This window comes from Nannobrachium achirus (genome assembly GCF_963921795.1).
Source record: "Nannobrachium achirus genome assembly, chromosome: 11".
NCBI classification, from domain to species: Eukaryota; Metazoa; Chordata; class Actinopteri; order Myctophiformes; family Myctophidae; genus Nannobrachium; species Nannobrachium achirus.
In genome coordinates, this window is record NC_137820.1 from 8,645,008 (window position 1) to 8,717,096 (window position 72,089).

The 72,089-nt window shown below is 41.8% G+C and overlaps 6 protein-coding genes across 6 annotated transcripts in view; 2 read left to right on the forward strand and 4 right to left on the reverse strand.

Annotated features, from left to right (window-relative positions):
- The window catches only part of LOC308293914 (uncharacterized protein), an 8,125-nt gene extending 1,153 nt beyond the window's left edge, over positions 1–6,972 (forward strand). Inside the window, exons 2-6 of the mRNA XM_080736575.1 lie at positions 2,382–2,513; positions 3,653–3,751; positions 4,595–4,705; positions 5,383–5,481; positions 6,086–6,972. Coding sequence (XP_080592701.1) covers positions 2,450–2,513; positions 3,653–3,751; positions 4,595–4,705; positions 5,383–5,481; positions 6,086–6,765 — 1,053 coding nt within the window. The 5' untranslated portion in view covers positions 2,382–2,449 and the 3' untranslated portion in view covers positions 6,766–6,972. The remainder of the gene's footprint in view (positions 1–2,381; positions 2,514–3,652; positions 3,752–4,594; positions 4,706–5,382; positions 5,482–6,085) is intronic.
- A 6,619-nt stretch (positions 6,973–13,591) lies between these two features.
- LOC308293909 (uncharacterized protein) lies at positions 13,592–17,241 on the reverse strand. Its single transcript, XM_080736566.1, has one exon. The coding sequence runs from the start codon at positions 16,577–16,579 to the stop codon at positions 14,054–14,056; it is 2,526 nt and encodes an 841-aa protein (XP_080592692.1). The 5' UTR covers positions 16,580–17,241; the 3' UTR covers positions 13,592–14,053.
- Positions 17,242–17,453: 212 nt separating this feature from the next.
- LOC308294107 (uncharacterized protein) lies at positions 17,454–23,367 on the reverse strand (the record flags this gene model as incomplete). Its single annotated transcript, XM_080736831.1, has 7 exons — positions 23,301–23,367; positions 22,604–22,747; positions 22,312–22,404; positions 20,592–20,723; positions 19,752–19,835; positions 18,420–18,960; positions 17,454–17,460 (listed from the first exon to the last, which is right to left on the reverse strand). The coding sequence occupies exons 2-7, from the start codon at positions 22,707–22,709 to the stop codon at positions 17,454–17,456; spliced, it is 963 nt and encodes a 320-aa protein (XP_080592957.1). The 5' UTR covers positions 22,710–22,747; positions 23,301–23,367.
- Positions 23,368–24,261: 894 nt separating this feature from the next.
- On the reverse strand, positions 24,262–30,607 carry LOC308294108 (uncharacterized protein; the record flags this gene model as incomplete). Its single annotated transcript, XM_080736832.1, has 8 exons — positions 24,262–24,401; positions 24,813–24,953; positions 25,380–25,508; positions 25,927–26,094; positions 27,231–27,423; positions 28,569–28,786; positions 29,154–29,249; positions 30,541–30,607. 8 exons carry the CDS (start codon positions 30,605–30,607, stop codon positions 24,262–24,264), a joined length of 1,152 nt encoding a protein of 383 aa, XP_080592958.1.
- Positions 29,154–38,198, reverse strand: LOC308293742 (uncharacterized protein). Its single transcript, XM_080736358.1, has 10 exons — positions 38,148–38,198; positions 35,874–35,981; positions 35,159–35,204; positions 34,158–34,259; positions 32,012–32,110; positions 31,557–31,658; positions 31,191–31,280; positions 30,541–30,639; positions 29,359–29,487; positions 29,154–29,249 (listed from the first exon to the last, which is right to left on the reverse strand). The coding sequence occupies exons 2-7, from the start codon at positions 35,979–35,981 to the stop codon at positions 31,216–31,218; spliced, it is 522 nt and encodes a 173-aa protein (XP_080592484.1). The 5' UTR covers positions 38,148–38,198; the 3' UTR covers positions 29,154–29,249; positions 29,359–29,487; positions 30,541–30,639; positions 31,191–31,215.
- A 9,871-nt stretch (positions 38,199–48,069) lies between these two features.
- Positions 48,070–59,754, forward strand: LOC308294109 (uncharacterized protein; the record flags this gene model as incomplete). Its single annotated transcript, XM_080736833.1, has 13 exons — positions 48,070–48,249; positions 48,810–48,855; positions 50,259–50,366; positions 52,654–52,752; positions 53,761–53,859; positions 54,459–54,587; positions 54,697–54,792; positions 55,176–55,393; positions 55,619–55,811; positions 56,602–56,733; positions 57,567–57,695; positions 58,128–58,280; positions 59,600–59,754. Exons 1-13 carry the CDS (start codon positions 48,160–48,162, stop codon positions 59,752–59,754), a joined length of 1,647 nt encoding a protein of 548 aa, XP_080592959.1. The 5' UTR covers positions 48,070–48,159.
- Between the last annotated feature and the right edge of the window lie 12,335 nt (positions 59,755–72,089).

Genomic DNA, 72,089 nt, shown 5'->3' on the forward strand with positions numbered 1-72,089 from the left:
CGTCCATATGTACGTGAATAAAAAACTTAAAAATAAAAGAAATGCAGCTTTAGTCCATGCATGAGTTAAATAAAATAAAAAAAAATATTTTGTAATTTGCCATTAACCCTAAGGGGCCGGTCAGAGTGAACCAAAGGGCCGCGGTCACCAGCCTCTTCGCCCATAACATTTTCGCCACAACACATTTGGTCTTTTCGCGTGGCACTTTCGCCGTGGAGGAGAGACTTTTCACCAGGCCTGTCTGGTCGATTCACCGCTGTTGAAGAGCCATTTCGCCTACCCTCAATAACATTTTCGCCACAACACATTTGGTCTTTTCGCGTGGCACTTTCGCCGTGGAGGAGAGACTTTTCACCAGGCCTGTCTGGTCGATTCACCGCTGTTGAAGAGCCATTTCGCCTACCCTCAGACTGTCCATGTTTGCATGCCAGTGGTGTTACCTGTCAAACAACAGTGACGGCTATCCTATGCACTGCCACTCCATAGAAATCACATTAATACAGATAGAAGTTAGAACTATTGGAATCATTAGGGCTTTGCACAGGGCAGTCCACAGCCCGGTCCTCCTAAAGCACAATGTTATTTCTCTCTGATGCGTCCACTCTTTGAGGCGCATGCAGCGCACAGACTGGGCAGCTAAGAGCGCCAGTGGCGTCAGTTCAGAAAAAGCTAAGGTATGGCAACATGACTGGTACCAGTCATGTTGCCATACCTTAGCAACAGGCACGATGAAAAGTACATTTTATTATGTCCCCCTGTAGCCAAGGTATGGCAGCTGCCATAGCTTGCCATACCCAATTGACGCCTCTGCAGAGCGCACCACTCACTCGCGTTGATACAGGCAGCAAAGACGGAACAGACGGTCCTACTGTCCCTGTCAGTCACGGTTTATTTAGTGTCGGCACTCCTTCGCTTAAGCCTACATCAATCCCAAATCCATTTTGCCTGGTTTAAAATGTTAAGTCGAGTGTAATGATGACACGCGATGCAGCGCACTGGCCGGGCTGCCACATGTCTGTCTGTGTGTCAGACAGGTAGACAGACAGACAGACATAATTTGGCATAGAGCAGAGGAGAGCGCACCAGAACCAGACACAGAAAGTTTATGTTTGCGGGGTTGATCTGCGCGCCTTCCTCCAGAACAATTTTGCTGCATATCCTATCTATATTTTACAAACCTTTTTCACCATAAAGCATAGCAGCAGTAGGCCTATGATAATATTCAAAATCAAATGCTATGATGTATATCATTCGGGACATCATGACTCATGACCTATTTGCACAGTGCACGTATCAATTAATTAATTATTATTTGGACGCACCTGATTCCAAAGCTCTAATCTGTATGTCTACGCTCAATTCTGCTGTCAGACTGTCCATGTTTGCATATTATCCCTTTGTCATTTAAATATTATATTGATTGTGACAGGTGTTACCTGTCAAACGGTGACCATTACACACGGCTATGCACTCCATAGTAATCACATCAATACAGATAGTTGCAATGCATTGCACTATGCAAGTGCAATGCATATTTTAACTGGGGACCCCCCCCCCCCCCACCCTGACAAGCATTAAGAGTTGAGGCATACATTCTGTATAACATGGTTCTATTGTGAAAATAGCAGATCTACATGCTCACAACACCTTGCAATGTGAGCATGTAGATCGGCTATTCAATTAATTAGAGAGAGAGAGAGAGAGAGAGAGAGAGAGAGAGAGAGAGAGAGAGAGAGAGAGAGAGAGAGAGAGATGATTCCAATAGCTCTAATCTGTATTACTTTGATTTCTATGGAGTGCATAGGATAGTGTAATGGTCACCGACAGGCGACAGCAGACAGCAAGATGTATTTCTTTCAAGACTATTTCTGGCTGCTGATATAAAACAAACCCGTATTGAGTTTTAATTCCCATCGCAAGCAATCATGATACAACCTGGGCGGATGGATGTGGACGGTATGACAAGTGTGTCTGCGTGCGCGCGCGTGTGCATGTATGTGTGTGAGTGAGAGAGAGAGGGGGAGGGAGGGAGAGAGAGAGGGGGAGGGAGGGAGAGATGGAGAGAGAAAAAGAGAGAGAGATCTGTCGATCAGCAGCTGTCTTTCTCTCGGCCACGGGGGGGTCGGAGACACACACGTGATCCAACCGACCAATCACGTTTGCCGTTTCACCGAACCTGATTTCGGCGAGTGACAACATCTCGATTTTCAGAACTATTGTTCGGAGAAAAAGCATTCCAGAACTTTCGAGGAATTACATTTTATAGTTGAAAAGGACCTTTTGACCGAAAACGGCGGTTTCGGTCAAAGTATGGACAGGCCTTTAGACTTTTACTAAGGTAAAAACACATTGTAAGATGTTTCTTCTGGTGTTTTCCACAGGACACCACAGAGGTCCACGGTATCACAAGAGATTGCCTCCACAGAAGTTGTCAGAGGAACAGCGAGATATGGACCATGGATGTGCCGTGCTCGATCCGATGCTGAAACCTGTTGTAAAGTTGTACAGGATAGGTATATTCTGTTTATCGTTTGTTTTTAGTGGCTTCCACTGACTATTCTTCTGACCACACATAGGCTACGTCATGTCCTAGTATGAGCGAATAGGGCAAAGCGGATCATTGTCACATGATTCCCTTGTTTGGCTCGGAAAAAACTCGAATGTGTGTCTCAAATGATAGGATTGTTATTGGTAGAATCACGGAAAGTTTAGAATATATATTGGTCATCCCGTTTTCATTTTGCACAAGATTGGTGGTTGTTGCAATTACCTGCACTACAATAATTCCTCATATGTTGCGTTATGACAAAAAACAAAACAAAACAAAGAAAACATTAAATGTAACAAAGTGTACGTTCTGTAGTGCGATCCAGTGGTGAAAGGCTGTGTTGTTTTTCTTCCACCTGAATAAAACAATACCGGCTGAAATGTGTGTCGCAAAGAAATCTATAGCTGCATATTTTACATAGCATTCAGGGCACGGGGTTGCGCATAAATAAATGATTCAAGAAAAGTAGCACTTATAATGCAGGAGATAACCGCACACATTTACAGCGATGTTCATAATATAATCAGTGAAGGTGAATGCGTGAGAACTGTCAGGAAGCGTAGCGATTTTCTATTTATTTTAAATGAATAAAGCGAACCTATCACTGATCTGCAGCTACTCTAGTTAGGGGTATAATATAATAATAAACTGAATGCTTGATGATTAAATGTCCTTGAGCTTCATGTGATTACAGTCACATACTGAGGAGGTGTCTGTTCAGCCTCTTCCTAAAGGCATTTAAACTACTTGATGTCATGTCACCAACAACCGCAGGGGGAAGGCTTTTCCATGTAATGTGAAGCATGCGCTCCCTCTCCAGACCCGGTTTGGTCTGTGACTCTTTGGCCGCATGCACAAGCCGAGAATGCACCGCCAAGCAGAATGTCTGCGGAACACTCCAGATTAAACCAAGGTCTCATGGTGCAGAGATCAACATTATCATGAAATTGAGAAAAGAAAACAGCCAGCACACAATAAATGTTGTTGTTGTTACCAGCACAAGCCCGCTGGCCATGCTTGTTACATACTCCATCGACCCTCATCATTGACAACTCAAATTCCTTTTCCAAATTCCAAAGTCATTTTTCTACTCCTTCATTCCAGACCAGTGCATGGAGTCCATCCTGCAGGTGAAGATGAACTCTCCATCTCCAGACTGGACTGTTTCTATTAAACAGGAACCTGAAGAACACCTGGACCTCAGTACGTTTCATTCTCTCTCTCTCTCTCTCTCTCTCTCTCTCTCTCTCTCTCTCTCTCTCTCTCTCTCTCTCTCTCTCTCTCTCTCTCTCTCAGTTCTGTTGTAGGGCCGCCACTGTATGAATGTTTCGGTATGATTATTACAGAAATGATATCGCGAACAAGTATGTTAACATTACAGGTAGTGCAGTCAAAGGTTATGCAAAAAGCACAACACGAAGAACTGAGGTCTTGTTTGCATTGTAGTCCATTGTACTACTACAGTAATAATACATAATACAATACCATACATGTAGGTAAAAAACCCAGTAGCATCAAAGGGTATATTTACAGAGAACACATAGAGGGGCAGAGGATGCCTGCAGGCGCATCGGTTTCAATGTAGCCTGACAGCACAACAAGCCTCCAAAAAAAAAGCCTCCAAAAAAGTACAAAAATAAATATAAAAAAAAAAAAAAGAAAGTTTGAGTTTGGTTAGGGATGATAATGGTAAATTGTACATTCATATAGTGCCGTTATCCCAAGGCACTTTACCGAGATTGAATGCACATACACACACACACATTCATACACAGATGGCAGAGGAAACCATGCGAGGCACTAACCTGCTCACCGGGAGCAACTATGGGTTCAGATTCTTGCTCAAGGACTATTCGACACTAACTCTGGGGGAGCCCGGGATCAAACTGGGAACCCTTCGGGGAACCCTCTGTGTTCTAAGACGGCAACTCTACCCCTGAGCCACTGCCTCATGTAATGCAAATGTAATGTCATCTAGCTTTGATAAAGTCTGTCTACAACCCAAGTCAAATCAAAGTCCTTATTACAGTCCTTATTCCATTCCAGACCAGCCTTTGGAGTCCAGCCTGCAGGTGAAGATGAGTTCTCCAGTGCCAGTCAGGACGGCTTCTATTAAACAGGAACCTAAACAGGAAACCGAAGATGATGTGGACCTCAGTAAATGTCATTTCTCTTCCTGGGAATGTAGGGCTTTCTCTGTCTGGCTTTCTGGCTGTAATTCTCAATAGCTTGAAATCCCCATTGATGGATGTCATAGGTAGGTTTTGGAACTGTACACAGCATAGACATAGAAAGGTAGACGCCTCCTTCGGCTTTGGGGCGCCTGTAAAAAAAGAATCCAGGAGGAATTCAGAAGCACGCTTCTGCGTGCATCACAGAAACTGAAGTTCGCTTGGCCAATCAGAGGCAGGTGGGGGTGGGTCTTTTCGAACGCAGCCCTCAAGAACAGCTGAGCTGCGCATGATCAGGGACGCTTGCTCTGGCAATGTAAACATTCCAATAAAGCTCCTTTTGAATTGACCACTTCCGCCTGGACTTTTTTACAGGTCGCTCCAATGAACTGCAGCGGCCAATGCGGTATCTAGCTTTCTTTATCTATAGTACACATCCCACCCTTGAGGCACAGTGAGTAGACGTGGTATGTCAAAACGAAATTAGTGAGGACACATTACACGAAGGTCAGGTTGGAAATAAGTGAAGACTTAATTCCTTTTTTCAATATCACACATTTTCAACTTGAATGCCTTTATTCTGGTGTGGTGAACCTTCATGTACAACTCATGTCAAATCATAGTCCTCATCATGAAAGTCCTTCTTCCATTCCTTCATTCCAGACCAATGTGTGGAGTCCAGCCTGCAGGTGAAGATGAGCTCTCCATCTCCAGACTGGACGGTTCCTATTAAAGAGGAACCTGAAGAACCCCTGGAACTCAGTAAGTTTCATTCTCTTTCTCTTTCTTTTATTCACTTCTGCCACTGTATTAATGTTTCCATATGATTAATATGGGAAAAGAAATATCACGATATCTTTACATATGTTAGTGGCACCGTCACCAGTGTCCAGGGATAACGGTGATAAGGCTATCGATGCATCATTTGTATATGATTTGCACAAGCCGAGAAAAAGTGCCATGAACCCTAGCGTCCCTGTTCTGGGCATGCCATAATAGAGGGTATGCGCGTGACATCATCATCATACCCGGAAGTTGTGCGGGAATGCCTACTGAGTGGCAAAAAAACTACTTTCTGACAGCCCATGCATCCAAACAGAAAAGTCCTATCTGATTGCATTAAACAACATTAAACTCACTTTGTCACTCACTTTTTCACTTTATGCATGGGCAAACCCTCTATAGACAAACATTCAGCAAAAATAGGTGAACATGAAAAACTGTGAACTGAATTTTTGTTTAGAGGGATTCAGTGAAAAAAAATGATTTAGTTGTGTGATTTTCTTTTAGACTTAATGCATGGTTAGTTTGCAATAGAAAACAGCTTGCCTGCTATTTCAACATCTCACATTATTCTCCTTCCCAGATAACTTCACTGCACAACTACCAGTGAAGAAAAACGCATACTGTGACCTGTGTGGGAATAGGTTCAGCACTCCCAGTGCACTGAAACTTCACCAGAGAATTCATACAGGAGAGAAGCCCTACCATTGTGACCAGTGTGGACAAAGTTTCAGTCGTTTAAAGACCTTAACAGCACACCACCGAATTCACACTGGAGAGAAGCGGTATCCCTGTGACCAATGTGGGAAAAGTTTCACTCTTGCCCATAACTTAGAGAGACACAGCAGGATTCATACTGGAGAAAAGCCCTATCACTGTGAACAATGTGGGAAAAGCTTCACTGGTGCCCAGAACTTACAGAGACACGTCAGAATTCACACCGGAGAAAAGCCCCATCACTGTGACCAATGTGGAAAATGTTTCAGCATTGCCCAGAACTTGGAGAGACATTACAAAATCCATACAGGAGAGAAGCCCTTTAGTTGTGAATTGTGTGAGATGCGTTTTAGAGAGCATAAGAATTTAAAATTTCATCTGCGAACCCATACAGGAGAGATGCCCTTTCACTGCAATGAATGTGAAAAGGGCTTTAATACTTTAGGTTTTTTGGAACATCATCAGAGAGTTCACACTGGAGAAAAACCAACCAAACAGGAGGGACCTAACAGCTATGATCCTTACCACATGATCTTGCTTATGTAGGTTAACGGTATAGTTCATCCCCAAAATGACTTTTTTTTCGATTTTTTTCTATCGATTACCCGCCCCATGGAAAAGTCATTTGGACAATAATTTGATACATTTGCCCCCATTGATTTCGGATGGAGACTCAAATGCATTTGTAATTCAGTGCTATGACTTAGTCTTAGGCCATTCGTTTAAGGTGACAATATTCTACTTGTGAGAACATTAAGGTCCTCACAAGTATATTAATACAATATATCTTCTGTGACACACACACACACACACACACACACACACACACACACACACACACACACACACACACACACACACACACACACACACACAGTGTGTCAGAAAGATCAATGCTTTGATTTACCATGTAGGCCAGTGGTTGTCAAAGTGTGGTCCGGGGACTCCCAGGGGTCCCTGAGGAGGTTCCAGGGGGTCCTCCAGTAAGATGAGTTAATACAGCATTAATCACAATCAGTTTAACCACTTTAACTCTTTTATACTAAACATAGCAGATCTACAAGCAGATCTGCGGAAATCTTAAATTGTGTAATATCTTTGACACATTTTAACATGTATGGGGGTCCCTGGTACAACATATCTTCAGATGGGGGCCCCTGGTACAACATATCTTCAGATGGGGGCCCCTGGTACAACATATCTTCAGATGGGGGTCCCTGGTCCAACATATCTTTAGGTGGAGGTCCCTGGTACAACATATCAACATATCTTCAGATGGGGGTCTGACGACAAATACATATTAATTCGGGGTCCGGAACATGAAAAGCACAAAAGCTAATCTTTTCAACACAAATCCTCTGTGTGCGTGTGTGTCATATCTTCAGATGGGGGTCCCTGGTACAACATATCTTTAGGTGGAGGTCCCTGGTACAACATATCAACATATCTTCAGATGGGGGTCTGACGACAAATACATATTAATTCGGGGTCCGGAACATGAAAAGCACAAAAGCTAATCTTTTCAACACAAATCCTCTCTTCTAGGGGGCCCTGTCGCTGTGTGTGTGTGTGTGTGTGTGCGTGCGTGCGTGCGTGCGTGCGTGCGTGCGCGCGCATGTGTCAGTACTGACAGTGTATAAACATGTTGATATAATAATGTCAATAAATCTATATTTTTATTAATGAGCTGGTGACATGTCTATGCTTTGTCATGTGTGTCAGGGGTCAACTCTATTACATCATTGTTATATATTTATATTAGACAGTTTTAAAGTTTCTTAATTCAGTATTTAGATATTTGATATAAATCTGATCAGACTTTCTCACTTCCCACTTTAACTTAACCATTGTAACTTCAAACTGCATCTGAACCACATTAGATTCATTGAAAACACCCGACCCGAATTGAGTACCTAGGACTCCAATGGAAGAATCCTTTTATCAGACCTATTTGCAATGGTAGTCTGTGTATAGTTGTATAATTTGTACTTCCTGTACTTCCCTATACCTGTAGGTCTATCTGTTAATAAAGTATTTTACAATCAGGTTTTCATTAAAGTTATACCATGTAACTTTTTTTATAAAACAAATCTTAAAATTGTCCTAACTGTTAAATCGCTAAAGTTTTAGAACCCCCACTCTGTTATTTTCAGCTTCTGAAGCCTTCTCTTTATATGTTTTCTATGAGTTGTGAGGGGGGGAGAATTTCCCGGCAAAATGATGTCATCTCCCACATGATACACTACCGGCCAATCACAGCGCCGATCATACACCACCGGCCAATCACAGCGAGTCTTGCTGTCTCTAAAGGAAGTAGCTTCCCTCAGCAACTGTGTTTACATTGGTGAAGGAATCTTGCTTGCTACTCCCTCAATCCTGGTCTAAAAATGATGGGAGACGGAACTACGGAATCGTATCGGCGAGGCGGAGGTGCTCGACTCCGGCCGAAAAAAGCAATACCGCTACTGACCACTAGTTGAGCAGCTTCCACAGTACAGCTTTAAATCTTAATATATTATTTTTTAGATGAAAAACATAAAAAGAAATGATTCTTCTTTAATTAAAGAAAAAGAACAATATCAGTCACCAGAGCCAAGTATGAGCGTTTTCAATGATCTATCATGGAAAAACAAAAAGCCTGAATAGACGTTAAAATGACCCCTAAACATTTGAAAGAGAAATATATCTTCAAGATATTGAATAGCAGCAGACACATGAAAAGTCTGTAACTAAGCATGATATGAATAAACCTTATCATGATCTGTTCAACAGCTCCAGTTGCCATAAGTTCGGGAGCACAATGATTATTAACGTATTATAACTTTCCCACTACAACCCATTAAGAACTGGAACCACTTTAACCATTATTTTATGCAACCATTATTTTATACAAGCTCACAGCCGCACTGTGAGCTTGCATACCTGCAATCTTTAAATTGTGAAATCCTTTGAAAATCTTTGAATACCGGTATATCTTTTTAAAAGCGAACATTTGTGACTCAAATATTTGCTTCTGGGGGGTCCCTGGAACAACATATTTTGAGATGGGGATCCGCGGCCAAATACATGTAGGCGTAATTTTGACCGTCCTTGACATGCAAATGTTTGAGAACCATTGATTGACATTTATTCAAAGACCCATTTTCAAGAACTTTCAAAAATAGCAGTTCTACCAGCTCGCAGCAGGGCGTTGTATCTTGGGAATGGGCTTATTCTGTGTAAAATGACATATTTAGCCACTTGTACGCATGCCCCCAAACACTGAAATAAGAATCTCTAAAACAATAGAAAGAAGTAAATGAAATAATTTGAACACTCATCTTTTATATTCTTTAATTACAATCTAAAATATCAACCCTTGTTGTAAAAAACTAAAGTTGTCGTTTACTTTTTTTTTTTATAATTTCTTTATTGCTTTTTGACATGAATACATTCAGCAATTGTAGTTTATAGGGTGTCAAGAAGTTTTTTTTTTTTTTTTTCCCCTGTGCACTTTCAACATACAACATACAACATATTACAAACAATACAAACATCTACAGCTTACAATGCAAAGATTATTATTTATTTTTTTTTTCATTTCATTCCCTCTCATTTACCCTTGTTATCCCTCCTGGCACGTCCCCTGTGGCGCAGATATGGTGTATATGCACATGGAAACAAACAAAACCAGATAATAAAAATAATAATAATTAAAGTAAAAGTGTGCTATGACCTTAGCTTGGAGCTTGTCCCTGTGTCAGAGCTGGCAGCTGTAATGTCTTTAATTTAGTTATATATTCAATCATAGGACCCCACACCAGATCAAATTTCTTCGGTGATCCCCTTAAATTGAATTTGATTTTCTCCAAGTTTAGATACATCATGAGATCTTTAAGCCATATCGATGCTTTAGGGGCCAGAGATGATTTCCACTCCAATAGAATCCTCCTTCTTGCTAATAGAGAGGCAAATGCAAGACATTGCTTTATTCCACTTCCTCTAATTTGGTGAGAGGTAGAATGGTAGAATATTCAGCTATAGTTATATCTGATCACGCTCCATTAATACTTGATCTTTCACTAAGTCTCCCTCAGAGATCTCGGCCCCTTTGGAGGTTGAATGGGGCACTTTTAAATGATGAGGAGTTCTGTGACACTATTTCTAAAGTAATAGACGACTTTCTTATTATTAATAATACTGAAGATACATCCCCGTCTCTTCTCTGGGAGACACTAAAGGTGGTTGTTCGAGGGGAGATCATATCCTACTCCATAAGGCAAAATAAAATGAAAAGAGCAAAACAGGAACAACTTTTGGAAAATATACAGAAACTTGACAGCAGAATGTCAGTGTCCATGTCCATATCTCCCGAAGTAGTTAAAGACAGGCAAAACCTTCAAATGAATCATAATTTACTTTCAACTACAGAGACTGAAAAATTATTGTTAAGACAGCGTGGGAACTTTTATGAGCACGGTGAGAAGGCCGGACGTATTTTGGCACATCAAATTAAGAGCCAATCATCCTCTCAGGAGATAAAACAAATAAGGACTCCACAGGGTGAATTAGCTGTATCCCCGGCAATCATTAATGACACTTTCAAAACATATTACTCCAAGCTTTACACCTCTCAATCCCCAACGGATGACTCTGACATGATAAGATTTCTGGACAGCTTGGCTTTTCCATCTGTAACGGCCACTCAAGCAGAGGAGTTGGACCAACCATTAAATATAAGGGAAATAGTAGATTCAATTAAATTAACTCAAAGTGGGAAAGCCCCTGGTCCAGATGGGTATCCAATTGATTTTTATAAGAAATTTATTGATAAATTAGCTCCTCTTTTATTAAAAATGTTTAATGACTCTCTGGACCGGGGCATATTACCCCAGACCCTTACGGAGGCCTCTATAATATTGCTGCCTAAACAAGGTAAGGACCACACTGAGTGTGGCTCATACCGCCCTATCTCTCTGCTGAATGCAGACTATAAAATCTTAGCTAAAACCTTAGCATTACGCTTTGAACCTGTTATGCCAAATATCATATCATCAGATCAAAATGGGTTCATGAAGAACCGTTACTCCTTTTCCAATATTCGTCGCCTACTTAACATCATTCTCTCTCCGGCATCCACTGTGACACCAGAAGTGGTTGTCTCTTTGGATGCCGAGAAAGCCTTCGATAGGCTCGAATGGGGGTACCTATTTGAGACCCTGAAAAGGTATCGTATAGGCTCTAAATTTATATCTTGGATACAGCTTTTATACTCTTCTCCTAGGGCATCAATAAACACTAATGATACGAGGTCCCAGTATTTTACACTCGGCAGAGGGACACGCCAAGGTTGCAACTTGTCACCCATGCTCTTCGCCGCCGCGGTGGAAACGCTATCTATGGCACTTAAATCTGCCCGTTTCACGCGAGGGATACTTAGAGGAGGCACAGTACATACCCTGTCCTTATATGCAGATGATCTATTACTATTCATATCTGATCCGTTAGCGGTTATACCCCAGACGGTGGAACTGCTGAACAGATTTGGTTCTTTTTCAGGTTACAAACTGAATCTCTCAAAGAGTGAATGTTTTCCGATAAATAATTTGGCCCTCCAAATCCCAGTAACCTCTCTCCCTTTTAAAATTTCTAAAAACTACTTTAAATATTTAGGTGTGAATATTTGTGGTAAACCATCTGACCTCTATAAAAATAATTTCCCACCGTTAATTGACAAGCTTAAGGTGGACTTGGAACGTTGGAATAGCTTACATATAACCCTTGCAGGGAGAGTAAATTGCATAAAAATGAATGTGCTACCACGTTTTTTGTATCTTTTTCAAAGCCTACCAATTTTTTTACCCAAATCTTTTTTTGTAATGGTAGATAAATTAATCTCTGCATTCCTATGGAAAGGAAAACCCCCTAGAATAAAGAAAGAGTTCCTACAGAGACACAGCTCGGAAGGTGGTTTGGCACTCCCTAACCTCAGAAATTATTATTGGGCAGCTAATATGCACAAAATGTTACTCTGGATACAGGAACCTACATTGGATTGGTGTGTACTTGAAGCCAACTCATGTCCATCCACATCACTTTTAGCATTACTCACTTCCAAATTGCCAATTCATCCTAAACAATTCTCAGCCAACCCAATTGTTGTCTCGACGTTGAGAATCTGGTCTCAATTTAGAGCTACCCTAGATCTCACAGGATTATCCAATCATAGCCCTATTCAGAACAACCACCTTTTTCTCCCTCCCAACAATGATGCAGCCTATGCCTTGTGGCAGAGAGCAGGGTTAGTTAAGCTAAGGGATTTGTACAGAGATAACATATTTTGTAGCTTCAGCGAATTGTGTGAAAAGTTTAACCTTCCAAGATCTCATTTATTCCGGTACTTCCAGGTTCGTGATTTTGTTCAAACATATAATACTTCCTTCCCAAATGCGATCCCTAACTCGCTAATTGACACAATATTGGACATTGCTAAAATTGGAAAAGGGCTAATCTCAAAGATTTATAGTTCTATTTCTATACATACAGAAATATCTTTGGATAAAATCAAAAAAGACTGGGAAAACGAACTGGGAGGGGTTATAGATGATAATGTTTGGAAGGATACTCTAATGAGAGTGAATGATAGCACTTCTTGCTCTAGGCTGAACTTAATACAATTTAAAGTTGTGCATCGCATTTACTTTACTAATTTTAAATTATCTAAAATATATCCTAGTGTCACAGACTCTTGTAATAGATGTCATATGTCCCCAGCGAACATGACACACATGTTCTGGTCATGTCCTCGCTTACGTGGCTACTGGTCTAATATTTTTAAACACCTAACAGAAGCTTGGAACGTAGAGCTGTCACCGGGTGCAGAGTTGGCGCTGTTTGGAGTTGTAGTTGATCACCAAGTTGTCGTTTACTTATGGAATTTAAAAAGTCTGCACACTGGACTAATTCTCCAAAGCTTAAGAATGTATTTTGGTTCCTTTTCACACAATGGACGTGATGTTTTGAGTCTATTGGCTCTTAATCTGTCTGATAATTAGCTTTCCGTGTTATCGCAACACCCTTTGTTTTCACAAAAAACAACATAAATGTAATTTGGACATTAAGAAACAAGAATCCAATAAAACATATTGACGTAAACAGCAGAAAAGTCTGATTAGGTATATTTATTATAAAGGTACAGCTGTCATAAATGAAATGCACTTAGACAGAACATGAACGCTGAAGAGAAGTAAAAAAGAAAAAAAAAGAAAAAACATTCATGACTTTGTAAATCAATGTGTGCTTTCTGGTTTCATCTAGTGCAGTGTCTTTGCAACCACACAGATTGAGCCACACAACACTGGCCACATTGGTAGGGTTTCTCCCCTGTGTGAAGTGACCTTTTAGACACAGTACTGTGCAAAATAAAATATCATCATAAAACAGTCGGAAAACAGAAAATACAGTAAAAAGGTCAGGGGAAGAGAGGTCAGGTGGAGGAGAGGCTTTGTCTTTTTATCAGTTTCAAGTTGCAGCCGCCTGTAAGTGGCTTTTAAGAGCGGTTTTAAAGGAGAGTAGGGATGAGTACACTCCTTTAAGGCAGTTGGTAGAGCATTCCACAATATATCAGATAATCTCGAGCCATTGTGTTGTGTTGTGTTGCATCATATCCAGTCAAGGAAAGCATTCCATTCTCTAGCTTGTTTATTTGGCTAATGTAGCATCCCGTGTGGCAACAAGGATCTATGACTGTGATCTGACATTTAATTTAATATTTAATATATATTTAATTTAACATTTAATATTTAATTAATATTATTTTACAGCATCTGAGTCTGAAAACCCCACATCCCACTATCTATACCTGCTGGGGGATATCTGTGTTTTCGCCAAGCTGACTTGGGAATGGACTCACTAAGTCACAGCGTGAGTTTCTTTGCTGATGAGTTTTGAGAAGGTTCTTACTTCGGAACCTTCTCCCACACCGGCCACATTCGAAGGGTTTCTCCCCTGAGTGAATCAACATGTGACCTGCGAGATTATGCTTTGCAGTGAACGTCTTACCACACTGCTCACATTGGAAGGGTTTCTCCCCTGTGTGAACGAGCTGATGAACGTTGTGAGTTATCTGATGACTTTTTAAATCATCAGCAAGGGGGAACTTTTTCCCACAGTGGCCACATTGGAAGGGGTTCTCCCCTCTGTGAATGATAGAGTGCCTGTCGACAGCACCCTGTGTGAGGAACCTTTTACCACACTGCTGACAGTGGTAGGGTTTCTCCCCTGTATGAGTTCTCTGATGGCATTTGAAATAATAAGCCTCCCTGAAGCTTTTCCCACAGCAGTTACAGTGGTAAGGTTTCTCCACTGTGTGAGAAAATCTGTGACTTCTGAGATTAGCGTTAGAATTGCATATCTTACCACACTGCTCACATTGGTAGAGTTTCTCACCCATATGAAATGTTCTCCGATGACGTTCTAAATTCGTTATATATTTGAACCTTTTCCTACACTGGTCACAGGGATGAGGTTTCTTCTCTGAGTGAACTAACGCGTGTTTTCTGAGACTACTCTGTGTAGGGAATCGCTTTCCACACTGCTCACAGGGGTAGGGTTTGGGTTTCTCCACTCCACAGGATTTCTCCCTGGGCCCTCTATGAAGGATCTTATGATTATAAGTTAACCTGTGTCTTCTGAGATAACCCTTTGCATTAAATCTCTTACCACACTGTGCACACTTGTAAGGTTTCTTCCCTGTATGAATGATCCGATGTGCTTGGAGAGAACCCTTTTCAGTGAACCTCTTATCGCACAGATCACAGGCGTAGGGTTTCTCCCCTGTGTGAGTTTTCTGATGACGTTGGCAATTATGAGCGTTGTTGAACCTTCTCCCACACTGGTCACAGCGGTAAGGTTTCTCCCCTGAGTGAACTAACAAGTGTCTCCGGAGAATACTTGGTGTAAGGAATCTCATACCACACTGCTCACAGGGGTAGGGATTGGGTTTCTCCACTCCACACTCCAGCTTATGACGTGCAAGACTCTGAACTGATTGGTACTTCAGCCCACACTGGTCACACTCTATTCTTTGCCACTCACGGATTATCTGGTGCTGTGATCTCAGATGAAATCTGAAACCAGACTTTGAAACAAATCCCTTACCACACTGGTCACATTGGTAGGGCTTCTGCGAATCTATCTCTTTCCTTCTTTGTAGTTCTGTTGTATCATGTTTCTCTTTATGATGACGTGTGAGAAAATACCTCTGTCTAAAACTCATCCCACACTGGTCACATTTGTATGGTTTCTCCCCTGTGTGAAGTGACATGTGACCTTTAAGACTAGCCTTTACAGTGAATCGCATACCACATTGCACACACTGGTAAGGTTTTTCCCTGGGCCCACTGTGAATGATCTGATGTTTACTGAGACAACTCTTTTGAGTGAACCTTCTACCACACACATCACAGGTGTAGGGTTTCTCTCCTGTGTGAATAGGCTGATGCCGTTTTAAATGACCATCCGATTCAAACCTTTTCCCACAAATCTCACAGCGGTAGGGTTTGGGTTTCCCCCCTTTGTGAAGTAACCTGTGACCTGCAAGACTATGCTTTGCAGAGAATCTCTTACCACACTGCTCACATTGGTAGGGTTTCTCCCGTGTGTGAACTATCTGATGACCTTTGAGAGTAGCTTTGTCTGCGAACCTCTTATCGCACAGATCACAAGGGTAGGGTCTCTCCCCCGTGTGACTTTTCTGATGACGTCGACAATTATTAGCGTTGTTGAACCTTTTTCCACACTGGTCACAGCGGAAAGGTTTTTCCGCTGTGTGAAGTGACCTGTGTTTCCTGAGATTAGCTTCTGTAATGAATGTTTTACCACACTGCTCACAGGAGTAGGGTCTCTCCCTGGGCTCCTGGGAATGAGTCATCTGATGTTTTTGGAGAGAACCCTTTTCAGCAAACCTCTTATCACACAGATCACAGGGGTAAGGTCTCTCCCCTGTGTGAGTTTTCTGATGACGTCGGCAATTATTGGCGTTGTTGAACCGTCTCCCACACTGGTCACAACTGTAAGGTTTCTCCCCTCCGTGAAGTGACCTGTGTTTCCTGAGATTAACTTCTGTAATGAATGTCTTACCACACTGCTCACAGGGGTAGGGTCTCTCCAAGGGTCCCGTATGAATTAGCTGGTGACGTTTGAGAAGCTTAGCTGTTTTGTACTTTTTCTCACACTGGTCACACTGCCAGGGTCTTTCCCCCGTACGGATTCCCCGGGAATGAATAATCCTATGTTTTTGGAGAGAATCCTCTTCAGTGAAGCTTTTATCGCACAGATCACAGGGGTAGGGTCTCTCCCTGGGCTCCTGGGAATGAGTCATCTGATGTTTTTGGAGATGGCTCTCTGCAGCGAACCTCTTATCGCACTGATCACAGGGGTAGGGTCCTGTATGAGTTCGCTGATGACGTTTGAGAAGCTTAGCTGTTTTGTACTTTTTCTCACACTGGTCACACTGCCAGGGTCTTTCCCCCGTACGGATTCCCCGGGAATGAATAATCTGATGTTTTTGGAGAGAATCCTTTACAGTGAACTGCTTATCGCACAGATCACAGGGGTAGGGTTTCTCCCCAGTGTGAATTTTCTGATGACGTTTGCAATTATTGTCTTGGTTGAACCTTTTCCCACACTGGTCACAGCGGAAAGGTTTCTCCCCTGTGTGAACTAAACCGTGATTTCTGAGACTAGATTTTGTAGGGAATGTCTTACCACACTGCTCACAGGGGTAGGGTTTCTCCCCTGTGTGAGTTTTCTGATGACTATGGCAATGTTGAGCGTTGTTGAACCTTTTCCCACACTGGTCACAACTATAAGGTTTCTCCCCTGTGTGAGTTATCTGATGACGTCGGCAATTATGAGCATGGTAGAACCTTTTCCCACACTGTTCACAGCGGTAAGGTCTCTCCTCTGTGTGAAGTGACCTGTGTTTCCTGAGATTGGCTTCTGTAACGAATGACTTACCACACTGCTCACAGGGGTAGGGTCTCTCCCTGGGCTCCTGGGAATGAGTTATCTGATGTCTTTTTAGATGGCTCTTATCAGCAAAACTCTTATCGCACAGATCACAGGGGTAAGGTCTCTCCCCTGTGTGAGTTTTCTGATGACGTTGGCAATTTTGAGCGTCATTGAACTTTTTCCCACACTGGTCACAGCGGTAAGGTTTCTCCCCTCCATGAAGTGACTTGTGTTTCCTGAGCTTAGCTTCTGTAAGGAATGTCTTACCACACAGATCACAGGGGTAGGGTTTCTCCCCAGTATGAGTTCGCTGATGACGTTTGAGAAGCTTAGCTGTTTTGTACTTTTTCTCACACTGGTCACACGGCCAGGGTCTTTCCCCCGTACGGATTCCCCGGGAATGAATAATCTGATGTTTTTGGAGAGAATCCTTTTTAGTGAAACTCTTATCGCACAGATCACAGGAGTAGGGTTTCTCCCCAGTGTGAGTTTTCTGATGACGTTTGCAATTATTGGCTTGCTTGAACCTTTTCCCACACTGGTCACAGCGGAAAGGTTTCTCCCCTGTGTGAACTAAACCGTGATTTCTGAGACTAGATTTTGTAGGGAATGTCTTACCACACTGCTCACAGGGGTAGGGTTTCTCCCCTGTGTGAGTTTTCTGATGACTATGGCAATGTTGAGCGTTGTTGAACCTTTTCCCACACTGGTCACAACTATAAGGTTTCTCCCCTGTGTGAGTTATCTGATGACGTCGGCAATTATGAGCATGGTAGAACCTTTTCCCACACTGTTCACAGCGGTAAGGTCTCTCCTCTGTGTGAAGTGACCTGTGTTTCCTGAGATTGGCTTCTGTAACGAATGACTTACCACACTGCTCACAGGGGTAGGGTCTCTCCCTGGGCTCCTGGGAATGAGTTATCTGATGTCTTTTTAGATGGCTCTTATCAGCAAAACTCTTATCGCACAGATCACAGGGGTAAGGTCTCTCCCCTGTGTGAGTTTTCTGATGACGTTGGCAATTTTGAGCGTCATTGAACGTTTTCCCACACTGGTCACAGCGGTAAGGTTTCTCCCCTCCATGAAGTGACTTGTGTTTCCTGAGCTTAGCTTCTGTAAGGAATGTCTTACCACACTGCTCACAGGGGTAGGGTCCCTCCCCTGTATGAATTAGTTGATGACGTTTGAGATGCTTAGCTGTTTTGTACCTTTTCTCACACTGGTCACACTGCCAGGGTTTTCCCCCCGTACAAATTCCCTGGTGCTTTATTGACAGGTGACCCTTGTGAGCACCTTTTGAAGTGTCTTCCTCTCCTGCATGCATCTTCTGGTGCATTTTGAGTCTAAAGTTTGTTGGGAAGCTTTTCCCACAATGGTCACAACTATAAGGTCTCTCCCCCGTGTGAGTTTTCTGATGACGTTGACAATTACTAGCGTCGTTGAACCTTTTCCCACACTGGTCACAGCGGAAAGGTTTCTCCCCTGTGTGAAGTGACCTGTGTCTCCTGAGATTAGCTTCTGTAAGGAATGTCTTACCACACTGCTCACAGGGGTAGGGTCTGTCCAAGGGTCCCGTTCGAATTCTCTGGTGCTTTCTTGACTGGTGACCTTTGGGAGCACCCTTTGAAGTGTCTTTCTCTCCTGCATGCATCTTCTGGTGCATTTTGAGTCTAACGTTTGTTGGGAAGCTTTCCCCACACTGGTCACAGCTGGTAGGTTTCTTCATTGGCAGTTGGGCAGGAGAGACACCTAGGATGAAGAATGAAGGAAGATAAAGAAACCAACTTTTTAACAAACCAAAATAAAATGTGAAATAACACGCAAAGCTGTACTCTACTGCCTACTGATTATGTTCTAATTTTATGATCATCTCACGCTACTAAACTTTTTTTATTTGATCTTACTACCTACTTTACTAACTACCAGGCCCTGGATTGGTATTTGGGAGATTCGGTCAGATTCCCAGGCCTGCCTTTGTGCCGCATGTGATTGAAATGCAAAGGAATTATAGACAGGCCGGTGTAATCACTCTGGTGGGTGATTTGTCCCACCTAATGTGGTTGCAAGTGAAACGCAGTATTGCAAACAAAATTAATAAAACTGCACTTTAGAGATAAAGACAAAAGTGCAGAGGTCAAGGAAAGCTTAAAGGAGTAGTTAACCCCCCAAAACACTTATTTTCTATCAAATTGAAGCATGAAGCCTCCATGAAGCCTTGAATTCATGGAGATTTATACTTGTTTTTGTCGCATTCCTAAACCAAGTCATTCAAAAGTGTATATTCTATAGCAGGGGTTTTCAAAGTTATTTTCAGTCAGTTCTAATCACAATGGCTATTATCTCAACGTTTCCCTTGCAACATATTCGCTAAAATATGGCATAAATATAAGGTGTTGGGAGTGAAAATTATGAATATAACGCAGGGGTGCCTTGGATGAAAATAATATTTATAGGGGTGCCCTGAGCCAAAAACGTTTGGGAACCCCTGGCATAGCAGACATGGCATCCGTCCACATACCAGCTCAAGACAGTGGGATTACCTAATTGCGGAGACGGTTCCAAATCTGATGGTTCCGGTTCCGCTTCCTCAATGTTGCTTGCGCGTCGCTGAAGTCGCCCCAGCTCTTTGGTAAACAGAGAATACATGGTCCAGGTCAAGATACCAGTTTCGTACAATCAGGATAGAGACTTTAGACTCGACGAGACCAGGGGCCCGATTCATTATTCTGTCCGTAGAAAATGTATAAATAAAGTGAGTAAATGCAGTGTATAGGCTATTTTGTAATCAAAAACTGACATGCAATTCACCAAGCGGTGCATACTGTATGTCCCATTTTGTGCGGATCACAGGTGTGTTCTCATGATGAATGCGGACGGCTGCCATTTGAGCGTAAAATCACAAGCACGTTCATGTTCCTACCATAGATGGTAGTAAGCCTAAACTTTTGTAGTCTGCTCTTGGAATGTGGCAGCATTCCAACCATTTTTGTCTTCTGTGTTTTGCCAAGTCCCGGAAAAGACACGCTGTGATTGGCCAGTACAGTCACTTTGACTGGCATTTGTGCCGAATGCTCACCCCAAAACATGATTTATGAAAGTGTGACGGCAAGGATGTGTTTGTAATAACCACTAGTTACACATTCATGAAAAGCAATAATCACTTTTGACCACAACAAATAGTGTAAAAGAGATAGACTTATGGGCTTATGGGTGTTATGGCATGTTTTCTATATTTGTTGTTTGTGTGTTTTAATTGTGTATGTTTTTTTGTTTTGTTTGTGTTTAGGCAACAAAAAAGGTGGTTTGATGATGATATGTTGCTGATGTACTGTGGCTTAAACCTAGTACACGGCATTAAACAAAAAAAGCAGCATCATTACCAGACAGAGACGGAGTCCACTCCCCATCTTCTTCGTCCTCCTCTTCCTCACTAAGCTGAGGTGAGGAAGCATCGACCAGATACTTGTTGCGTCTCCTCGTGAACTCAGACTTCTGAGAGTCAGACTTCAGACCTGACCCGTGTGTGGGGGGGGGGGGGAGATAGAGAGAGGGAGACAGATAGAAGCAGATGGAAAGGGTTAAAGCGAACATTTGTAACTGGGGGAAGGTCCCTGATACGTAATATTTCGAGATTGGGGTCGGTGGCCAAATACATAATTTTAGCCTGGGTCCTTGGCATGAAAAGGTTTGAGAACCACTGACATAGAAAATGTGTTTTTCAAAAACCTTCAGAAGACATTTATAGCACTCATGTTCACGATTTTTCAAATATATATATATATATATATATTCAAATACTTTTTTTTTTTTTTTTCCAAAAATAGCAGAACTATTGTATATCTGCTATTTTTCAATAGTTAGAGCATAAAATAATGGTTAAAGTTATCAATGCGTTACAGATCATAATGGGATATAAAGTGATGCAGACAGAGGGAGAAACGGATCAGCATATTGCAGGGGTTTTCAAACCTTTTTTGACCCAGGGCATCCCTGTACGTAACTTTCTCATCCAAGGCACCCCTGAATTATTTTTAGTAATGTATACGCCACGTAAATATGCACAATCTTTCCACCTGAGATACGGTAGGCTATGTCAGTGGTTCGCAACCTGTGGGTCAGGACCCCCAGGGGGTCCCCAAATTATTATTATTTCTAAAGTGACAATTTAAGGAGTTTTTAATACCTCTAAAATGACAAATTAAACATTGACCAAATTGTCAAATATTAGAGGCAGAAATTGTGAAAATAGCCGATCTACATGCTCACAACGCCTCGCAACGTTTAAGGGTATAGAGGGTATCATCACATTTCTAAAGTGACAATTTAAGGAGTTTTTAATACCTCTAAAATGACAAATTAAACATTGACCAAATTGTCAGATATTAGAGGCAGAAATTGTGAAAATAGCCGATCTACATGCTCACGCGAGGTGTTGTGAGCATGTAGATCTATTATTTTCACAATAGAACCGTGTTAATCAAAATGTAATGCCTCAACTCTTAGTTTTCGTCAGGGTGGGGGGTCCCCAGTTAAAATATGATTTGTTTGGGGGTCACGGCCTGTAAAGGTTGAGAACCACTGGGCTATGTCACGGAGAAATATCTGTTTCCATCAGAAATTACTGGAAATAACTTTATACTTGACATTTAACCACTTGAACCCCAGCAGCCCTATTCTGGGGGGAAGGTTCACCAAAAATAGCCGATCGACAAGCTCACAACATGTCACAGCGTTGTGAGCTTGTACCGGTACATCAGCTATTTTTGGGGAAGAGAGTTGGCCGTAGATGGGAAAATAACTCAAGTACAGTGCAAATCAGGTCTGTTTTACTAAGCATGATGAAGTGATATTGATGAATTCCAAATATTATCAAAGCATTCTGCGGCACCCCTGGACTGGCATCACGGCACCCACTTTGAGGGAGGACCAAAGTCTGAGGTCATTTACACATCCTGCCGTATCGTAGAGATATTATGATCTACAGGAGGTTGGATGATATGCAACAGAGATCAACTACAGAGCTTTAATCTTTTGAGCATTATTCGGATGTTTGTTCCAGTGACTTCTCGTGACAAAAGGAAGAATGAGAGAGAAACTTACTGCGGTCCAAATGGTCTTTAGATTCCTCTTTAATATCAAATGCTGATGTTTGAGAACTCATCTCCACCTGCAGTGTGGACTCCACACACTGGTCTGGAATGAAGGAATATAATAATAACTAGAGCTGCACAATTAACAGGAAGTTTTAATTGTAACAGAGTGTGTTTATATTGTGGTATTGCAACTTTTACTTAGTAAAAAACATCTGAGTGCTTCTTCCACCACTGAAAACATTGCTACATCGTAAATGACATGACATTTTCATATTGTTCTTCCCATCCCTCCAACTCACCCAAATCAAAGTTCTGTAAGTGCTGGGGTAATCGTCTCTGCCTCTTCACCTCTCCTGGGGGCTCTGGACAAACGGTGCTGGCTGGTGCCGGAGAACTTATCTTCATCTGCAGGCTGGACTCCACTGATTTTGACAGTGGATTCGCTGGGATTCGTTCAAAATAAACAATTTAGTTCATTGCCGTGAACGTGAACAAACTCGTTTACTTCCTGAAACATACCTGTTAGTGTTACATTCACACTTTCGATCATAACCCCCGCCCCCTCCCGCAGAATCATTTGAACGGATGTGAATGAAAACGTTCATACACTGAAATGAACTGTTTTGTCCACCACTAGTCTGTAACTATTGGTGGTCCTTGAAATTAAAAGGATTGTACATATAGTGTTTTTATAACTGTTATGCTATTGAATGTTTTCTTTGCTTGCTATTTGTTATGTCCATGAATTGAATACCAAGGACTTCCAATGGACTTATTTGGGATGTTCCTTTTAGGCAGGGTGTTTAACTGTACTTGTACTGTACTACATTTGTACTTGTACTGTACTACATTTCTATTGTATTGACTATACTTGTACTGTTCTCCATTTTTCTCTAATAAAATACTCAATCAATCAATTAATCAATCAATCAATCAATCAAAAAGAACCACCGGTAATGTAAATGTATAACAGAGACATGAAGTCAGTCCACATACCAGCTCTGACAGTTTGTTGAACCGGTTCCGGTTCCAAATGTGATGGTTCCGGTTCCAAATGTGATGGTTCCGGTTCCAAATGTGATGGTTCCGGTTCCAAATGTGATGGTTCCGGTTTTGGTTCCTCAGGCTCTGGCTTCCCAACGGTTCTTGCACATCCTCCGGCTCTGGCTTCCAACTCTGGCCGTGTGTTTCGCAGAAGACCTCTCTCCAGCTCTTTAGTAAACAGAAAATACATTTTCAGGTCGGCGCTCTTTATCGTTTACGATAGTCAGTCACTCATATTTGATACACTCTGTTTCTGTCAAACATTAAACTAATTCAGCGACGGTAACATTAGCGCTGTAATCTCGCTGTCAGTTAATTCTCCATATCCATACGAGTCAAACCGCAGAGATCATGTGTTTCTTTTTGGAAAATGAGATTCCATATACGTTGGGCCCGATTAATTAAATTGGTTGTACATAACGTGTAAATAAAGTGACTAAATCCGGTGTATATTCTGTAACATACACCGAATCACAGTATTAACTCGATTACATTTACATTTAAATGAATTACAAATTGAGAGACTCATTTAATTGTTTTGGTGAATGTAACTCAAGCACAACCCATGAGGGTATCCAATATCCCCAGTAACCAACTCACTAGGGATGAGACGATAATTGTTATTGTTGTTTATCATGTAAAAAGAACACTCACAATAATTGTATCGTTGAGATTTAAATTTATCGTGAAATGATCCTGCGTCATGCACTGGGATCAATTCACCTTTGATTTGGCGAGCTGCATATCCGGTACCATTTAAACCGTCTATAATTGGTAGACACGGACCTGGAAATAACATACTTTTTCACTTTCAACAGATCTGCTATTTTTTGGCAAATGTTCCGCCGTTGGGGATACTTTGATTATCGCGATAATATCGTAAATGACATGACATTTTCATATGGTCCCATCCCTACGACTCACGCAAATCAAAGTTCTGGAAGTGCTGGGGTAATCGCCTCCGTCTCTTCTCCCCTCCTGAGGGCTCTGGATTAACGGTGCTGGCTGGTGCTGGAGAACTCATCTTCATCTGCAGGCTGGACTCCACTGATTCTGACAGTAAATATTGATTTAGTTTTAGTCATAGGCAGGCCTCACTCACACTGTTAACATGTCCACTTCATTCCCTAAACGACTGCCTCTAGCTTGCCTCTAGCTTTAAGGCAAGCTTGCCTTAATCCCTTGTTGGGATTTGTTCAAAATAAATAATGTAGTTCATTGCCGTGAACAAACTCATTTACTTCCTGAAACAGTTACATTCACACTTTTGACCATAATCACCGCCCCCTCCCCGAGAATCATTTGAACGGATCATTGCTGTGAACGTGAATGAAATCGTTTGTTCACTGAAATGAACTGTTTAGCCCACCACTAGCCTGTAACTGTTGGTGATCCTTGAAATGAAAAGGATTGAGAACCACCTGTATTTTAATTGTATAACAGACATGAAGTCAGTCCACATACCAGCTCTGACAGTGTGTTGAACTGGTTCCAGTTCCAAATGTGATGGTACCGGTTCCGGTTCCTCAGGCTCTGGCTTCCCAGCGGTCCGTGCACATCCTCCCAACTCTGGCCGTGGGTTTCGCAGAAGACCTCTCTTCAGCTCTTTAGTAAACAGAAAATACATTTTCAGGTTGGCGCTCTGTATTGTTTACGATAGTCAGTCACACAGTCTGTTTCTGGCAAACATTCAACAAATTCGGTGGCGTTAACATTAGTGCTTTCTGGCCGTCAGTTAATTCTTCATATCCATATGAGTCAAAACGCAGAGATCATGTGTTTCTTCTTGGAAAATGAGATTCCAAATACACTGGGCCCAATTCATTCATCTGGCTGTAACTAACGTGTAAATAAAGTGACTAAACCCGGTTTATATTCTGTAACATACACCAATCCAAGATATTAACTAAATTACATTTAAATTTAAAAGAATTACAAATCCAGGATAATGGATGTTGGGGATATTTTGATTATCGCGATAATATCGTAAATGACATGACATTTTCATATGGTCCCATGCCTACAACTCACCCAAATCAAAGTTCTGGAAGTGCTGGGGTAATCGCCTCCGTCTCTTCTCCCCTCCTGAGGGCTCTGGACAAACGGTGCTGGCTGGTGCTGGAGAACTCATCTTCATCTGCAGGCTGGACTCCACTGATTCTGACAGCACATTTTGATTTAGGTTTAGTCATAGGCAGGCCTCACTCACACTGTTAACACGTCCAATTCATTCCCTAAAAGGCTGCCTCTAGCTTGCCTCTAGCTTTAAGGCAAGCTTGCCTTAATCCCTTGCTGGGATTCGTTCAAAATAAATAATGTAGTGCATTGCTGTGAACGTGAACACACTCGTTTACTTCCTGAAATTGTTACATTCACACTTTCGAACATAACTCCCTCCCCCTCCCCCGGAATCATTTGAACGGATCATTGCCATGAACGTGAATGAAATTCACTCATTCACTGAAATGAACTGTTTAGCCTACCACTAGTCTGTAACTATTGGTGATCCTTGAAATGAAAAGGATTGAGAACCACCAGTATTGTAATTGTATAGCAGACATGAAGTCAGTCCACATACCAGCTCTGACAGTGTGATGAACCGGTTCCAGTTCCAAATGTGATGGTTCCGGTTCTGGTTCCAAATGTGATGGTTCCGGTTCCGGTTCCCGTCCCCAGGTTCGTGCACATCCTCCGGCTCTGGCTCCTAACTCTGGCTGTATGTTTCGCAGAAGACCTCTCTCCAGCTCTTTAGTAAACAGAAAATACATTTTCAGGACGGGATACCAGTTTCATTCAATGAGAGACTTTAGACTAGACCAGTGGTTCTCAACCTGTGGGTCGGAGCAACAAGGGAGCATTATTTAATATTCCTTTTCCGAAGCCAACATCTGCCTTGGAAAAGTACAGGCTGTGGATTAAGTTACGTGGCCGACCACACATTTGACGCCAGAGATATCAAATGTTTTATAGATTTATAAGCAATCGGCATGTTAAGAAACATGTACTGTAGCCTACATTTTAAGCAGTTTCTACTTTTCTTAGATTTCTTAGCTTGGCTGACACACCAAAAGGAGGGTTGGTATCTCGTCTGTAGGATACTAAGTTTGAAGCTCAACTCACCATGCAGATCAATAAAAAAAAAATAATATTGTGTAAAAGTTCATTTTCTCCTGTAATATATTTATTTTTAAACTTTCATATATTCTAGATTCATTGTGCATGCAGTGAAATATTCAAAACCTTTTTTTTGTTTTAATTTAGATTTTTATGACATACAGCTCATGAAAAAATCAAAATCAAATATTAGAATATTACATGCGACCACTCAAGAAGGATGTCAACAGCAAAATGTTGACCTTCTGAAAGGTTATGTTAATTAATACTCTCAGTACTTGGTCTGGAATACTTTTAAACAAGTGTCTTCATCAATGGGGTGTGGCATGAAGGTGGTCAGTCTGTGGTACCACTGAGGTGTTATGGAAGCCAAGGTTTGCTTTGATAGAGGCCTCGAGCTCATCTGTCTGGTGTCTCTCATCTTCCTCTTGACACAACACAGATTCTCTGTGGGGTTCACGGCAGGCCAGCTGGCTGGTCAGTTAAGCACAGTAATACCATGGTCAGTACACCAGTTACTAGTATTTTTGGCTCTGTGGGCAGGTGCCAAGTGCTTCTGGCTAAAGGAAATCATGATCTCCATAAAGCTTGTTAATGTACGGAAGCATAAAGTGCTCTAAAATCCCCAGGTAGATGGCTGTGTTGACTCTGAACTTGATAAAACACAGTGAACCAACACCAGCAATACAATGCGATGCTGGTTTTCTCCACACTATGTTGTATGAAGTTCAGGTTCAGCACTGTGCTCTGTGCTGCCCCCAGCCTTACCCCTGTCCCCAGACTCCACTTCTGGTGTGGTGCTGTCCAGCGGGGTGCCTCCCTCGACCACATCTCCTCCCTCTGTCCGCGCAGCAGCAGCAGCCGCGGCGGCGGCAGCAGCAGCAGCCTCCCCTTTAATGATGTCTGGGTAGGAAACGAAGCGATACACGAAAGTCTGACCACTCACTTTCTTGATGATGTTCTAATGGAAGAAATGAGAGGGATTACAGTATATGATGACAGGCAGAGTTAAAATACTGGTATGTGAAGATGTACTTCCAATTAGGGCAAAAATATCCATCATCATAACTATCTTTATGTAATTCAGTCACTCACATAAAACACGACAGGGGAGAACCACCCATTTTCAACAATGAACGATGTAATTAATAGTTGTTATGTGGTAATAAGAAAAAGGTTCCTCCCCTTCTGTGTTGCCTTAAACTGGAGGGTTGATTTGGGGGTTTGGCTTGCAACTTTGCAAGCCAAACCCCACAATTCTGCTGCTTACTAGGGCATGCAGCTCTATGTAAGCAGAAGAAGTAGGCCTAGTTGGGGGATTTAACAGCACCAGGTTATTCCAAACCTTGGTCCTCGTGACATCCTGTCAATGTTCCAGATATGGTGAAGGTGTAGAACCTGTCAACCAATTTTTCTTTGTTCTTTTTAATGTAATGATTAGCCTACTGCTGCCAAACAAGCAGGAGAGAATTCAAAGGCCAATGGTCAATGCACATAATTGACCACTGGCATATGCAGCGACTGACCAAGCTTCTCTGTTTTCCCCCAAATATTACAAAGATTTTAAGGCAGAGTCTTACTGAGAAAAAAGGAAATAAGATAATATAATACAACGTGTCTGCACCTTGCCCCTTAAACTAAATGAAAATAGGAGTCGGATAAAGCGACAGTAGTCACTATTCACATTTTGTAATGTAATGTCACAGACAGTGCTGATTGTAGGGATGGGGCAATATGAAAATGTCATGCCACAAATCGCGATTTACGATATTATCGTGATCATGAAAATATCCCCAACATCCATTATCCTGGGGCGGAACATTAGCCAAAAAACAGCAGATCTACAATCTCACAACATGTCACAACGCGACGCATTGTGAGCTTGTAGATCGGCTATTCTTTGGCAAAGAGATTTAGTAGAGAGGGAAAAAATACGTATCAAGTACGTATATTATAAGTACGTTTTACCAATAGAGGGTTTAAATGGTACCGGATATGCAGCTTGGCCATTAAAAGGTGAATTAATCCCAGTGCATGACGGAGGACGATTTACATGGTGTTCCATGCGAGCCTACACTATTTCGTAGGAACAGTATTTTCAGCTACCTTGACATAGTACTGTCTGAGGACCCTGCTGAGCTTGTCATAGTTCATGTTGGGCTTGTTCTTCACGGCTCCCCACAGCCTGGCCACCTGCTCTGCCTGGAGCAGCTTGAACTCCCCCCCTTCCTCATTGGTCCAACAGATCAGCTGCTCCTTACTGGCATCCAATAGGAGCTGGAGAAGGAACTGCCACAGGATGACAGAGCTGTCCACATCTCTCACTGTGGAAAGGAGACAACATTCCATGACAGACTTCATCGAGCTAAAGGGAGTATACAATACAGTTGATGCACTCTGTCGAGGTGCCAGCCAACCTGCGCCTTGCGCACAAGTAGGCCATGTATGGCATGGCCTACGTGTGTGGCCTACTTGTGTGCAAGCAGAATACGCCACGAGGTGCGCTCACCACTGGCATCACACCCTTCCAAAAAAGAACTGATATTAAGACCAATGACATCACCAACGGCATCACCAGGAATACTGGTCCCTCATTGCCTGTTAATGATGACGTTGCCATGTTCTGATTTGGTGTCTTATAGTGGAAAAAAGAACAGCATAAATGAAAGTGAGAGAGAGCATGACACTTACTGAGGAGTTCCAAGTGGTCTTTAACATCAACTGTATCAGATTCAGCTGGTGTTTGAGAACTCATCTTCACCTGCCGTTTGTACTCCAAATACTGGTCTGGAATGAAGGAATAGAATGAGAACTAGAGCTGCACAATGTTTATGTTGTGATGTTGCAAGTTTTACTTCAGTACTGTACTTATTCCAGCACTGAAGACAGTACATACCTATCCTGTACAACTTTACAAAAGCGTTTAAATCAATCATTCCACATTCCTCATCCATCTCGTTTTCTTCCTCTGCCAGTGTTTCAGAGGCCGTCTCTCTTGATACCACTGACATCTCTCTGAGGGGTTCTGCAGAATTGGAGGAAAAAACAAAACAAAAACAAAACACTTGTAGTTATCATCCACCAACGTTAACTCTCCTACTGCCAGATTATTTATTTATTTATTGGGTCTGGTGCCATCAAAAAGCGGCTTACCTTTGCGACGTTATAGTAGATAGACAGACAGACATTTATTTATTTTTATTTTTTTGGGTTGTGCAATAGTGCACTTTGGTCTGCCAGGCAGCAGAGGGCGGCGTCATGCGAGAATGAATGTGAATTTGCCTGTTATGTGTTGAAGAAGAAGAAGACCAGTCACTGGCCACAGAGCCTTACAGCCAGAGGGAATCAACAAGGAAGTGAATTGTTCTCCGTTGATCTAACGCATAATGGATTTTTTACACCATCACCGCGGAAAATGTGTTTACAGTAGACGGCCGCGCGACCCCTCATCAGCTTACAGTCATCAGACGAACGAACCGAACGAGCGCCGTATTGGCGGAGAGGTCTTGCGAAATCGGGCGAACGTGAACGTTCAAAGCGTTGGGAGAGTTAAGTACCACTAATAAGAACGCAGCAGTATTTTTCAGTTTAATCGAAACACCATTTCAATCGCATTGGACTATTGCAGAGAGTCGCAGTCGCTATGCGGTGTAAAAGTTTGATCCACTATAATGGTGACTATAAGAATAAAGGTCCTGGAAGTTTGATATTCAAACATAGTTGGTTTGTGAGTTGGTCAGGTATTAGTGTAGAGCTAACTTTAGGAAAGGAGTCGCCTAGCTAGTTCAATTTGAGTGGTTAACATTTTATGGGTCGGGACTGTGTACTCTGTTATTAGCAACATGGTTTCACCTGCACGCAACAACCTGACATAGTAACGGAGAGCAAAAAAAAATAGCAAAATAGACGCCATGGCAAGTAATTTGGATCAATATAGTAGTAGGAAAATGAGCCTATACATTATTTAGTCTGTCATCCTCATCACATCATTATTGTGATCTTGGCTTGCCATGATCACATCAAATACTGAAAAAAAAAGAACAGAATAAAAGAAAGCAAGAGAGAGCTCGAAACTTACTGAGGTCCAAATGGTCTTTAGATTCCTCTTTTATATCGTCTGTACTGGCTGGTGCTGGAGAACTCATCTTCACCTCCGGTTTGGATTCCACAGACTGGTCTGGAATAAAATATAATAGAATAAGGACTAGTGGCTTGCTATGCAAAATCAGGAAATGCTAAGCAAAAACACCCATAGCGATACAATAGTAGCACAATAGCAATATATTGACATATTAGCTTGAATCAGCAGACATAAGTATTTGAGCCTTTGCCAGACTGCAGACTCTGATCAGAAGGTGGAGGCTGGGGTGGAGGAGGCAGCTAAGCAGCAGCAGCAGATCCGAGGCTTCGGATTGAAGACAAGCAGAGCTATAGTGAATGCAACCCGTATTTAAATTTGAGGCTCCCTACTGAGCGTAAGCTCTGATTGGATTATAGCAGTGTGATGTAATGATCAGCAGATCTGTGAATGAGGAGTAGGAAAAGGAGCTGACTGACATCTGATTACAGCTGAGGCGGGCGAGACTCATGTGTCCTGAATAAACTAACTCTGTGCTTCATTAGTAGTAAGCCTTGCCAAACCATGAAGATTCTGTAGCGTGAGGCAGCTTGATGTACAAGTACACCCCCTGGACATGACGCTAGTACCGGTATGTCGCAGGGACTTACCCCCAAACCAATCCTTGGTGCTGAGTCAGCAGGGAGGCACTGGGTCATAACCACAAGGCCACACTGAGCTGGTCAGTATAAGGACTAGGGCTGCACAATAAATCAAATACAATCGGAAGTTGGTATTTTAGGTTTCACAATTGTACATTAAACTAATTACAATAAATTATTATATGTTCTGTGCTGTATTACAGTATGCCTACAGCGTATTGTCTGCATAGAATTTCCTTATTGTTTTGTATTGTTTTTTTAGTGATGTATTTTTACTGGTGTCTATAGATTTAATGCCATTATTGCCATGACAATCAAATACTAAAATGTTGATAATAAGAAGCTGATAGGAAAGACAGAGAGCATGATTCTTACTGAGGTCCAGATGGTCTTTAGATTCCTGGTCAACAGCGTGCATGTCTGGAAAACTCATCTTCACCCGCCGTTTGGACTTCAAATATTTACCTAACCCCACCACTGGAATGAAAGAATAAAATATGGTTATGGTTCATTTAATTTGGTTCATTTTCAACAACGTTTCAGCATTGGCTCGGCATGAGGCAATATACTACTCACAGTTTGTAGTAGGACCTTTTATTACCTTCAATTAAATTCACACTAGCACAATAGTAGAACTAAAGTGAACAACTAAACGGTTGACTGACTAGAGAAATCGTTATCTTTATCATTGACATTTTTGCCACAATAATTGTACACAATTGAACTGTTGATGTGGTGAAACAACGGAAAAGAGAGAGAGAGAGAGAGAGAGAGAGAGAGAGAGAGATAGAGAGAGAGAGAGAGAGAGAGAGAGAGAGCAGGACACTTACGGAGGTTCAAATCGTCTTTAGATTCCTCTTTAATAGAAACAGTCGTGGCTGCTGCTGGAGAACTCATCTTCACCTGCAGTTTGGAATCCACAGACTGGTCTGGAATGAAGGAATAGAAGGTCTTTAATTAGAAGGACTCTGATATGGGTTGTAGATTTTGACATGAGTTGAAGATGAAGGTTCAATGTAACACTGAAGGAAGAGGGTTCAGCAAAGACAGGTCAGTGACCCAAAATACATCTCCATGCTTCAAGAGGTGTTGAACTTAGGTATATATGCTTGAACATCGTCCATCAACTTCATAATGATCCCTCATCATAATCCTTAATTGAAGGGGTGTATATGCACGTGACATGGATGAGGATGTTGCCTGATATTGACACAAATCCTATTGAATATTTGAAAGGCTCATCTGTTGTTTTACATTGACCACTTCAAGCCTAGCATCCCTATTCTGGGGAGAACTTAAGCCAAAAATAGCAGATCTACAAGCTCTACAAACTCCCTCAAAGAAGGGTCATACAACTACGATAGATGTCTCTTCCACCTCGGCACCTGGCTTAGATGTGATTGAGGATCCTCATCTCTCTGATGACTGATTGTCCAGCTCTATATTTGTTGCCCTCTCTGCCAGAGAGGGCAACAAATTGTAATGAGTGCAATATTATCTCCCATTTTTAATAAGCACTACTTACTTTTACTTTGGATTTTATAGCTGACTACCTGGCCATGATATGCGTAAATATACTGTTGCTTCTGTTTTCTGTGTGAAAGAAACATCCTTGGTTCGATTCCATTCATTATAGGCCTACCTGAATGTTATCCCCTTATCTCTGCATTCCCTGTCTCTCTCCACTATCGTTGTCAATAAAGGCTATAAAATGTCCCCCCAAAATATGTTTGAAAATAAGTCTGCGACACAGACTGTGCACGGCTGCACTTGCAACCGATACCGTCGGAGACCACAGCACCCAGGACAGACGCTTCCAGTGTGTTTGTTTGTTAGTTTGTAGTAACATGCAAGTGCCACAAGGTGTCTACGTTTTCTATGATAACCTGATACCATCTGGAACATGTGCAAGTGTTATTTTCCACAACACAAGAGAGCAAACATGGCTTACGGTTTGATATTGATTGATTGATTGATTGATTGATTGATTGATTGATTGATTGATTGAAGAGTTAATTAACAGTTTGCAATGGAAAAAAGTACAGTTTCATGACAGCACAAATCACTAGTACAAGGTCAACTAAAAGGAGATCCTAGTAAGCTTTACGGTGCATTTACACAGGAACCAATGAATCATGAATTAATAAATCACCATATCAAATTATACGGCAGAGCTTTGTTGTATGCAGAGAGGAGAGGAAGCAGAAAAGCACTTTGACAATGACCCCAAAACAATCGGATGATGAGAAAGACAAAACAAAGTGAGCTGATGTTAGCTGGCTCACAATAGAGAAAGGCCGCCACAGAAAGACCCCACTCCCAAGGGAAGTGGTTTGTGTGGTGGAAACAGAGCTATCATTTCTAACCACCTGCTTACTATACCAACACATCAGAGACAAATTATTCCCACAGATTATTTACAAGGTGAGTTTGAAAACATGACCAACGAGAGAGAGAAAAGAAGAAATAAAACATATGTAATGGGAGAAATACAACAATGTGCAAACACAGCAGCAAGATTTGTGAGGTTAGCCAATGGAATACAACCACCCTAAGGACTAATCTGCCAATATATAACGTTGCAAATCTCTGTTTAACACAATGCTGGTTTTTATTTTCCCCCAAAGGAGTTGTACTTTTGGAAGTGACAATGAGAACACTTTCAAAACGGTGAAATCTTTATGACTTGTAAAAGATCACTATTGCGATGTTTTTGTTATGATAATCATAAACTGAAACATCTGCTAGCTTTTTACAACAGAACATAATCAAATAAAGAGAGAGGGAGGAAGAGAAAGAGAGAGAGAGCGAGAGAGAGAGAGAGAGACAGAGAATTCTCTCCCGATGACTATAGATCATCATCACATGATTATTGCGATATCTTGCCAAGATCATCAAATACTGAAACATGAATATGGTGATAGCCCGACAAAAGAACAGAATAAAAGATAGCAAGAGAGAGCATATGACACTTACTGAGGTCCAAATGGTCTTTAGATTCCTCTTTTATATCGTCTGGACTGGCTGCTGCTGCTGGAGAACTCATCTTCACCTCCAGTTTGGAGTCCACATACTGGTCTGGAATGAAGGAAATACAAGGTCTTTAATAAGAAGTACTCTGATTTGACATGGGTTGAAAATGAAGGTTCAGTCAGTGTAACACTGAAGGAAGAGGGTGTAGCAAAGACAGTGACCCAAAATACATCTCCAAGCTTCAATAGGTGTTGAACTTTGGTAGAACATTAGCTCCTTTCGGAACCTCTCCCTCCGCTATACAACTCCGAGATGAGGTTCCTCACACTTGTCATCCACGATCTGGATGTTGTGGGAAGCTCCGCCGTTCAGGAACACTTTATACCTTTTGTGAACATTCTATCCGAAAGGTAAAGGTCCCATACCCGTCTCTCAGGTGTTTACTTCTTTAATGTGGAAGAAAATCTAAACAGCGTGTTGAAATAAAGAGTTTAAATCGCTGTTTTTGTCAGCCTGTACCCAGTTTTTCCCAGTGCAATTTCACGGAAGCACGAATGCTAGTCACGTGACTGGCCAGTCATCTGTGTACCAGCCACCTACTCTAGTGTTTGGGCGGAGAAAACTGTCTACTGGTTGACAAAAACAAGTGATTTAAACTCTCTATTTCAGCATGCTGCTTAGATCTTCTTCCACATTAAAGAAGTAAACACTTGGTATGGGACCTAGGATGCATAGGATGTTCACAAAAGGTAAGACATGTTCCTGAACGGCGGACCGATTGTGGATGACAAGAGTGAGGATTGAGGAACCTCATCTCTGAGTTTCATAGGGGAGGGAGAGCTAGTAAAACATAGAACATTGTCCTTCATCTCCATAATGACTCATGTATTCTGTGGCACCCCTGGACATAAGTCCATGAGCGTTTTGGCTAAGAGTCTGTCCGTTAACACAGGCCTCTCAATTACAGTAGTCTGTGGAAACCACTAGTAAAAAACAATACATACCGACGTTGTACAACTCTTGATAGTGTAGACTCTTCCATGTGGCGGCCTATGGAAAATAAACATCATGAAACAACATTATAGGAGTAGTTCACCCTCAAAATTACCTTTTTTTCCCCAATTGATTACTCACGCCTTGGAGACCTGAGTTCAATAATTTTTTTTGTTTTGTTTTTTGTTGCATTCCTAAGACAAAAATTTGATTACAATAAAATGTCCCCAGTTGATTCCGAATGGGGGTTTAAGTCTCCACTGCGTGAGTAATCAATAGAATTTTGGGGGTGAACTACTCCTTTAAGTAGGGTTTTAAACAATGCAGTGGTAGATTTCTGTTCAGCTATTGCAAAAGAAAAGCCTTATGGCAAATAGGAACCCATTCATGGCATGCCAAGCCAGTACTATGTAGCCATTAAGGAGTGGAATAGCTAAATGGTTAGGGAGCCCGCCTGGGGAACCAGAGCACCTGGTTGTCCCTGGTTTGATTCCCGTACAGGGTAGCAATGTCGATGTGTCCCTGAGCAAGATTCTTAACCCCTAATTGCTCATGCGCTCCTTGTGGGCAGTGAATCAGCTGGGTCGGGCTGAAAATACTTAATTTCCCCCTCGGGACGAAGTAGGTATTATTATTATATTATTAAAAAAAGCAAAGAGAGGAAAATGTGTAGTATTCAACAAAACGGTCTGCTGGTTGAATAAGTAAGTTAAAATATAATCATACCTTTGCTTCATCCTCCTGGAAGAAGAGTTTGGCGACTCCCCACGACTGAGCGTCTCTATTCACAGTTAGAAGCAGAGGTGGCTGGAACATTTGGCTATACCTCCTCATCTATACAACACATTGAATAGAAACAATGTTATTACAAATAGATAAAGTATGTATGTTTGTGGCTTTGAGTTCTCCTAAAATTATATTAATAACTGGAAAAAAAAGTGCTCCTTGGACTTTCACATAAATGGCTGTTTATTGTCAAATCTACAATCATATGGTAGACATCACGGACACAAGTCAGGTTTTACTGCTGTCTGCAAAATACTCCAACTTGTGCACACGGATAACTCAGATGTTTGCCTATGTTATTAGCTGCTTCCTGTGCCATTACTGTACTTGCACAATGTGCAGTTGTACAACATATATATATATTTCTTTGTAGAACCGGTGAACCAACCAATCTGCCCATAAAGGGACAAGAACTGACAGATACATACTGTAGCTCTCCATCCATATATGGGCACATACCGGTATGCGATTTACGTCACACTGACACCCACAGACTTAGTCCTACTGATGTCATCAGGTATCACTGACACCCTCTGGAATCCCTGAGTTGCAAGTAGGCGCACCAGTCATGCTGATTAGAAACCTGCAAGCAGGTCCCGACCACACTCTCAAGAATGGCACCAGAATGGTGGTAATACAAGTGACGGACAGAGTCATTGAGTCTGAGGTTGCAGTAGGCACAAACAGGGGTAACACAATCTTCCTCCCAAGAATACCTCACAATGACAGAGGTGATGAGCTTCCCTTCACCTTCATTAGACGACAGTTCCTTATCCGCTTAGCTTTCTCTGTTAGTCTGTTACCATCAATAAGTCTCAGGGCCAAGAGAATGAACGAGTTGGCATCTACTTGCCTCAACCTGTGTTTGCTCATGGCCAACTACAGCGTCATAAAAGTTTTCATTGTGGATAATAACGAGGGCATTATGCATTATTGACAACATTGTTTATAGCGAACTCCTTTAATTAGCCAAAATAGACAATCATTCAAACAGCCTTTTTTTTACATTCCCAATCTTACTCTGCTGTTACTACTGCTATAGAGACACTTTGCTGATTCAATTTTGCCTACTACCTCACACATTTTGCATTTGCTATTATCTGGATGGCTGGATGCATAATGACGATTGCCATCCCCCCCCCCCCCCCCCCCCTGAAATAACACACAGATGCTCTTAATTACTGCTTCACTATTAATGTCCAATTGTCCATACTACAAACTGAGTGACATACTGTCATTTTGGATATCATTTCATTTTAGTATTTCCTTTCTTATTTGTATATGTTGCAACACTGACTGTCCTATATTACAACATGACAATAACCCATGACATTTAACACATGCTATCTCATTTCCATCAACAACTGCCCATATATGCATTTATACCCAATTGTCCACATCATGCATCATTCATACTCATTGCTCCAAACAACACCTTCCTTTAACAAATCAATGTGAGTGACGGCGCTGATCAGTGTATCCCATGCCTATAATGCGTAAATATACTTATAATGCATTATAACCTACTACTTATATAAAAACACATAAATACTGCTTTATAACAATAATCACAACACATTATGAAGCTTTTCAGAATAAGAATGCTTATAATCAGCTTACAAAACTGTTTAATTAAAGTTATAAGCACTAGTGCAAATTAACATATTATAAAGCCTTTTATAATGACTTATACGTTCAAGTAAACTGTAATCATAATACATGATTGTGGTAGGGATCAACAGGTATATGATGCATTATAATCACATCACTCTTAGAATTCAGTGTAGTGTGATGTTGAATGTCATTACTTTATTTCACTATGGTCCTTGCAAAACAATGTCCAGCAGTTATCATCATGAAATATTACAATGCTTTACCTTAAAGTGATTTTAAAATGCTTTACAGTGTGTTAGGATTATGTTATAAAGCATTATGATTATTTATGAGTTCTTACAACTACAATTATACAGTATTAAGCCGATTATAACGCCTTATAAGTATAGTATAGCCTATGTTTATAATGCATTTTAGACATGGGCTAGCAGTGTAACCACTAGCGTTAGCAGCTATGCTATAGCACACTATGAAGTAGTTATCTCTGTGAGCCACCACAATAATATCAACATTGTTAACTAGCTTGTGCATCCTTGGTATGCATCATGTGAGCCCGCAACAAGTGAAAACAAGCACAGACATAAGAGGACTCTCTTTTACCTGAAACGAGGAGAAAGTTCAACAATAAACTCAACTGCTGCCGCTCCAAAGAGCATTCAGTTCCATTCAAATTCCACTGGGAATGAGTTGTTGTTAGAAGTGGGACGTTAGCGAACGATTCGAGTCTTTTGAATGGCTCTTTGAAATGAAAGATGGGATCTGGTTCGCAGTAGGGAGCCTTTCCTTTTTTTGATGTGGACGAGACGAAGAGTAAATGATTTACTCAAGTAAAAGTATCAATAGTATTGATACTTTTACTTGAGTAAACTATTTCTACATGCAGTATTGATTCAATACTGCTTGAAGAAATAGTCTGCCACAAGTAGAAGTTCGGAATTAAAATGTACTTGAGTAAAAGCAAGTAGTCTGGTTTCAAAATGTACTTAAAGACACCAATTGTAGAAAGTAAACACTATGCAGAATGTCCCATTTTAAGTTTTCCAATGAATAAAATTTAGAAAAAAATATTTGAATACACTAGACTAGAGAGATGAGATCTACAATAGATCTACAAGCTCACAATGCATCGCGTTGCGACACATTGTGAGCTTGTAGATCTGCTATTTTCAAAAGGCGGAAATGTAGGCCTATAGCCTTATAGCAGGGGTGCCCAACCTTTTTTGACCCAAGGTCTACTTTGAAAATGTGCCACCTAGCTGAGGGCTACCAGCCCAAAATGTACCGTAACACCCATTCAATATACATGTAAAAAACAGAAAATATTAATAGATATTATAACATTGTACTCACTGTACTGTACTGTAATCATACTGTATAGTAGGAATTGTAATTGAATGAAACGATTGCAACTTCTCACATTGGGCATACAGACAGCATGACCATTTATTGCACACTCTGCATATTATGCACTGACAACACAGTTTAGTTTTTTTTCTTTTTCTTTTTTTTATAGTTTTTTTAATAGTTTTTTTATAGTTTTTTTTTTGTCCTTTATTCCATGTCAGTCTCTCTACCTTAGTGGGAAACCTGGCACTGGGAAGAGGAGGCTAGCTTGTCAAAGTCAGGGTTGTATGAGCTGGTTGCAAGTTTTAGGCAGGCCACAAGGTGCTCATCTGTCATTGTGGCTCTGTACTTTGACTTGATGAACTTCATGTGAGAAAAAGCAGACTCACACAGGTAGGTTGATCCAAATTCAAATGGGTCTGAGCGGCTTTGGAGCGAGGAATTTCCTCCGCTCCATTCCTCCGCTCCGCTCCGCTCCAAGCCGACCCTATTGGGGCCGCGCGCCGCATGTTTCCAACAAAACAGAGCCGTGCGCAGTAGCCTACTAGTGCAGTGAAGCCTTGTTGGCACCGCGGAGATGGAGAGGAGAACAGACAGAGAATTCCCTTTATCACGATTTCACTCATCCACACACGTAGGCTATGTTTATAATACATAGCCTACCTTGTGTCAGTTAAGTTATATATCACCAGCCAGTCAACGGATACGAATTCAAGTGAGACTGATTGAAAAACACACGCCACGACTCGCCTCCGTCTCTCGGTTGTGGTGATTAATCAATAACCAGCTGGATTTAATATTGCCCGTCTTATTAAAAAATACAATGCCTTAGATTAGATGGCGTCTTTTGTAACAGTGAACGCAGGTCTCCATCAAGCCGAGGCTCACGTAACGTTACCGCAGGCATTTGTGTTGGGAACACTTGTTGTGCAAAGCAAAGGAGAAAGTGTTTCGCATATGGTAGCAAAATCCTTTTTTTATTTTGGCTGGTGACTCTGATTGACGACCCTGAGCGGAGCGTGGAGCGAGCGCGGAGCGAGAAATGCGAAAATCAACGTGAGCGACGGAGCGGCGGGGAGCGGAGCGATGAGCGAGCGGGACAAGAGCCCTCTGGAGCGCGGAGCGGCTTTAGTTGCCGCTCCACTCCGCTCACATGCTCTGCTACACGTTGAGTTGAGTTCAGTCAACATCATCCACTCGCTCGGAGTCGTTTCACTGAAACGCCCGATGTATGTCCTCCCCCCCCGAATTAATAAATTATTTATTTGAAATCATCTCGCGGTCCACTGGTAACCAGCCCGCGATCTACCGGTCGACCGCGATCGACTGGTTGGGCACCCCTGCTTATAGGGTACAACATCTACAAAGTAACTGGCTCAGCTCTTTGGTTGACTAGTAGCGGCCCGGGTTCGCCTCTCGGTTGTTGCCTCGCGGTCAGCCGTCTCATTTAGTGTGGGGATTAAGGGGAGCAAATGCTAATTTTGTGCAATTTTGACTTAAAGCGCGAAATTTTGCACAGATGTAGCCCAGGGCTTGCTCTAATGATTTAGCTAGGGCGCCCGAGTCTGCGACCTTCGGGGTGCGGCCAAATCAAGTTGGGCTCCCATTGACTTTCTATAGGCCTACAGGAGGAAAATACCCAGATTTTTTTTTTTCTGGGTATTTAAGGAGGATCTGAGGGGTCTAACTAGGGGTTTGTCATGATGCTGAATCCATTGCAGGCAAAAAAAAAACATTCAGTGGGCTAGAAATGGCCTCAGAAAACAATACACGTATGGGTGAGTATTCCTGCAATGGATTCAGCATCATGACAAACCACTAGTTAGACCCCTCAGATCCTCCTTAAATACCCAGAAAAAAAAAGAATCTGGGTATTTTCCTCCTGTATAGAACGTCAATGGGAGCTCAACTTGATTTGGCCGCTGTGGCGACCCCGAAGGTCGCAGACTCGGGCGCCCTAGCTAAATCATTAGAGCAAGCCCTGGGCTACATCTGTGCAAAAGTCAAAATTGCACGAAATTAGCATTTGCTCCCCTTAATCCCCACACTAATTCAGGTAAAAATGAGACGGCTGAACGTCTCTTTAAAAGGAAGGATCCCAGAGATCCAGCTCACTTCAAAGAGCCATAAATCCCACCTCTAGTTGTTGTTTTGGCAACTTGCCAGATCTCGCGGTACGGCGAGACATAGACATAAAGGTAGACACCTCTTCCGACAGGGGGCTTTGGTCAATGAGGACCACTCTATGATGAGGGTGTCAGGCATAATCGCCTATAACATTTTCGCCAGGTCTTTTCGCGGGGCACTTTTGCCGTGGAGGAGAGTCTTTTCACCTACCTGTCTGAGCCATTTCGCCTACCCTCAATTCTGCTGTCAGACTGTCCATGTTTTCATATTATCTCTTTGTCATTTAAATATTATAGTGACTGTGACAGTGGTGTTACAATATTGTTTTAACATTAGGCTATACAAAATATGTAGGCTATTAGCCTATATAGGTCTATAGGCTATAAGATATGCTACACCTAAATAGCCTATAGAATCAACCTTGCCTGTCAACAGGCATAAAAAACTATTTTGCCATTTTTTAGGAATAAAATGTGATGTAAATAATAAATGTCAAGTAAACTGTTAGATGCACTTGACACCACTGTCACAGTCACTATAATATTTAAATGACAAAGAGGTAATTTGCAAACATGGACAGTCTGACGGCAGAATTGAGGGTAGGCGAAATGGCTCAGAATCTTGGGTGAAAAGACTCTCCTCCAAGGCGAAAATGCCAGGCGAAAGGACCAAATGCGTGTAGGCGAATATGTTATAGACGAAAGTGCTGGTGACCATGATGAGGACTGCATGGCAAGCTTCCTGAATTCTGAAGGACGCTTCCTTTGGCGTGACAGAATGGGACGCTCGGTAGGCCAATCAGTCAGATGCGGGGCTGGTGCTGGACTGGCGGGACTCCCTCTTTCCCACTGCAGGGGGCAGAGTGCCTTCCACGAATCCACAATGTTCCACAGTTCCGCACTTCCGCCAGTCCTGTTTGACCAGTCGCGCCAATGAACTGCAGCGGCGGATGAGGTATCTAGCTTTTTATATCTGTGGTCAAGACCGGTATGCGAGTCTGCAGCTGAATGCTTCTCAGCCACGTGTATCTATTCTGCATCTAGCTTAAGGCAAGACCACTCTTTGGCTTCTGGCCTGAGGCCTGTAAGTGGTTTTTCAGGGCCAGGGATCCACACTCCTTTATGGCCTTCGGTAAGGCGTTCCACATTTTGGTGGCATAGCAGAAGACCAAGTTTGACCCTTTGTTGGATTTGACTCTGGGTTGAACATGATCTGTGGCGCTGCCTCTGGTGTTGTAATTATGGACATCCTTAACGTTTATAAAGTGTTTTGACAGGTACATGGGTATCATAGTGGTGTAGTGTATCTTGTACACCAGGCCCATTGCAAGTTGCTGGACTCTGTCATCTACTCTGAGCCACCCCACTCTTAACTGGTGAGTAGCGTTGAGATGAGTCTGATAGGGAAGGTTAAGCAGGACCCTAATTAGTTTGTTTTGGGCTGTTTAGAGTTTAGTTTTTAGGGCTTCTGGGGCGTCACGATACCATACGTGGACTCAGTCAAAGAGGGGCTGGATTATTGCACCAGCTATGGTCTTCAGTGTGTTGAAATTGACCATCGGGGCGATCCTCTGTAGGAAACGAGTTTGTTGGTTATGACCTTGTCACTTTGATTGTAAAGTTATCGACTTGTTTGAGGTTATGATTTGATCCAAAGAGGATGGATTCAGTTTTTCCCAGGTGAATTGATAATTGGTTGTCGTTAAGCCATGTGCAGATCTTACTTAGTTCAGAGTTAAGTGTCTTTTCAACCTGCAAGTGGTCCTTGCCTGAGACTAGGAGAGCCGAGTCATCCGCGAACAGGAACAGGTTGCAGTCGCAATTAGCAGATGCCATTTCGTTTACCAACACGTTTACATATATTAGGAACAACAGAGGCCCCAGTATGCTACCTTGAGGAAGACCACAGCTTACTGGGAGGGGGGGGACAGGGTACCGTAACCGTTCACCTCCACCACCTGTTCCCTTCCCACCAGGTAAGACTGTATCCAACTCACTGCTGCGCTGTCAAGACCGATAGCTTTTAGTTTCTCAATCAGAATAGAGTGATTTATGGTGTCAAATGCCTTCTGGAGGTCCATCATGACCATGCCGCTATATATGCCGTCATCCGCTTCGCGTTTGATTTGGTCAGTCAAATAGAGAAGGCATGTGTCAGTGGAATGAGATTTTCGGAATCCAGATTGGAACTCGTAAATCAGATTATTCTCATCGAGATATCTTGCAATCTGTTCGTAGACTATTCGTAGCACTTTCGTTTTTCATCATATTTTTTTATCTCTGAGTTTAATTGATTCCTCAATATCTGAGTTATACCATGGCTCTTGGCGGGCTTTAACCCTGGTGGTTTTCAAGGGAGCCACGTCGTCTAAAGTAACGTTATATTTGGTTTTAAAACCAAACCATGCTTCTTCGACCTGTGAACACTGAAGTTCTGGGGACCATGCAGTAAACTCGCCAGTTTGTGATTAAAGGCCTCACTGGAGTAGTTCTTAAGGCTTCTAGTTACGACTGTTTTATGGCCACTAGCCTTGGGTTTGTGTATTTTCCAGGTACAGTAGACCAGGGGTTTTCAAAGTGGGTGACGGGGCACCCTGGGGTGCCACGACGGCAGTCCAGGGGTGCCGCAAGATAATTTGATAATATTTGGAATTTATTTGGACACTTGAAAAATATTTAGTGTCATTTTAAATTTGAAGTACAAAGTTATTTTCAGTCAGTTCTAACCAAAATGGCTGTTATCTCAACGTTTTCCTCGCAACATAATCACTAAAATATCATCACTGTCGGGCAGAAACCTCGTATCTCCAAGTTTCAAATGTGTACGTCTTTTGGTAAAGCAAAGCCCTGCTTCATCATACAAGACTGTCGCACAAAACTAGTGAAAACAGCCGATCAACAAGCACATGCTTGTAGATCTGCTGTTTTCACTAGTTTTGTACATTTTAAAGATGATAAATACAAAACGAACGGTTTGGGACATACAAGGTTTCCACCCGAGAACGACGATATGCTATAAATATAAGGTGCCGCCCTCGGATTAAAAAAATATTCATGGGGTGACCTGACAAAAAAGTTTGGGAACCACTGCAGTAGATCATGTAGTGATCGCTTACAATAGTCCCACTAGTGGTGACTTTGGACTTGTCCGTGGTTACAATGAGATCTATGAGTGTTTGGGAGTTCTCTGTCACCCATAGGTTCGGTGATGAGCTGAGTGAGGTCATGTTGAACACATAACCCATCAAAAGACTTGAAGACGGATGTTTCTTTACGTAAAACATCAACATTCTAGTCTCCGATGAGGTATTTTTCAACACTTGATGAGAGAACCCTCGCTAAAAACCCCAGGACGAAAATCCACTCGTCAAAGACAGTTTGCCCTCCTGGCCCCCAAACTGTGGAATAAACTCCCTGTCGCACTTAGAACAACAGACTCACTCCGTGGACTGAAGACTCGCCTCTTCAGACTCCACCTAAACCCATAGCACTACTGTAACACTGCCCCCTTCCCTCAATGACCATACCATGAAGCTAGTTAGCATTTTTTGAGCGGCGGTTAGACCGCTCCTTAGCATGATGGCCGTGTGTGTATGCGTGTCTCCGTGTCTCTGTGTGGGTCTGTATGTAGCCTGAGTTCCACTGAGTGACCAAAGTACCAGCTCAGTGGCCTTGTGGTTAGAGTGTCCGCCCTGAGACTGGGAGGTCGGGGTTCAATTCCCCGGCCGGGTCATACCAAAGACTTTAAATATGGGACCCAATGCCTCCCTGCTTGGCACTCAGCATCAAGGGTTGGATTGGGGAGGTTGATCACCACCAAGGGGGGTCCAGGGACTACAGATGAAAATTAGCCTACGGCTAACTCTGGCTCATATTACATTGAAGTGAAAACTGACATGTCGATTAACTAGTACGGTCCCTGTCAAATAAACAAACTTTCAAAGAGGGTGCTGTTGAGTCTAGCCTGTTGAGTCTAGCCTGTTGAGTCTAGCCTGAGCATCTGCCTTGGCTTTCTAGGATCTCCTTTTAGTTGACCTTGTACCAGTGATTTGTGCTGTCATGAAACTGCACCCTTTTCTTTTGCAAACTGCTAATAAACTCTTCAATCAATTCAAAAACAAAGGTTGAGAGAGCTTGTAGATGGGAGAAAAACTTGTGAAATGGAACATTCTACATAATGCATAGTTTCTACAATTGGTAGGCCTACTTGTGTAGACTACATTTTAATACCAGTAGACCTACTATTTGTACATTTTAATTCGGAACTTCTACTTATGGCAGACTATTTCTACATTGCAGTATTGATACTTTTACTTGAGTAAATAATTTACTCCTCCTCTTCAAAAAAAGGAACCCCTATAGGGACTGTCGGTTATGACATCACCGCAAGATTCGGGGCTTAACTCCGCCCACTTTGGCGGCCATTGCCATTGTTAGGTCTTGGATGCATCAAGATCAGTCTGTTAGTTCTACTTGTTGAGCAAGCAACGATACTTTTACTTCAATTGCTCTAGGCTTTGATTGCATTTCAATAAAACCTTGATCAACATAACGATCACACACATTTTACTGTTTAAAGGGAATGTTATATTATTATAAACCGAACTTTATTTCCAAAGCAATGGATGAATGTGATGGCTGTTCTGATCTGCTTGTGCTCTTTCTGTACTCATGCATGGACAGCCGAAGTCGTGATTTTAGCGTGATATCTTTTTATTGGGAGACAATAATGAGCACCAGTAAATGAAAGCAGACATTCCAGTGAATATGGACACGTTTAAATTATTTTTTTTTAATGAAAATTGACCGAATAATGGCCGGATCAAATTGCAAGTGGTCTTGGCAGTGGCCCAATAACTGGCTGTAGGCACGCTATGTGGTGTAAAGTAATTAAGTATATTGACTTAAGTACTGTACTTAGTACCTACACTTTTGAGTTATATGTACTTTGCCAATATTTTTACTTCTTCTCCACTTCATCTCTGATCCAAATATTGTAACATTTTAGGCCTACTGTTTATAGGGAATGTTATATTATTATAAACCGATCTTTATTTCCAAAGCAATGGATGAATGTGATGGCTGTTCTGATCTGCTTGTGCTCTTTCTGCGCTCATGCATGGACAGATTTTAGCGTGATATCTTTTTATTGGGAGACAATAATGAGCACCAGCAAATGAAAGCAGACATTCCAGTGAATATGGACACGTTTAAATTTAACATTTTTGATGAAAATTGACCGAGTAATGGCCGGGTCAAATTGCAAGTGGTCTTGGCAGTGACCCAATAACTGGCTGTAGGCACGCTATGTGGTAAAAAGTAATTAAGTATATTTACTTAAGTACTGTACTTAAGTAGGCCTACACTTTTGAGTTATATGTACTTTGCCAATATTTTTACTTCTTCTCCACTACATCTCTGATCCAAATATATCATTTATTTCAAAACTTTAGTTAGTAATGCTAGGCCTACTATACTTTTGATTATTATTACAAAACATCATTAACCACTTCAGCATATACATATATTTTGACCATTTGAAAATAGCCGATCTACAAGCTTACAATGTTAGATCCATGCTATTTTCAAAAGATGTTTTGATAACTTGAAAGGGACATTCTGCACAATGAGTAGGCCTACTTTTACTGTTGGTACTTTAAGTACATTTTGATACCATTACCAATACTTTTATACTTTTACTCATGTCAATTTTGAATAGGCCTACTGGACTTCGACTTGTAATAGAGTAGCTTGCATTGACCAATCCATCTTATCTACAACCAGCGAACTGTCAATGCTGTTCTCCGGTCATGGCTTCCTTTTATCCAAGAGTCTTACAAGAAAGATAGCAACGAACATGGCGGGTGGAAGTGGCCGATTTTTGCAAGGCCCCGCCCAGTCCTCACCCCCTATCCCTATAGCCTACTGTGAACCGGATCCCATCGTTCATTTCAAAGAGCCGTTCAAAAGACTCGATTCGTTCGCGAACGTCCCACTTCTAACAACAAAACATTCCCAGTGGAATTTGAATGGAACTGAACATAGATAACTGAATGCTTGTTGGAGCGGCAGCAGTTGAGTTTATTGATGAACTTGCTCCTCGTTTCAGGTAAAAGAGAGTCCTCTTATGATGTGCTTGTTTTCACTTAATTGTTGCGGAGTCACAGGATGCATAAGCTAGTGTTGATATTGTGGCTCACAGTAAGATAAATACTTCATATAATGCTATAGCATAGCTGCTAACGCTAGTCCTGGCAATATCAGTGTTATTGCAATGTGGTAACACCATAGGTAACACACTTGCTGCGCCAGCCCATGTCTAAAATGCATTATAAACATAGGCCTACTTACAAGGCGTTATAATCGGCTTAATACTGTATAGTCTAATTGTAGTTGTAAGAACTCATAAATAATCATAATGCTTTATAACATAATCCTAATGTAACCAAATGAAAAAATAATTAAGGTTACTAAATACACATAACACTCTACTGACTACGCCGGTTGGATTTTCACCAACGCTGTTTAAGGCTTTTACTTTAAAAAGGAGGTTCTTTTCAGAGCTTAAAACTGGGTTGGAGTGCTCAGTGAAGACATCAGTTAGCAAAAGTTGACATTTTATTGTCACACCACATCAAAAGGAACAAACTCAAGTAGGCCTACTGTTAGGTTAGTTTTGTTGCAAAATGCCTAACACAAGTTGACGCCAACTCATTCATTCTCTTGGCCCTGACCATTATTGATGGTAACAGAGAAAGCTAAGCGGATAAGGAACTGTCGTCTAATGAAGGTGAAGGGAAACTCGTCACCTCTGTCATTGTGAGGTATTCTTGGGAGGAACACTTTTTTCCAGTTATCAATATAATTTTAGGAAAACTCAAAGCCACATTATCTATGTGTAATAACATTGTTTCTATTCAATGTGTTCAAGTACTATGTTCTATCCGTCTGTCTTTCAATGTTATATGAGATACTTAAAAGTGTGGTTCCTGTGGAAATAAGCCTCGGCTTTCTAGGATCTCCTTTTAGTTGACCTTGTACCAGTGATTTGTACTGTCATGAAACTGTACTTTTTTCTATTGCAAACTTCTAATAAATTCTTCAATCAATCAATGTTGTATAGATGAGGAGGTATAGCCAAAATGTTCCAGCCACCGCTGCTTCTAACTGTGAATAGAGACGCTCAGTCGTGGGGAGTCGCCAAACTCTTCTTCCAGGAGGATGAAGCAAAGGTATGATTATATGTTAACTTCATAATGTACTTATTCAACCAGCAGACTGTTTCATTGAATACTACGCATTTTCCTCTCTTCGCTTTTTTAATGGCTACGTAGTACTACTACTAATAATAATGAATCACATTTTTATAGCGCTTTTCCAAGTGCTCAAAAATTGTTAATTCATTATTAAATTGGGAGGTGAAGCGGCGAACAGTAGACGCCAGCGTCCTCACTTCCCACATTCACACACCAATGGTGGCAAGTTGACCAAATAAATTGATCTTGATCTTGATAAGGCTTTTTTTCGTAGCTTTGTGTTGCAATAGCTGAACAGAAAACTACCACTGCATTGTTGAAACTCTTCAGTGATTTTCTATCAATGTGGTATTTAAAGGAGTAGTTCACATCCAAAATGACCTTTTTTCTATTGATTTTGACACGCTGTGGAGACTTGAGTAATTTTAAACCCCCAATCCGGAATCAATTGGGGACATTTTTGCCTTATAGGAATGCAAATGTCCTGGTTGTTTCATGATGACTGCATCTTTTATTCTACTGTTTACTTTCCATAGGCCGCCACATGGAAGAGTCTACACTATCAAGAGTTTTACAACGTCGGTATGTATTGTTTTTTACTAGTGGTTTCCACAGACTACTGTAATTGAGAGGTCTGTGTTAACGGACGGACTCGATGCTCTGATGAAAGCTCTTAACCAAAACGCTCATGGACTATGTCCAGGGGTGCCACAGAATACATGAGTCATTATGGAGATGAAGGACAATGTTCAATGTTCTACTAGCTCTCCCTCCGCTATAAAACTCAGAGATGAGGTTCCTCACTCTTGTCATCCACAATCGGGATGTTGCGGGAAGCTCCACCGTTCAGGAACACTTCTTACCTTTTGTGAACATTGTATCCAAAAGGTAAAGGTCCCATACCCGTCTCTTAAATGTTTACTTCTTTAATGTGGAAGAAAATCTAAGCAGCATTTTGAAATAAAGAGTTTAAATCGCTGTTTTCGACAGCCAGTGGCCAGTTTTATCGCCCAGACCACTAGGTGGCTGGTACACAGATGAATGGCCATTCACGTGACTAGTATTCGTGCTTCCGTGAAATTGCACTGGGAAAAACTGTACAGGCTGACAAAAACAGCGATTTAAACTCTTTATTAGCCGGATTTCAAACTCAGCTCACGCTTTAGTCTGAAACTGCCCTATTCTGAACGATTTCTGGGGGAGGGACTTTTGTGCGAGCGTGCACGCGTGCTGCCGCGCGCGAGTGATTGCGACGCACAGTGATCGCAACGCACGGTCACGGTGTGTGTGTGTCTCTGTCTGTGCCAGTGACTGCTTCCACACTGAACTGCGACCAGAAACATGTAATCAACATTAACAGCTTGGTGAAAACAGCGCGCATGCGTGTGTGTGTGTGTGTGTGTGTGTGTGCCCGCCGCCTGCCTGCCTGGTGTGTGAACTTCGTTTGAATCATTTCAACTGCTGCGCGGATTGGATATTCGTTAAACCCACCCCCACCCCCCGCGCTCATTGGAGCAGCCGCAAATTTTTGGCTGCTTGACTGCTGATTCATGTGCTCAGCTCCAGACCAGAGAAACAGTCCACTCTGAGAGTGGGCGGGTCTATGGGCTGGAAACCAGGCTAACTCTTTATTTCAACATGCTGTTTAGATTTCCTTCCACATTAAAGAAGTAAACACCTGAGAGACGGGTATGGGACCTTTACCTTTTGGATAGAATGTTCACAAAAGGTATAAAGTGTTCCTGAACGGCAGAGCTTCCCACAACATCCAGATTGTGGATGACAAGTGTGAGGAACCTCATCTCGGAGTTGTATAGCAGAGGGAGAGGTTCTGAAAGAAGCTAATGTTCTACCAAATGTCAACTTTTGGGTCACTGTCTTTGCTACACCCTCTTCCTTCAGTGTTACATTGAACCTTCATTTTCAACCCATGTCAAATGAGAGTCCCTCTTATTATTAAAGACCTTGTATTTCCTTCATTCCAGACCAGTATGTGGACTCCAAACTGGAGGTGAAGATGAGTTCTCCAGCAGCAGCAGCAGCAGCCAGTCCAGACGATATAAAAGAGGAATCTAAAGACCATTTGGACCTCAGTAAGTGTCATATGCTCTCTCTTGCTATCTTTTATTCTGTTCTTTTGTCGGGCTATCACCATATTCATGTTTCAGTATTTAATGATCATGGCAAGATATCGCAATAATCATGTGATGATGATCTATAGTCATCGGGAGAGAATTCTCTCTCTCTCTCTCTCTCTCTCTCTCTCTCTCTCTCTCTCTCTCTCTCTCTCTCTCTATTTGATTCTGTTCTGTTGTAAACGCTATCAGCTTATAATAATATTTGCAGGAAACTCAGTGGTTATTAGTCCTTAGAGTGGTTGTATTGCATTAGCTAACCTTCTTTCATCGCAACAGCTCACAAATCTTGCTGCTGTGTTCGCACATTGTTGAAATACAACAATGTGCGAATCTCTCTCTCGTTGGTCATGTTTTCAAACTCACTTTGGGTGTAAGTACTCTGTGGGAAGTCTCTGCTGTGCAAGCTGGTGGTTAGAAATTGTAGCTCTGTTTCCTCCGCACTTTGTGTGCATGTGGGGTGCATAGTCTGTCTTCCCTTGGGAGCGGGTTCAGTCTGTAGCAGCCTTTCTCTTTTGCGAGTCTACTCTGTACGTAGTCATGGCTTTCCTCCGTTTTTGGTCATTCAAAGTGCTCCAGTATTCTGCAAATGTATATTCTCTATTTAGGGCTAGATAGCATTCCATTTGGCTTTGGGTTTGGGTTGTCTCTTTCCAGTATGTCAGGTAGCATTCTTTTTGTTTTCATAGTTGACATATTTGCACTGTAGACATTTTCCTGACCAACCATTGCTGGCCACGAACATCTTGCCATTCCTCTCTACCACTCACTATATGGCAGATCGCCATCGCTATATTTTTCTTGATACTCTGCAACGTTTGTCCCACATTAACGGAGTCCATTCTGAAAGCTATCTCTCTAAATCATCACCAACTGTCTTTCTCTGCCTCCAGTGATCCCTGGGCCTGCTCATCTTGTCAGCTCACTTTGTTTTGTCTTTCTCATAATCTGATTGTTTTGGGGTCAATGTCAAAGTGCTTTGCTGCTTCCTCTCCTGCCTTAGAATTTGATATGGTGATTCAGTGGTTCCTGTGTAAATAAGCCGTAAAGCTTACTAGGCTCTCCTTTTAGTTGACCTTGTACCAGTAATTTGTGCTATCATGAAACTGTATTTTTTGCAAACTGCTAATAAACTCTTCAATCAATCAATGAATATCAAACAGGAAGCCATGTTTGCTCTCTAGTGTGTTCGTTGTGGAAAGTAATACTTGCACATGTTCCAGATGGTAACAGGTTATCATAGTAAACTTAGACACCTTGTGGCACTTGCATGTTTCTACAAACAAACACACTGGAAGCGTCTGTCCTGGGTGCTGTGGTCTCCGACTGTATCGGTTGCACGTGCAGCCGTGCACAGTCTGTGTCGCAGACTTATTTTCATATATATTTTTGGGGACCATTTTATAGCCTTTATTGACAATGGTGGAGAGAGAGCGTAGATGTGGAGATAGTAGGGGGATAATATTCAGGTAGGCCTAATGGCCCGGGCGGACATAATCAAACCAAGGATGTTTCTTTCACACAAAAAACAGAAGCAACAGTAAAATCCAAAGTAAAATAAAACTGCTTATTAAAAATGGGAGATAATATTGCACTCAATATACACTATATTAATCCTAGTGCAGGGGTCTTAAAACATTTTTCAGGTCAAGGATCCGTTAGCTCAGAGAGAGAAGAAGCAGCTGGGACCCCCACACTATATTGTATAAAATTGTGTTGCAGATTAAACCTTTTCATAGACGGCTTCCTAGACTTGACACTTTACTGAAAATAGCATATTATATATATAGCATAAGTCCTCCTCAGAATAGGAATGCTTGACTTGAAGTGATTAGTGTAAAAAAATGGATGAGCCTTTCAAACATTCAATAGGATTTGTGTCAATATCAGGCAACATCTTCGTCCACATGCATATTATACACCCCTTCAAAGGATTATGATCAGGGATCATTATGAAGATGATGGGCGATGTTCAAGCATATATACCTAAGTTCAACACCTCTTGAAGCATGGAGATGTATTTTGGGTCACTGTCTTTGCTACACCCTCTTCCTTCAGTGTTACATTGAACCTTCATTTTCAACCCATGTCAAATCAGGGTCCTTCTTATTATTAAAGATTTTTCTTTTTGCTACTCCCTCTTCCCTCAGTTTTACACTGAACCTACAATCTTCAATTCATGTCGAAATTTACAACCCAAATCAGAGTCCTTCTTATTAAAGACCTTGTATTTCCTTCATTCCAGACCAGTATGTGGATTCCAAACTGCAGGTGAAGATGAGTTCTCCAGCAGCAGCCACGACTGTTTCTCTTAAAGAGGAATCTAAAGACGATTTGAACCTCAGTAAGTTTCCTTCTCTCTCTCTCTTCTTTCTTTGTTTCACCACATCAACAGTTCAATTGTGTAAAATTCTCGTGGCAATAATTTCGGTGATAATGATAATCGATTTCTGTAGTCAGTCAACCGTTTGTTTGTTTGTTCACTTTAGTTCTACTATTGTGCTAGTGTGAATTTAAATGAAGCTAAAAAAGGTAAAAGCTTTGACTTAAGTAAACACTATTTCCTATTTTCCTAGTACCACTGTGTGTAGTATTATTGTCTCACACAGAGCCAATGCTGAACCAAATTAAATTAAACAAACTTATTCTATTCTTTCATTTCAGTGGTGGGGTTAGGCAAATATTTGAAGTCCAAACGGCGGGTGAAGATGAGTTTTCCAGTGCCAGACATGCACGCTGTTGACCAGGAATCTAAAGACCATCTGGATCTCAGTAAGATTGGGGGTGGGGGTAAGTCCCTGCGACATACTAGCGTCACGTCCAGGCAGGGTGGTGTTCTCACGCTGCCTCACGCTACAGAATCCTGTCCTATGGGCCTCATGGCTCGGCAAGGCTTACTACTACTACTAATGAAGCATAGAGTTAGTTTATGCAGGACACGCGAGTCTCGCCCGCCTCAGCTGTAATCAGATGTCAGTCAGCTCCTTTTCCTACTCCTCATTCACAGATCTGCTGATCATTACATCACACTGCTATAATCCAATCAGAGCTTATGCTCAGTAGGGAGGCTCAAATTTAAATACGGCTTGCATTCACTAGTCTTCAATCCGAAGCCTCGGATCTGCTGCTGCTGCTTAGCTGCCTCCTCCACCCCAGCCTCCACCTTTTGATCTGCGTCTGGCAAAGGTTCAAATACTTGTGATTTTATGTCTGCTGATTCAAGCTAATATGTCAATGTGTTGTTGCTATTGTGCTACTATTTTATCCCTTTGGGGGGGGGGGGGTTGCTTAGTGTTCCCTGATTTTGCATAGCAAGATACTATTATTACTATTCTATTATATTTTATTCCAGACCAGTCTGTGGAATCCAAACCGGAGGTGAAGATGAGTTCTCCAGTACCAGCCAATACAGACGATATAAAAGAGGAATCTAAAGACCATTTGGACCTCAGTACGTTTCGAGCTCTCTCTTGCTTTCTTTTATTCTGTTCGGATATTACTGTTTCAGTATTTGATGTGATCATGGCAAGATCACACCCTCCCCTGGATGTTGATGCGTAAGTCTAGAGACAAATTAACTCACCTTTCTGAGCCAATTCTTTTTTTTTAAACTACAGATTACATTTTGGTGTAATTGAGGTCAGGAAACATGAAAAATAGCCTAAGAATAAAAACAAAGGACATTTTGATGTCATAAGACCTTTAACGATGTTGGGTGATAACTACAAGTGTTTGTTTTGTTTTTGGAGCGGTGAAAGCGCTCCCAATAGACAGGTATGTCCGTGGGTATGTCCCTGGGTGGCTGGGTGGCTGGCTGGCTGGCCGTGTCCGTAGCCTGCATGGCAATACCTTGAGTGGCCACACACAACACACTAGTTAAAGGAGGGGCGCTGTTTTGTGCAGGCCAGGCACACTCACCACTCACTCACAGGCACAGTTTACAGTTTACAGTTTAGGCATTTAGCAACACACACAGGGTATAGCTGCTCAGATTCACCGCTCCACTTCGAACCGAGGTTTGATTTTTTCTTCCATGGGTGAATTCTGCAGAACCCCTCAGAGAGATGTCAGTGGTATCAAGAGAGACGGCCTCTGAAACACTGGCAGAGGAACAGAACGAGATGGACGAGGAATGTGGAATGATTGATTTAAACGCTTTTGTAAAGTTGTACAGGATAGGTATGTACTGTCTTCAGTGGTGGAATAAGTACAGTACTGAAGTAAAACTTGCAACATCACAACATAAACATTGTGCAGCCCTAGTTCTCATTCTATTCCTTCATTCCAGACCAGTATTTGGAGTACAAACGGCAGGTGAAGATGAGTTCTCAAACACCAGCTGAATCTGATACAGTTGATGTTAAAGACCACTTGGAACTCCTCAGTAAGTGTCATGCTCTCTCTCTCGCTTTCTCTTTCTTTCTTTTATGCTGTTCAATTTTCCACTAGAAGACACCCAAACAGAACATGGCAACGTCATCAACGTCATCATTAACAGGCAATGAGGGACCAGTATTCCTGGTGATGCCAGTGGTGATGTCATTGGTCTTAATACTGTATATTAGTTCTTGAAACGGTGATGCCAGTGGTGAGCTCACCGCGTGGCGTGCTCTGCTTCGCACAAGTATAGGCCATGCCATAGTTGGACTACTTGTGAGTTGGCACCTCGACAGAGTGCATTTCTAGTTGCTAATTATACCTCATCAACTGTACTGTATACTCCTCCCTTTAGCTTGATGAAGTCCAATTGTTGTCTCCTTTCCACAGTGAAAGACGTGGACAGCTCTGTCATCCTGTGGCAGTTCCTTCTCCAGCTCCTATTGGATGCCAGTAAGGAGCAGCTGATCTGTTGGACCAATGAGGAAGGGGGGGAGTTCAAGCTGCTCCAGGCAGAGCAGGTGGCCAGGCTGTGGGGAGCCAGGAAGAACAAGCCCAACATGAACTATGACAAGCTCAGCAGGGTCCTCAGACAGTACTATGTCAAGGTAACTTATTTCTTATTTCCACATAACAACTCAAAGGTATATTAATCACTTAGTTCATTGTTGAAAATTGGTGGTTCTCCCCTTTAACTTGTGTGGTTTTTTTTTTTGTGAGTGGCTGAATTACATAGAGATTATGATGATGGATATTTTTGACAAGTACATCTTCACGTACCAGTATTTTAACTTTGCCTGTCATCATATAATCCCTCTCATTTCTTCCTTTAGAACATCATCAAGAAAGTGAGTGGTCAGAGGTTCGTGTATCGCTTCGTTTCCTACTCAGACATCATTAAAGGGGAGGCTGCTGCTGCTGCTGCTGCTGCTGCTGCTGCTGCTGCTCAGACAGAGGGAGGAGATGTGGTCGGGGGAGGCACCCTGCTGGACAGCACCACACCAGAAGTGGAGTCTGGGGACAGGGGTAAGGCTGGTTGCACACTGCTGCGTTTTTTTTTGTATTGTTTTCGTATTCGTTTCGTTTTGTAAATCGAAAATCCTCAAAAACCTTTTCTGGCCAAGGAGAGAGAGAGGAGAGAGTGAGAGAGCAAGGGACCCATTGGTGACAGTTGCGAACCTGTTCCGAAAATAAATGACATAATGTGAGGTTGATTTTTGTATTTTTGTATTTACGTGCTCCGAAATCCGCTCCGATATTCCTCCAGAAAAAAAAGCAGCAGGGCTTCAAGCCGGTTAGGAATGACTACATCCACTCTGGGCTGTAGTGTACACCTCCTTACCCTCGCTTCGCTGCAAAATGGACGGCAGCTCAATGTATGAAAGTTTAAAAGGTATATATATTACAGAAGAAAATGAACTTTTACACAATATTCATTTTGTTGAGCTTCAAACTTAGTAGCCTACAGATGAGATACCAACCCTCCTTTTGGTGTGTCTCCATTACACAACAGCTAAGAAAAGTATAAACTGCGTAAAATGTAGGCTACATGTTTCTTAACATGCCGATTGCTTATAATCTATAAAACATTTGATATCTCTGGTGTGAAATGTGTGGTCGGCCACATAACTTAATCCACAGCCTGTACTTTTCCAAGGCAGATGTTGGCTTCGGAAAAGGAATGAAAAAATGCTCCCTTGTGGGGACCCAACTGGGGGTGCCGACCCACAGGTTGAGAACCACTTGTCTAGTCTAAAGTCTCTCATTGGATGAAACTGGTATCCCGTCCTGAAAATGTATTTTCTGTTTACTAAAGATCTGGAGAGAGGTCTTCTGCAAAACGCACGGCCAGAGTTAGGAGCCAGAGCCGGAGGATGTGCACGAACCGTTGGGAAGCCAGAGCCTGAGGAACCAAAACCGGAACCAGTTCATCACACTGTCAAAGCTGGTATGTGGACTGACTTCATGTCTGCTGTACAATTAAAATACCGGTGATCTCAATCCTTTTCATTTCAAGGATCACCAATAGTTACAGTGGGCTAAACAGTTCATTTCAGTGAATGAACAATTTCATTCACGTGCACGGCAATGATCCGTTCAAATGATTCTGGGGGAGAGGGTGGGGATTATGATCGAAAGTGTGAATGTAACAGTTTCAGGAAGTAAACGAGTTTGTTCACCTTCACGGCAATTAAATACATTATTTATATTGAACGAATCCCAGCAAGGGATTAAACGACAACTTTGTTTTTTTACAACAAGGGTTCATATTTTAGATTGTAATTAGAGAAAAGAAAAATTGAGTGTTAAAATGTTTTCATTTACTTCGTTCTATTGTTTTATCACGTTTAGCGTGCTAAAACGTGGGGGCATGCGTACGCGCATGGGGGCATGTGTATAAGTGGCTAAATATGTATTGCTATTTACAGTAACCCCAGAAGTCACATCTGCCCATGAAAGATTGCGGTGCATCTTGGGAATGGGCTTATTCTTTGTAAAAATACATATTTAGCCACTTGTACGCATGCCCCCAACCACTGAAATCAAAATAATTTAAATCTCTAAAATGATAGAAAAGAGTAAATGAAAACATTTTAACTCATCTTTTATATTCTTTAATTACTATCTAAAATAAGAACCCTTGTTGTGAAAAACCAAAGTTGTCCTTTAAGGCAAGCTTGTCTTAAAGCTAGAGGCAGTCTATTAGGGAATGAATTGGACTTGTTAACCGTGTGAGTGAGGCCTGCCTATGACTGAAACTAAATAAAAATGTACTGTCAGAATCAGTGGAGTCCAGCCTGCAGATGAAGATGAGTTCTCCAGCACCAGCCAGCACCGTTTGTCCAGAGCCCTCAGGAGGGGAGAAGAGACGGAGGCGATTACCCCAGCACTTCCAGAACTTTGATTTGGGTGAGTTGTAGGGATGGGACCATATGAAAATGTCATGTCATTTACGATATTATCGCAATAATCAAAATATCCCCAACATCCATTATCCTGGATTTGTAATTAATTTAAATTTAAATTCAGTTAATATCTTGGTTCGGTGCATGTTACAGAATATACACCGTGGTTAGTCACTTTATTTACCCGTTATTTACAGCCAGATTAATGAATTGGGCCCAACGTATCTGTAATCTCATTTTCCAAGAAGAAACACAAGATCTCTGTGGTTTGACTCATATGGATATGAAGAATTAACTGAAGGTGAGAATACAGCGCTAATGTTACTGTCGAATTTGTTAAATGTTTGCCAGAAACAGACTGTATCAAATATGAGTGACTGACTATCGTAAGCGATAAAGAGCACCGACCTGAAAATGTATTTTGTTTACTATAAAGAGCTGGAGAGAGGTCTTCTGCGAAACACACGGCCAGAGTTGGGAGCCAGAGCCGGAGGATGTGCACGAACCGTTGGGAAGCCAGAGCCTGAGGAACCGGAACCGGTACCATCACATTTGGAACCGGAATCGGTTCATCACACTGTCAGAGCTGGTATGTGGACTGACTTCATGTCTGTTATACAATTAAAATACCGGTGGTTCTCAATCCTTTTCATTTCAAGGACCACCAATTAGGGATGGCCAACGGTTAACTGTTACCGTTAAACCGATAAGAAATTGGTTACCGGTAAGCACTAACGGTCAATTTTGACCGATAAAAAAGAAAAGAAAAAGGAAATCAACCCATGTGTCACACCAAAAGCCCCGTACACCAATATCTACGCAACATCAAGTCATCAACCATGCAACTATACGCGCTGTGGTCACACATTTCTGGGACACCATTGTCTGTGTAACATCCAGCATTCACGCAACTGCGAGTCTGCGACGCGAGTCGTACACGCTGACTTATTCAACAAATGCTCCGTCGTCGATTGGATTTTACAAAACAGACCCCGTCACATTGAATCCCGTTTAAGAAGAGCTTAAAACACAACTTTCTAATGTTACATGTTGATGACGTGAGGAACGCTAAAGTCGTCTTGGTTACAGAGTAGGATATGCGAAAATAACAAAGCTGAGCTCAGAGTCGCAAATTCAATGATCGCTGCATCAGCACACACAAAACACGGGCGAGAGAGAAGAACATTAATGAAATGGACATCACGTTTAGCCGATTCAACCACTCCAAAAGTTATACGATTGAAAGTTATTGTTCTACATACGAGCATCTCGCTGCGGCTGTTTAGTTAGGCGATAGCCAGGGAGTGCACAGAATGTTAGAGAGGCATGGGCTGAATGGCCTTTTGGTGGACAATTCTGTTGATAAAAGTTAAGGGCTCCAGCCCCGTTTGCTGTATGTGCGCACGTGCCTGGCGAAAGCGCATCACATTACAGACTGATCATTTCAATGCCACCGTTTCTTTGCAAAAACACATTTCTTTTAGAAAACATTTGTATTCTTGTTTCTCCTAGTTTTATTGTTTGTAATGTGTAAATATGGCACTTTATTTATTATTTCCTTTTTTAAATCGCTAAAATAGCGCATTTTTGAACACATTTCCTTAACGCATTTTTGAAGACATTTCCTTAACGGTTAACGGTTAATTAACTGATAAGGCCTTTCGGTTATCGGTTAAGAAAAAATCTCCATTTGGCCATCCCTACCACCAATAGTTACAGACTAGTGGTGGGCAAAACAGTTCATTTCAGTGAACAAACGATTTCATCCACATCCGTTGAAATGATTCTGGGGGAGGCGGCGGGGGTTATGATCGAAAGTGTGAATGTAACAGGTATGTTTCAGGAAGTAAAGGAGTTTGTTCACGTTCTCTGCAATTAACAAAATTGTTTATTTCGAACGAATCCCAGCGAATCCACTGTCAAAATCAGTGGAGTCCAGACTGCAGATGAAGATGAGTTCTCCAGCACCAGCCAGCACTGTTTGTCCAGAGCCCCCAGGAGAGGTGAAGAGACAGAGACGATTACCCCAGCACTTCCAGAACTTTGATTTGGGTGAGTTGTAGGGATGGGACGAACAATATGAATGTGGTGTAATAAGCACTCAAATATGTTTTATTAAGTAAAAGTTGCAATACCAAATTATAAACATACTCTGTTGCAATTAAAACGTCCTGTTAATTGTGCAGCCCTAGTTATTATTCTATTCCTTCATTCCAGACCAGTGTGTGGAGTCCAAACTTCAGGTGGAGATGAGTTCTCAAACATCAGCCAGTACAGTTGATATTAAAGAGGAATCTAAAGACCATTTGGACCTCAGTAAGTTTCTCTCTCATTCTCCCTTTTATTCTCTTCTCTCTTTTTGTCACACGAGAAGACACCCAAAAGGTTAAGGCTTATAATTGCGACCGAAGGTCGCATTATACCCTGAGAAATCTTGTAGCTTGTCTGACTGTCAGTATTATCTGACTGTCAGTACAGGAAGTGATGTCACGTGATGTCAGTGAGTCACAGTGATGTGGTACAGAATGACTCATGGGCATAACAAGGATGTCACGTGACATCACTTCCTGTACTGACAGTCAGACAAGCTACGAGATTTCTCAGGGTATAAAAGTATGTATCCAGAAAAAGAAAAAAAAAACTTTTATGCCCATACATGGAGATTTCTGATGTCATAAATCCCAGGCCGAAAATGAGAATGTTAGGGTACCCCCTTATGCCCATATATGGAGATCCACAGGCATCAAACCAAGGCCCTAACTCACCAAGGCCCTGCTTGGCATTACTTACGTACGTTTTATGTCCATATATGGAGATTCCTATATTGTCAATATTAAGGACATTATTGAGGGTATTATGTTATCAATATTAAGGACATATATGGGAATGTCCATATTTGGTAATGTCCATAATATGGGCATGTGTTGACATAACATAACTATCATGAAGGGGTCTCCATATATGAGTAACTGGTCCCATATACATCACTGGCCAGATGGCCAAGAATTTGGGCGACCATGTCACCCTGAGGTCGCAAGTCACCCTGAGGTATCTTACTATAGTAAGGTAAAGTTAGCCTATTGCTACATCAATCTGGGAACTAAATCTAAATCACTAGCTTTCTTCACAAATGTGTTCATAAAGGTGTCTAATATCACCTCTGAACTTTGTCAAACCCAACTCCCTTGACATACTTTGTGGGAGCCAATCAAAGTTATTGGGTATCCCGAGGGCCTGGGATTAAAGGGGGAAAAATAAAAAATGGCCAATATGAACGTATGAGGTGTGTAATTTGGGTATTTTTGGGCTGCTGAATCCATTCCAACCATTCGTTTTCAGTTAAAATGACTCCTTGGCCATAAAATAGGCCACACATACTTTTGTGTGTCCATGAGACATTATAATATTGGCAATAAAAAAAAGGTTAGAGTAGGGTTTGAATTCATGAAAACTATTCAAGATCAAGTGGGTAATCACACATGACACACAGGATAACATGATACAATCTGACAAGGAACACTCAAACACAGAGTTTAAAACATAGGGACTAACAGGACACAGGTGAACTCGAATGACATGATTGGCTAAGCCTTAGCCAATTAGGCCTTTTTTTATGGCCAAGGAGTCATTTTTACTGATAACTAATGGTTGGAATGGATTCAGCAGCCCAACAATACCATAATTACACACTTCATACGTTCATATTGGCCATTTTTTATTTTTCCCCCTTTAATCCCAGGCCCTGGGTATCCCGATACCCCCAACTTTGATTGGCTCCCACAAAGTATGTCAAGGGAGTTGGGTTTGACAAAGTTCAGAGGTGATAGTAGACACCTTTATGAACACATTTGTGAAGAAAGCTAGTGATTTAGATTTAGTTCCCAGATTGATGTAGCAATAGGCTAACTTTCCCTTACTACTAGTAAATACTGGGACAAACAGGACCCAGTTAGAATGTGTAAATGACCTCAGACTTTGGTCCTCTATGTCAGGGTTTCCCAAAGTGGGTGCCGTGATGCCAGTCCAGGGGTGCCGCCGAATACTTTGATAATATTTGGAATTCATCAATATCACTTCACCATGCTTAGTAAAACAGACCTGATTTGCACTGTACTTGGACGAGTTATTTTCCCCATCTACGGCCAACTCTTAACCAAAAATAGCAGATTTTGACACGCTGTGACAAGTTGTGAAGGCGGGCTGTGAGCTTGTACATCGGGTATTTTTGGTGAACTTTCCCCCCAGAATAGGAATGCTGGTAAAGTTAAATGTCAAGAATGTGGAAACAGATATTTCTCTGTGACATAGCCTACCATATCTCAGGTGGAAAGATGTGCATATGTTTACGTGGCGTATAAGTTTGAACAGTGTAATTCAGGGGTGCCTTGGAATGCCCCGAGTCAAAAGAAGTGTGAAAACCCCTGCTCTATGTTGATCCGTTTCTCCCTGTCTTCATCACTATATAACCCGTTAGGACATGAAACACATTAATTACTTTAACCATTATTTTATGCTTTAACTATTAAAAAAAAATGCAGATCGCACGCTGCAAGCTTTTGAAAAATCTTGAAAATCTGTGCAAGTCTTTGAATATATTGACCCCATTCTATAAATGTCTTATAAATCCTTCTAAGGTTTTTGAAAACCCCATGTTTTCTATGTCTTTGGTTCTCAAACCTTTTCATGTCAAGGACCCCTAGAATAACTTTATGTGCTTTTGGCCGCCGACCCCCATCTTGAAATATTACGTATCAGGGACCTTTCCCCAGAAGCAAATATTCGAGTTACAAATGTTCGCTTTAACCCTTTCCATCTGCTTCTATCTGTCTCCCTCTCTCTATCCCCCCCCACCCCCCCCACGGATCACGGATCAGGTTTGAAGTCTGACTCTCAGAAGTCTGAGTTCACGAGGAGATGCAAAAAGTATTTGATCAATGCTTCCTCACCTCAGCTTTGTGAGGAAGCGGAGGACGAAGAAGATGGGGAGTGGACTCCGTCTCTGTCTGGTAATGATACTGCTTTTTTGTTTGGTTTGTTTAATGCAGTATATTAGGTTTAAACCAAACTTGTTGTTGCCTAAACACAACAAAACCAAAAAACATACACAATTAAAACACACAAACAACAAATATAGAAAACATACCATAACACCAAAATGTACAGGGTCCAACACACCTGGTCTTCACAATGACATTCAGCCAGGAAGCGTCCAATACCTTTATGGGTGGTTGCCATACCTTTGCAAAGCCTTTGTGATTGTCGTGTAAAATGGATGTTTCTCTAAAGGCAATATCCTTAAAGGACAACTACGCCCTAAATATCTAGGCTATATTTTCCTACTTATATTGATTCCAAAAGACTGTCCATGGGGTCTATTATGCAGTTTCCCCAGCAGCCCTCATAGGTTAGAGTGGAGCCCATAAGCCTATCGCTTTAACACTATTTGTTGTGGTCAGAAGTGATTATTGTTTTTCATGAATGTGTTACAAGTTGTCATTACAAACACATCCTTGCCTTTGTTGTCCCACACAAGCCGTCACACTTTCATAAATCATGTTTTGGGGTGAGCATTCGGCACAACTGCCAATCAAAGGGACTGTACTGGCCAATCACAGCGTGTCTTTTCCGGGACTTGGCATAACACAACTCAGAAATGGTTGGAATGCTGCCACATTCCAAGAGCAGACTACAAAGTGCTGAGTCAGGCTTACTACCATCGATTTTTTTTGCAATACTGCATTTCACATGCAACCACATTAGGTGGGACAAATCACTCACCAGAGTGATTACACCGGCCTGTCTATAATTCCTTTGAATTTCAATCACATTCGGCACAAAGCCGGGCCGGGAATCTGACCGAATCTCCCAACGATCAATCCAGTGCCTGTTAGTGAGTAAAGTAGGTAGTAAAATCAAATAAAAAAGTTTAGCAGCGTGAGATGATCATAAAATTAGAACGTAATCAGTAGGCAGCAGAGTACAGCTTTATGTGTTATTTCACATTTTATTTTGGTTTGTTAAAAATTGGTTTCTTTATCTTCCTTCATTCTTCATCCTAGGCATCTCTCCAGCCCAACTGCCAATGAAGAAAGACACTTCACTTCAAGTCACTTCAAAGGGTGCTCCCAAAGGTCACCAGTCAATAAAGCACCAGATAATTCATACGGGGGAAAGACCCTGGCAGTGTGAACATTGTGAGAAATGGTACAAAACAGTCAAGCTTCTCAAACATCATCAGCTAATTCATACGGTACCCTTGGAGAGACCCTACCCCTGTGAGCAGTGTGGTAAGACATTCATTAAAGAAGCGGATCTCAGGAAACACAGGTCACTTCACGGAGGGCAGAAACTTTACCGCTGTGACCAGTGTGGGAAAAGGTTCAACGACGCTCAAAATTGCCGACGTCATCAGAGAACTCACACAGGGGAGAAACCTTATAGTTGTGACCACTGTGGGAAAAGGTTCTCTTACGCTCCATCCTGCCGAAGTCATCAGAGAACTCACACAGGGGAGAAACCTTATAGTTGTGACCAGTGTGGGAAAAGGTTCCACGACGCTCAAAATTGCCGACGTCATCAGAAAATTCACACAGGAAAGAAACCTTATAGTTGTGACCACTGTGGGAAAAGGTTCTCTGACGCTCCATCCTGCCGAAGTCATCAGAGAACTCACACAGGGGAGAAACCTTATAGTTGTGACCAGTGTGGGAAAAGGTTCCATGACCTGAAAAATTGCCGACGTCATCAGAGAACTCACACAGGGGAGAAACCTTATAGTTGTGACCAGTGTGGGAAAAGGTTCAGCGGCGTTCAAAATTGCCGACGTCATCAGAAAATTCACACAGGAAAGAAACCTTATAGTTGTGACCACTGTGGGAAAAGGTTCTCTGACGCTCCATCCTGCCGAAGTCATCAGAGAACTCACACAGGGGAGAAACCTTATAGTTGTGACCAGTGTGTGAAAAGGTTCCATGACCTGAAAAATTGCCGACGTCATCAGAAAATTCACACGGGAGAAACCTTATAGTTGTGACCAGTGTGGGAAAAGGTTCCACGACGCGAAAAATTGCCGACGTCATCAGAGAACTCACACAGGGGAGAAACCTTATAGTTGTGACCAGTGTGGGAAAAGGTTCACTGACGCGCCATCCTGCCGAAGTCATCAGAGAACTCACACAGGGGAGAAACCTTATAGTTGTGACCAGTGTGGGAAAAGGTTCAACGTCGCTCAAAATTGCCGACGTCATCAGAAAACTCACACGGGGGAGAGACCCTACCCCTGTGATCTGTGCGATAAGAGGTTTGTTGAAAAGAATTATGTCCAAAAACATCGGATGATTCATACCCAGGAGCCCAAGGAGAGACCCTACCCCTGTGAGCAATGTGGTAAGACATTCCCTACAAAAGTTTGTCTCAGAAAACACGGTTTAGTTCACACGGGAGAAACCTTATAGTTGTGACCAGTGTGGGAAAAGGTTCAACAACGCTCAAAATTGCCGACGTCATCAGAAAACTCACACAGGGGAGAAACCTTATAGTTGTGACCAGTGTGGGAAAAGGTTCACTGACGCGCCATCCTGCCGAAGTCATCAGAGAACTCACACAGGGGAGAAACCTTATAGTTGTGACCAGTGTGGGAAAAGGTTCAACGTCGCTCAAAATTGCCGACGTCATCAGAAAACTCACACGGGGAGAGACCCTACCCCTGTGATCTGTGCGATAAGAGGTTTGTTGAAAAGAATTATGTCCAAAAACATCGGATGATTCATACCCAGGAGCCCAAGGAGAGACCCTACCCCTGTGAGCAATGTGGTAAGACATTCCCTACAAAAGTTTGTCTCAGAAAACACGGTTTAGTTCACACGGGAGAAACCTTATAGTTGTGACCAGTGTGAGAAAAGGTTCAACAACGCTCAAAATTGCCGACGTCATCAGAAAATTCACACAGGGGAGAAACCTTATAGTTGTGACCAGTGTGGGAAAAGGTTCACTGACGCTCCATCCTGTCGAAGTCATCAGATAACTCACACAGTGGAGAAACCTTATAGTTGTCACCAGTGTGGAAAAAGGTTCAACAACGCTCCAAATTGCCGACGTCATCAGAAAACTCACACGGGGGAGAGACCCTACCACTGTGATCTGTGCGATAAGAGGTTTGCTGAAAAGAGTTATGTCCAAAAACATCGGATGATTCATACCCAGGACCCCAGGGAGAGACCCTACCCCTGTGAGCAATGTGGTAAGACATTCCTTACAAAAGGATGTCTCAGAAAACACGGTTTAGTTCACACAGGGGAGAAATCTTTCCGCTGTGACCAGTGTGGGAAAAGGTTCAACAACGCCGATAATTGCCGACGTCATCAGAAAACTCACACAGGGGAGAGACCTTACCCCTGTGATCTGTGCGATAAGAGGTTCGCGGACAAGGCTACTCTCAAAGGTCATCAGATCGTTCACACACGGGAGAAACCCTACCAACCATTTAAAACGTCTTCAGTCTATTCATACAGGAGAGAAACCCTACACCTGTGATATTTGCGGCAGAAGATTCACTCAAGAGATTTCTCTCAGAAAACATCAGATCATTCACAGTGGGCCTAGGGAGAAACCTTACCAGTGTGTGCAGTGTGGTATGAGATTCACTGTAAAGGCTAGTCTTAAAGGTCACATGTCACTTCACACGGGGGAGAAACCCTACAAATGTGACCAGTGTGGGATGAGTTACAGAAAGAAGTTTTTTCTCACACGTCATCATAAAGAGAAACATGATAGAGAAAGAGATAGATTCACAAAAGCCCTACCAATGTGACCAGTGTGGCAAGGGATTCGTTTCAAAGCATGGTTTCAGATTTCACCTGGGATCACAGCACCAGATAATTTGTGAGTGGCAAAGAATAGTGTGTGACCAGTGTGGACTAAAGTACCAGTCAGTTCAGAGTCTTGCATGTCATAAGCTGGAGTGTGGAGTGGAGAAACCCAAACCCTACCCCTGTGAGCAGTGTGGTATGAGATTCCTTTCACAGAGTATTCTCAGAAAACACTTGTTAGTTCACTCTGAGGAAAAGACTCATCAGTGTGACCAGTGTGCGAAAAGGTTCAAATATCCTTATAATTTAGAACGTCATTAGAGAACAGTTCATATGGGTGAGAAACCACACCAGTGTGAGCATTGCGGTTCACTTCAAAGACAGGTGTGGAAGGTCATAAGGTAATTCGTACAGGGGAGAAGTGTGCACAGTGTGGTAAGAGATTTAATGCAAAGTGTAATCTCAGAAGACACAGGTTAACTTATAATCATAAGATCCTTCATAGAGGGCCCAGGGAGAAACCCTGTGGAGTGGAGAAACCCAAACGCTACCCTGTGAGCAGTGTGGAAAGCGATTCCCTACACAGAGTAGTCTCAGAAAACACGCGTTAGTTCACTCAGAGAAGAAATCTCATCACTGTGACCAGTGTAGGAAAAGGTTCATATCCATAACGAATTTAGAACGTCATTGGAGAACAGTTCAGAAGTCCTACCAATGTGAGCAGTGTGGTAAGAAATTCAATTCAAACTTTAAGCTCAAAAGCCACCGATTTTCTCACACCATGGGGAAACCTTACCACTGTAACCAATGTGGGAAAAGCTTCCGGACTTATTATTTCAAATGCCATCAGAGAACTCCCGGAGAAACCCTACCACTGTCAGCATTGTGGTACAAGGTTCCTCACACAGGGTGCTGTCGACAGGCACTCTATAATTCACAGAGGGGAGAACCCCTTCCAATGTGGCCACTGTGGGAAAAAGTTCCCTCTTGCTGATGATTTAAAAAGTCATCAGATAACTCACAACGTTCATCAGGGGAGAAACCCTTCCAATGTGAGCAGTTTCGTTATAGATTCACTGCAAAGCATAATCTCGCAGGTCACATGTTGATTCACACAGGGGAGAAACCCTTCGAATGTGGCCGGTGTGGGAGAAGGTTCCGAAGTAAGAACCTTCTCAAATCTCATCAGCAAAAGAAACTCACGCTGTGACTTAGTGAGTCCATTCCCAAGTCAGCTTGGTGAAAACACAGATATAAATAAACAAGCTAGAGTAGGGTGACCAGACGTCCCGGTTTGGCCGGGACAGTCCCACTTTCAAGCTACGTGTCCCGGTGTCCCGACAAATATCTGTTAAACACTAATATGTCCCGGTTTTCAACATTGACTACAAAATTGTCACGGTTTTCGGCTGAATTAAAATAATAGTAGCTGTTTTCAGTGGTTGCATAGACATTTAATATGTTCTTTTTATATAAACATGCTCACCTAACCAATCAGAAAACATGAATAAATACATTGTGTGTCTGAATTCAACGCTGAGACTGTTTGTCTATCACTCACTGCCTGTATGCAACCCTGCAGCGTGTATGTGCGTGTGCACGAATGCTAGAGAATGGGCACGCGCGTACGCAGTAACGTGCGCATTGCTTTGAGGGTCCCGGTTGTAGGCAACATGGTTTAGCGTCCCGGTTTGAGCGGCTGAACATGTCTTCACCTTAAAGGACAACTTTGTTTTTTTACAAGAAGGGTCCAATTAGAGAAAAGAAAAAGTGAGTGTTAAAATGTTTTCATTTGCTTCGTTCTATTGTTATTGCGTTTACCATGCTAAAATGTGGGGCATGCGTACACATGGGGGCATGCCTACAAGTGACTAAATATGTATTTTTAGACACAATAAGCCAGCAGTTTCTTTATTGCTATTTACAGTAACACTTCTAGCCCCCATAAGTCACATCCAACCATGAAAGGTTGCGTTGTATCTTGGGAATGGGCTTATTCTGTGTAAAATGACATATTTAGCCACTTGTACGCATGTCCCCAACCACTGAAATAAGAATTTACAAAAAAAAAAAGTAAATGAAATTATTTTAACACTCATCTTCTATATTCTTTAATTACAATCTAAAATATGAACCCTTGTTGTAAAAAACTAAAGTTGTCCTTTAAGCTAGAGTCCGATTGGAATGTTTTCCTTGACTGGATATGATCCAACACAACACAATGGCTCGAGATTATCTGATGTATTGTGGAATGCCCTACTAACTGCCTTAAAGGAGTGTACATCCCTACTCTCCTTTAAAACTCCCTACTCTCTTAAAAGTCACTTACAGGCGGCTGCAATTCGAAACTGATAAAAAGACAAAGCCTCTCCTACCCCTGACCTTTTTACTGTATTTTCTGTTTTCCGACTGTTTTATAATGATAGTTTTGCACAGTAAATGTCACATGTCACTTCACACGGGAGAAACCCTACCAATGTGGCCAGTGTTGTGTGGCTCATTCTTAATCTGTGTGGTTGCAAAGACACTGCACTAGATGAAACCAGAAAGCACACATTTGATTTACAATAGCATTATAAATTCATAAATGTTTTTTTTTTTTTTTTTTTTTTTTACTGCCGTTTCCGTCAATATTAAATTACATTTCTGTTGTTTTGTGTGAAAACAAAGTGTGTTGCGATTACACTGAAAGCTAATAATCAGACAGATTAAGAGCCAATAGACTCAAAACATCACGTCCATTGTGTGAAAAGGAACCAAAATACATTCTTACGCTTTGGAGAATTAGTCCAGTGTGCAGACTTTATTTAACATTCCATTATTAGTTATTCTATTAACATTGTTTCTTCAAAACAATAAATAGCAAAAGGTAGCATTCAGTCGCTCTCCTCTATAGCCTACAGAGGAGGCAGAAACAACAGTATCAGCCATGGTAACTGATCACAGTAAATGTGGGACAGAGAGCAAGAGGAGTGTAATAGCTTACCACCGTAAAATCAGCTTTAACCCGAATTTTTGGCTTTAGCTATTAAAAAATCAAACCTTGGTTCGAATTGAAGCGGTGGACAGATAAAACTTCTATTCTGAATGTATTTGGAGAGCTGGTATGACAGTTGGTATAATAGGTTTAAAAAATAAAATAGATTAAAACACATACATTAAAATAAGAATTTGTAATTAAATAAATACATAAATAAATATAAAGTGTTTAAATAAGACAGATAAACCCTGAAGGCCAAATTATCATGTGAAGCTTGACCAATCCTCAAAGTATCCATTCATCTGACCGGGAGGGACACCGCACACATATTCTAGATGTACAGGACATATAAAGCCTATTCATTCTGAACTGAAATGACCATATATGGACATGGGACACACATTTTGCTTTTTGAAAAAGCCTATTCATTCTGGACTGATATTTTACACGTACGGGACAGGAAAAACCTGTTCATTCTGGCCTGGAGTGACCATATATGGACATAAGGTAACGGACATTCTGTTTTTGAAAAACCCTGTTCATTCTGGACTGAGATCACCATATATGGTAATTAAACGGACATTCTGTTTTTGAAAAAGCCTGTTCATTCTGGACACAAAGCCATTCATTGGAAGCGGTTTCCACCGCTTCAAAAAGAAAAAAAATAGCACATGTGTATTGTGGGGGTTTGGGGGCTCTCTGTGCCCACGGAAACAAATGTAAAAGTCCAGTCCTTTGTCCATCAATAGTTGGTTTTATTGAAGAGACGGGGAATACAGGTTAGACAGATGTAGCTTCCATGGTGAACCCTCAAACAGAACACCTCTCGGTTTTCTACGTACTTGAATTCATGTGTGTTGGGTATGCACAAAGTTATGTGTGTGACTGTGCGCTGCAGCCTAACATAAACACAGGAGGAGGAGAGAGCTGTAGCAGAGTGTGTGTGTGTGTGTGTGTGTGTGTGTGTGTGTGTGTGTGTGTGTGTGTGTGTGTGTGTGTGAGTGTGCGTGTGCGTGTGCACTCTGGATGAAATCCAGATGTCCTGACTCCCTTCACATGATCCATTAATTGAGGCCCAGGTCGACCTGTCACACTGACTGCACGTCTAGTGGAATGTCCGGCCTGGCCATGTACAGACTGTTCTTGTGTGTGTACAAATGTATTATCATATAATAAATGTATAACAATTTACTTCACACATATACAAGCTCACAGCACGGCACCAGTGCTGCGAGCTTGTATATCTGCTATTTTTCAATAGCTAGTACCAGTAAGACTCTGTAAGGGGCAAAGCGCCCATGTGCACCATGCAGCACATTCTTACTTTAACCATTATGTTATGCTTTAAATATTACAAAATAGCAGATATACAAGCTCACAGTGCGGCACCGAGTGCCGTGCTGCGATCTGGTAGATCTGCTATTTTTGAAAATTGGTATTTGAATATTTTGACCTGATTCTATAAATGTCTTCAATGGTTCTCAAACTTTTTCATGTCAAGGACGGTCAAAATTAGGCCTACATGTATTTGGCCATAGAACCCCATCTCAAAATATGTTGTTCCAGGCCAGGGACCCCCCTGAAGCAAATATTTGAGTTACCGGTACAATAAGATATATTCAAAGATTCGCTAAGGATTTCACAATTTTTTAAATAATTAAAACATAAAATAATGGTTAAAGTGGTTCTAGTTCTTAATGGGTTGTAATACAGTGGGAAACTATAAGTTATAATACGTTAATAATATTCATCATGCTCTTTTTTTTTCTCTAACCTATGGCAACTGGAGCTATTGAATGATAAGGTTTATTCATATCGTGCTTAGTTAGACTTTTCATATGTCTGCTGCTATTCAATATTTTGAAGATATATTTCTCTTTCAAATGTTTAGGGGTCATTTTAACATCTATCCAGGCTTTTTGTTTTTCCATGATAGATCATTGAAAACGCTCATACTTGGCTCTGGTGACTGATATTGTCCTTCTACACTAATGCGTTATGAAGGGGTTGTGTTCTTTTTCTTATTAAAGAATAATCATTTATTTTATGTTTTTCATCCAAAAATAATATATAAAGAATTAATGAAAACGTAATTGTAAAACATCAGTCACCATTGATTGATTGATTGAATACTTTATTAACAGATAGGCCTACAGGTACAGGGAAGTACAGTGCAATACAATTGGAGTTCTTCGTACTCAATTCAGGTCGGTGTTTACAATTAATCTAGCGTGATTCAGATGCAGTTTGAAGTTACAATGGTTAAATTACAGTGGGAAGTGATCAGATTTATATCAAATATCTAAATACTGAATCAAGCAACTTAAAAACCGACTAATATAAATTATATAATATATAACAATGATGTAATAGAGTTGACCCCTGACACACAGGACAAAGCATAGACATGTCACCAGCTCATTAATAAAAATATAGATTTATTGACATCAATATTATATCAACATGTTTACACACTGTCAGTGCGGACACACACACACGCACGCGCACACACACACACACACACACACACACACACACACACACACACACACACACACACACACACACACACACACACACACACACACACACACACACACACACACACACA

Bases quoted from the DNA above. Each gene is read 5' to 3' on its own strand.
- LOC308293742 (XM_080736358.1), bottom strand. From the start codon at position 35,981: ATGAGGAGGTATAGCCAAATGTTCCAGCCACCTCTGCTTCTAACTGTG. The intron at 35,205-35,873 runs GTATGATTATAT...TATTTTCCATAG, and splicing joins TCCAGGAGGATGAAGCAAAG to GCCGCCACATGGAAGAGTCT. The intron at 31,659-32,011 runs GTAAGTGTCCTG...CTTTCATTCCAG, and splicing joins TAAAGACGATTTGAACCTCC to TGGTGGGGTTAGGTAAATAT.
- LOC308293909 (XM_080736566.1), bottom strand. From the start codon at position 16,579: ATGACTCATTCCCAGGAGCCCAGGGAGAGACCCTACCCCTGTGATCTG.